The sequence below is a fragment of the Petromyzon marinus genome, unplaced genomic scaffold (genome assembly GCF_048934315.1).
Source record: "Petromyzon marinus isolate PM22_M1 ecotype Great Lakes invasive population unplaced genomic scaffold, UKy_Petmar_22M1.pri1.0 PM_G_Scaffold_84, whole genome shotgun sequence".
Taxonomy (NCBI): Eukaryota; Metazoa; Chordata; class Hyperoartia; order Petromyzontiformes; family Petromyzontidae; genus Petromyzon; species Petromyzon marinus.
The window spans coordinates 34,417-106,505 of record NW_027423040.1 but is presented as its reverse complement, the minus strand read 5'-3'; the positions used below and the strand labels follow the sequence as shown (position 1 = coordinate 106,505).

Genomic DNA, 72,089 nt, shown 5'->3' with positions numbered 1-72,089 from the left:
GTCTCTGTGGGTCTCTATGAGTATGGGTCTCTGTGAGTATGGGTCTCTGTGAGTGTGGTTCTCTGTGAGTATGGGTCTCTGTGGGTCTCTATGAGTATGGATCTCTATGAGTGTGGTTCTCTGTGAGTAGGGGTCTCTGTGAGAATGGGTCTCTATGAGTATGGGTCTCTATAAGTGTGGGTCTCTGTGAGTATGGGTCTCTGTGAGTGTGGTTCTCTGTGAGTCTCTATGAGTATGGGTCTCTATGAGTATGGGTCTCTGTGAGTATGGGTCTCTGTGAGTATGGGTCTCTGTGGGTCTCTATGAGTATGGGTCTCTGTGAGTGTGGTTCTCTGTGAGTATGGGTCTCTGTGAGTGTGGTTCTCAGTGAGTCTCTATGAGTATGGGTCTCTATGAGTATGGGTCTCTGTGAGTATGGGTCCCTGTGAGTATGGGTCTCTGTGGGTATCTATGAGTATGGGTCTCTGTGAGTGTGGTTCTCTGTGAGTATGGGTCTCTGTGAGTATGGGTCTCTGTGAGTATGGGTCTCTGTGGGTCTCTGTGAGTATGGGTCTCTGTGGGTGTGGTTCTCTGTGAGTATGGGTCTCTATGGGTCTCACTCAGTGTGGGACCTTACCTGGTCAAATTCAAATGCTTGTGATGTGATGTGTGATGATGATGGTTGGCTTGGATCACACGGCCTACGCGGAGGGTGGGGGGATGCGTGACGTCATCAGGTGACATCACAGATGTGACGTCACCGCTCACTTGCCGTGACTAATATTAATATATACAAAAGTCTATTTTTATACTTGTTGCATTGTGTACAGTCTGGAAGCTACCCAGGTGCCAAATTTCAAGTTTGTTGCATGTTGGAAAGTAAGCTAAACATTTCGAACAGACACACATTCACAAATTTCCCTTTTATACATCATAAACTGTATATTATGTGTGTATATATAAACTGTACATTACGTGTGTATAAACTGTATATTATGTGTGTGTATATAAACTGTATATTATGTGTATAAACTGTATATTATGTGTATGTATAAACTGTATATTAAGTGTGTATATAAACTGTATATTAAGTGTAAATAAACTGTATATTATGTGTGTATATAAACTGTATATTATGTGTGTGTATAACCTGTATATTAAGTGTATATAAACTGTATATTATGTGTGTATATAAACTGTATATTATGTGTATATGAACTGTATATTACGTGTGTATATAAACTGTATATTACGTGTGTATATAAACTGTATATTATGTGTGTATATAAACTGTATATTATGTGTATGTATAAACTGTATATTATGTGTATATATAAACTGTATATTATGTGTGTATATAAACTGTATATTATGTGTGTGTATGAACTCTATATTATGTGTATATGAACTGTATATTACGTGTGTATATAAACTGTATATTATGTGTGTATATAAACGGTATATTATGTGTATGTATAAACTGTATATTATGTGTATATATGAACTGTATATTATGTGTATATATAAACTGTATATTATGTGTATATAAACTGTATATTATGTGTATATAAACTGTATATTATGTGTATATAAACTGTATATTATGTGTATGTATAAACTGTATGTTATGTGTATATATAAACTATATATTATGTGTGTATATAAACTGTATATTACGTGTGTATAAACTGTATATTATGTGTATATATAAACTGTATATTACGTGTGTATATAAACTGTATATTATGTGTATATAAACTGTATATTATGTGTATATAAACTGTATATTATGTGTATATAAACTGTATATTATGTGTATGTATAAACTGCATGTTATGTGTATATATAAACTATATATTATGTGTGTATATAAACTGTATATTACGTGTGTATAAACTGTATATTATGTGTATATATAAACTGTATATTACGTGTGTATATAAACTGTATATTATGTGTGTATATAAACTGTATATTATGTGTATGTATAAACTGTATATTATGTGTGTATATAAACTGTATATTATGTGTGTATATAAACTGTATATTACGTGTGTATATAAACTGTATATTACGTGTGTATATAAACTGTATATTATGTGTGTATATAAACTGTATATTATGTGTATATAAACTGTATATTATGTGTATATATAAACTGTATATTATGTGTGTATATAAACTGTATATTATGTGTGTATATAAACTGTATATTACGTGTGTATATAAACTGTATATTACGTGTGTATATAAACTGTATATTACGTGTGTATATAAACTGTATATTATGTGTATATATAAACTGTATATTATGTGTATATATAAACTATATTATGTGTGTATATAAACTGTATATTATGTGTGTATATAAACTGTATATTATGTGTGTATATAAACTGTATATTACGTGTGTATATAAACTGTATATTATGTGTATATATAAACTGTATATTATGTGTGTATATAAACTGTATATTATGTGTGTATATAAACTGTATATTACGTGTGTATATAAACTGTATATTATGTGTGTATATAAACTGTATATTATGTGTGTATATAAACTGTATATTATGTGTATGTATAAACTGTATATTATGTGTATATAAACTGTATATTACGTGTGTATATAAACTGTATATTACGTGTGTATAAACTGTATATTATGTGTATATATAAACTGTATATTATGTGTGTATATAAACTGTATATTACGTGTGTATATAAACTGTATATTATGTGTGTATATAAACTGTATATTACGTGTGTATATAAACTGTATATTATGTGTATATATAAACTGTATATTACGTGTTATATAAACTGTATATTACGTGTATATATAAACTATATTATGTGTGTATATAAACTGTATATTATGTGTGTATATAAACTGTATATTAAGTGTGTATATAAACTGTATATTACGTGTGTATATAAACTGTATATTATGTGTATATATAAACTGTATATTATGTGTGTATATAAACTGTATATTATGTGTGTATATAAACTGTATATTACGTGTGTATATAAACTGTATATTATGTGTGTATATAAACTGTATATTATGTGTGTATATAAACTGTATATTATGTGTATGTATAAACTGTATATTATGTGTATATAAACTGTATATTACGTGTGTATATAAACTGTATATTACGTGTGTATAAACTGTATATTATGTGTATATATAAACTGTATATTATGTGTGTATATAAACTGTATATTACGTGTGTATATAAACTGTATATTATGTGTGTATATAAACTGTATATTACGTGTGTATATAAACTGTATATTATGTGTATATATAAACTGTATATTATGTGTTATATAAACTGTATATTACGTGTGTATATAAACTGTATATTACGTGTGTATATAAACTGTATATTATGTGTATATAAACTGTATATTATGTGTATATAAACTGTATATTATGTGTGTATAAACTGTATATTACGTGTGTGTATAAACTGTATATTATGTGTATATAAACTGTATATTATGTGTGTATATAAACTGTATATTACGTGTGTATATAAACTGTATATTATGTGTGTATATAAACTGTATATTATGTGTGTATATAAACTGTATATTATGTGTGTATATAAACTGCATATTACGTGTGTATATAAACTCTATATTATGTGTATGTATAAACTGTATATTATGTGTATATATAAACTGTATATTAAGTGTGTATATAAACTGCATATTACGTGTGTATATAAACTGTATATTATGTGTATATATAAACTGTATATTATGTGTGTATATAAACTGTATATTATGTGTGTATATAAACTGTATATTATGTGTATATATAAACTGTATATTACGTGTGTATATAAACTGTATATTACGTGTGTATATAAACTGTATATTACGTGTATATAAACTGTATATTATGTGTATATATAAACTGTATATTATGTGTATATATAAACTGTATATTATGTGTGTATATAAACTGTATATTATGTGTATATATAAACTGTATATTATGTGTGTATATAAACAGTATATTATGTGTGTGTATGAACTGTATATTATGTGTGTATATAAACTGTATATCACGTGTGTATATAAACTGTATATTGACGATGACGATGATGACGATGCCACGTGTCTATTGATGACGATGACGACGATGCCACGTGTCTACTGATGACGATGACGATGATGACGATGCCACGTGTCTACTGGTGACGACGATGATGACGATGCCACGTGTCTACTGATAATGACGATGCCACGTGTCTACTGATGACGACAATGATGACGATGATGACGATGCCACGTGTCTACTGATGACGACGATGATGATGCCACGTGTCTACTGATGACGACGATGATGACGATGCCACGTGTCTACTGATGATGACGATGACGACGATGCCACGTGTCTACTGATGACGACGATGATGACGATGCCACGTGTCTACTGATGATGACGATGCCACGTGTCTACTGACGATGATGATGACGATGCCACGTGTCTACTGATGATGATGATGACGATGCCACGTGTCTACTGATGACGACGATGATGACGATGCCACGTGTCTACTGATGACGACGATGATGACGATGCCACGTGTCTACTGATGATGACGATGACGACGATGCCACGTGTCTACTGATGACGATGATGACGATGCCACGTGTCTACTGATGATGACGATGATGACGATGCCATGTGTCAACTGATGACGATGATGACAATGCCACGTGTCTACTGACGATGACGATGATGACGATGCCACGTGTCTACTGATGACGATGATGACGATGCCACGTGTCTACTGATGATGACGATGATGACGATGCCATGTGTCAACTGATGACGATGATGACAATGCCACGTGTCTACTGACGATGACGATGATGACGATGCCATGTGTCAACTGATGACGATGATGACGATGCCACATGTCTACTGATGACGACGATGACGACGATGCCACGTGTCTACTGATGACGACGATGACGATGCCACGTGTCTACCTGATGACGACGATGATGACGATGCCACGTGTCTACTGATGACGACGATGATGACGAACGCCGACGAACGGCGGCAGTCGCCCGACTCGGCACAGGGACTCACCAAACGTGGCGGCAGTCTTAGCGACGCTTTGCACGCGGCAACTTCTTCACGCAAACAGCCACCCCGTCTACAACACGCGGCAGGGGCAACGATCAAGCGGGCAGCAGCAGTCAGTCAGTTTCTCTCTCTGTGTGTGTCTCTCTCTCTCTGTCTATCCCTGTGTGTCTCTCTGTGTCTCTCTCTGTCTATCCCTCTCTCTGTCTCTGTTTCTATCCCTGTCTCTCTCTCTGTCTATCCCCGTCTCTCTCTCTCTGTGTGTCTCTCTCTCTGTCTATCCCTGTGTGTCTCTCTGTGTGTCTCTCTCTGTCTATCCCTCTCTCTGTCTGTCTCTCTCTCTGTGTCTATCCCTGTCTCTCTCTCTCTGTCTATCCCCGTCTCTCTCTCTGTTTCTCTCTCTGTCTATCCCTGTGTGTCTCTCTGTGTCTCTCTCTCTCTCTCTGTCTATCCCTCTCTCTGTGTCTCTCTCTGTCTCTGTGTCTATCCCTGTCTGTCTGTCTCTCTGTCTATCCCTGTGTGCCTCGGTGTCTCTGTCTCTCTCTCTGTGTCTCTGTCTGTGTCTTTTGTGTTTTTCTCTGTGTCTCTCTCTCTGTGTCTCTCTCTCTGTCTATCTCTCTCTCCGTCTCTGTCTCTCTCTCTGTCTGTCTCTCTGTGTGTCTCTCTGTCTATCTCTGTGTTTCTCTCTCTGTCTGTCTCCCTGTGTCTCTGTCTCTCTCTGTTTCTCTCTATCTGTCTCTCTGTGTCTCTCTATCTATCTCTGTCTCTGTCTCTCGCTGTTTCTCTCTGTCTCTCTGTGTCTCTCTCTTTGTGTCTATCTCTGTGTCTCTCTCTCTGTGTGTCTCTCTCTGTCTCTCTCTGTGTGTCTCTCTCTGTGTCTGTGTGTCTCTGTCTCTCTCTCTGTGTGTCTCTCTGTGTCTCTCTCTGTGTCTCTCTCTGTCTCTCTGTGTCTCTCTCTCTGTGTCTCTCTCTGTGTGTCTCTCTCTGTGTCTCTCTGTGTGTCTCTGTGTCTCTCTCTCCGTGTGTCTCTCTCTGTGTCTCTCTGTGTGTGTCTCTCTGTGTCTCTCTCTGTGTCTCTCTCTGTGTGTCTCTCTCTGTGTGTCTCTGTCTCTCTCTGTGTGTCTCTCTCTGTGTGTCTCTCTCTGTGTCTCTCTGTGTCTGTCTGTGTGTCTCTCTGTGTCTCTCTGTCTCTCTCTGTGTCTCTCTCTGTGTTGAACTTCGCACTCAGATCGTCAGCGAGGCGACTGCGACCCGAGCGGTTAGCTCGGGTCGCATTGGGGCGGGGGGAGGGGCCAACCAGCGAGGCAACGCCGCGATTGGACAGAGGGAGGAGGAGGGGGAGGGGCCTCTATCACTTCCCCAACGAGGCAAAGATTGTGAATATTAATTCACGTTTTGGGGAAATGGCAATTCTTCGTACAGCAGAGAGATCTCTCCGGAATTATTTAAGACAATATTTGGGCATTGAGGCTTTATTCATGGCAGAGAGCAATATCCCTTCTTTATTAGAGATGTATTTGCGGTTAAAGTAAACAATTAAACGAAACTATATATACTTTTTATTTTACCAGGAAAAGCTGTAGTAGTGTACAGGCCCTTTTCACAAGCGACCTGGCCAGAAATGATAGTCTTCTTTGGTTCTTTCGGTAAAGTCACGTAGAATGAGAATAAAATAATAAATTGATAAAATAAAATAACACAATAATATTCTCACGACGTTTCGGCCACAACACAAGCGGCCTTCATCAGGTGAAGGGAGCGAGACTGTCTGGTAGGACAGCGCTGGAGTGAGAGAGCCACGTTCAGATCACGGCTTTTAAGCTGTGTGAGAGGAACAAAGAGCCTTGACGAAGGAATTAGCATAAAATTTAGCATTGAAAAGGCTGAATGATTAGCTTGTGACTGGTCACAGAAATAGCTATGTTAAAAGTTAAAGCATACACATCCGCAGAGGCACCCATTGTTAAAAGGAATTAGCATAGAATTTAGCATTGAAATAGCTAAATTAAGGCATTCGCTTGTAACTGCTACAGAAATAGTTACGTTGAAGTCAGAGCATACACATTCACCGAGGCACTTAGTACAAATCAAAACAGGAGAATTTAGCATTGAAATAACTAGGCGAATTTAGCATTGAAATAACTGGGTGATTTGCTAGTGACTGGTCACAGAAATGACTACACATCTGAGCTATTCACAGTACTATATAGTGAACCAATAAAAACTAAAATATAAATTACCTTCATGTTATCAATAAACTCTATATTCTCCAATCAGCTAAGCTACCAACCATAAGTCGTTATATATCACAATGCTATATGGCGAAAAAATGGGTGGATTCTTACCCTCAAATTTCCGTACCACGGATAGCTACGGGCCCCGTTCAGACGGACGAGTTCGTCCATGGTCGGAACAGAGGAGGGGGAGAGAGACAGCTGCGAAGCCCTAGTATACTCCATGTTGTAAACCATACCATTAACCGTGGTGTGAGAGGTATTAAGAGGCAATGCTGGCGAAAGAGCTGCGGTCTGAAGGTCATCGTAAAATTACAATTAATTAAGAACAGAAATGATTTAACACATCTTTCCAGTGGTTACTGAGCCTGAATCCATCTTCTCGGTTGAAATTGTCTCTGTGCTTGTATATGTGAATGGCCTCATGAACGAATCTCTCATGGTAGCCAGTTGGTTTGCAAAGAACCTCCGTCTTGGAGAAGTCAATGTCATGTGAGCCCACTGAATTGTAACAGTGATCTGCCACGGCAGAGGAGTTCGTCTTACCGTGTTTCAAGTCTGCTTTATGTTCGCGGATGCGATCCGAGATATGTCTTTTGGTTTCTCCAATGTAGCTACTACCACAGAGGCACTTTAGTTTGTAAACGCCCGGGTACTGTATGTCTGGAAGAGCATCTTTTACAGATGGAACTAAATCACGGATTTTGTGTACTGTGTTGAATCGGACCTGGATCTTGTGTTTATTCAGGATTTTGGAGATCTTTTTAGTGACCCCTGCAATGTAGGGTAAGGTGATGGTTTTGAGTGGCTCCACAAGAGGATCCTTCTTCATGACTGGAGTGATGGCTTTGCGGATTGTGTAGTCGGAGTAGCCATTAGCCCTGAGAGCCTGGTGTACGTGCTTGAGTTCACTGGTAATGTGTTCCTGGTCGGAAATGCATTGGGCGCTATGGTATAGAGTCTTGATGAGGCAGTTCTTCTGGGATGGATGGTGGTGGGAATCCGGTTTCAAGTAAGCATCTGTATGGGTAGCTTTCCTGTAGACAGAGTGGCTCATTGAACCATCATGTCTCCTTTTAATTAAGACATCCAGAAAGGGTAGTTTGCCATCTTTTTCGACCTCCATGGTAAATCTGATGGCTGGGTGTATGGAATTGATGTGGTCACGGAATTGGTCTAGAGCAGGCTGGCCATGTGGCCAGATGACAAAGGTGTCATCAACGTACCTCTTCGCTAAGGTCGGGCGTAGAGTGGCAGTCTGGATGGCGTCACTTTCAAATTTTTCCATGAATACGTTGGCTACAACCGGAGATAGGGGGGAGCCCATTGGGGTGCCCTCAGTTTGTTTGTAGAAAGTTCCATTCCAGGTGAAGTATGTGTTGGTTAAGCAATGTCTCACCAGGGGGGGTACATCAGTATGCAGTCCTTGATGAACCAGGTCTTCAATGATAGCGATGGTGTCAGGTACCGGGACTTTGGTGAACAAGGACACCACATCAAAACTGACAAGCAGGTCGTTTGGGGACAGGGAAATGTCTTTGATTGTCGATACCAGGTGAGTAGAATTTAGTACCGCAGAGGTGGTTTTTCCAGTGAAAGGTCGCAGTATATCAGCCAGAAAACGTGCCAGTTTGTAGGTGGGGGAGCTGATAGTAGAGACGATGGGACGAAGGGGTGTATCTTCTTTGTGTATCTTTGGAAGGCCATATAATCTTGGTGGTCTGGCAGCAGAGGGTTTCAACAAGAACTGTTTGTTCTCATCAATTAATGCTGTTGAATCACAGATAATTTTGTTCGTTTTGGTGACCAGGCTGTTGGTGGGATCTCTTTTTATTTTTGTATAGCTGCCATCGTTGAGTAGTTCTTGAATTTTGTTGTTATATTCTGTTTTGTCCATGATGACAGTGGCATTGCCTTTGTCGGCTGAGAGAACGACAATATCATCCCTATTTTTTAATTGAGATCATTCAAAACGTTCGTCTTTGCTGATGTTGCTAGGTGGCAACTTAGCGTTTTTGAGGGTTGCAGCGATTTCAGATCTTGCTACGTCTGCAGAGATGTGACTCAAGCCCTTGAGTGCAACGTCGACATGGGCAATGATATCATTAACCGGTAAGTGTCTCGGTGTGACAGCAAAGTTTAGACCTTTAGCTAAAACGGATTTCAGACCATCAGAAATGGAACTGTTACTGCGATTAATTACGACTTTGTTGACGTCTATCTTTTCGGTGTGTGGATCCGATTTTTTGCTGGAGAGGTGATTGAATTTGGAAATCAAATTGTCCCTACATTTGTTCGACATAGTGGCAGCCGAAGAGGTAGTCATATTGTCTACATGTTCCCAATCCGATGTAGACATTGTTGCTGTCAATTTTAAGTGTGATTTGTAGAGTGTCTTGTCTAACTGATCGAGTTCGGTGCGTGTAAGTCTGATTTTTTCCGAGATAAGAGCGAAGCTAGTTCTAGCTAGAATTCGTTTTGCATTGAGAGAAGTTGCAACAGCAGAGGTTAGTGTAAATGCGGTTGGTATTACCTTAGAGTCGCGGCATCTCTTCAGAAAGGTGAGAGACTCGATTAGTTGAGCCTTCTTATCCCGAAGTCTGTTGAATGATCTTAAGGATGTGTGGAATCCCTCCCCGTAGAGGCGGTTAAATTTCGATTTAAAGCTTTCGTGACTGCAATGATTCATCTTCTTTGGTTCTTTCGGTAAAGTCACGTAGAATGAGAATAAAATAATAAATTGATAAAATAAAATAACACAATAATATTCTCACGACGTTTCGGCCACAACACAAGCGGCCTTCATCAGCGGCCTTCATCAGGTGAAGGGACGAGACTGTCTGGCCGAAACGTTGTGATAATTTTATTGCGTTATTTTATTTGATCAATTTATTATTTTATTCTCATTCTACGTGGTGACTTTACCAAAAGAACCAAAGAAGATGAATCCTTGCAGTCACGAAAGCTTTAAATCGACAATTTAACCTTAAAAAACCTTCGGCGCAAGCCCTTGAAACTTACCTACAAGCAAGGGGTCCACTGAGCTGTTAGCTTCTCTTCTTTTAGGAGCGACCTGTCCACAAATGATCGCCCCTCCAAGCAAGCGGCGTGGACAACGTCGGCAGCCAAACACCGTGAATGCGCCGTGGTGATGTTGACTTTAAATGTGGGGCGAAAAAACCGGAGGGCCCGGAGAGAAATCCACGCGACCATGGGGAGAGACGCAAACTCTAAATATACAGCAGCAGCAGCAGGCGTCAGGGTCGGGATCGAACCCACTACCTCCTGTAGACCAGGCGACGTAGTTAACATCTCGTGTGTGACACGTGTCTCAACACACACGCGAGTGAGGACACACACACGGAATACACACACACACACACTGGGGAACAAACACACACACATAAAACACACACACACGGAACACACACACGGGACACACACGGAACACACACACGGAACACACACACGGGACACACACACGGGACACACACGTAACACACACACACGGAACACACACACGGAACACACACACGGGACACACACACAGAACACACACACGGAACACACACACGGGACACACACACGTAACACACACACATGGAACACACACACACGGAACACACACACGGAACACACACACCGAACACACACACACGTAACACACACACGGAACACACACACGGAACACACACAGGGGACACACACACGTAACACACACACACCGAACACACACACGTAACACACACACACGGAACACACACACCGAACACACACACGTAACACACACACGAAACACACACACGGAACACACACACACACGGAACACACACACACGGAACACACACACGGAACACACACACGGAACACACACACACGGAACACACACACACGTAACACACACACACGGAACACACACACCGAACACACACACACGGAACACACACACGGAACACACACACCGAACACACACACACATAACACACACACACGGAACACACACACGTACGTAACACACACACACGGAACACACACACGGAACACACACACGGAACACACACACACACGGAACACACACACGGAACACACACACGGAACACACACACGGAACACGACTGGGTGAGTGGGTGAGTGTGTGGGTGGGTGAGTGTGTAGGTGAGTATGTGAGCAACTGGGCGAGTGATTGGGTGAGTGAGTGTATGAGTGGTTGGGTGAGTGGGTGAGTGTGTTTCTGGGTGAGTGTGTGGGTGGGTGAGTGGGTGGGTGAGCATGTGAGTGAGTGAGCGACTGGGTGAGTGGGTAGTGAGTGTGTGGGTGAGTGTGTGAGCAACTGGGTGAGTATGTGGGCGACTGGGTGAGTGAGTGTGTGTGTGAGTGAGCTACTGGGTGAGTGGGTGGGTGTGTGAGTGTGTGAGGTGAGTGTGTGAGCGACTGGGTGAGTGTGTGAGTGAGTGAGCGACTGGGTGAGTATATGGGTGGGTGAGTGTGTGGGTGGGTGAGTGTGTAGGTGAGTATGTGAGAGACTGGGCGAGGGATTGGGTGAGTGAGTGTATGAGTGGTTGGGTGAGTGGGTGGGTGGGTTAGTGTGTGAGTTTCTGGGTGAGTGTGTGGGTGGGTGAGTGGCTGAGTGAGTGGGCGAGTAAGTGAGCGAGTGGGTGGGTGAGTGGGTGAGAGTGTGGGTGGGTGAGTGTGTGAGCAACTGGGTAAGTGAATGTGTGTGTGTGAGTGGGTGGGTGAGCGTGTGAGTGAGTGAGCGACTGGGTGAGTGGGTAGTGAGTGTGTGGGTGAGTGTGTGAGCGAGTGTGTGAGCAACTGGGTGAGTATGTGAGCGATTGGGTGAGTGAGTGTGTGTGAGTGAGCGACTGGGTGAGTGGGTGGGTGTGTGAGTAAGTGTGTGAGGTGAGTGTGTGAGCGACTGGGTAAGTGAGTGTGTGTCTGTGAGTGGGTAGGTGAGCGTGTGAGTGAGTGAGCGACTGGGTGAGTGGGTAGTGAGTGTGAGTGCCGGACGGGTAACTCTGTCGTGGACAGTGCTGTGGGGGGAGGTCCAATTTCGATTGGCTCCTCCCCTCATGGCATCTGTGTCCACCACAGGGGCTAAACGGGGGCTCTGGACGGGTGCGAGGGGCTGGTAACCCCTCCACCTTCAATTAATTACCACTAAACCACGAGTTAAACTGAAATATGTAACTAATAAGCTTGTGCCGGAGGCCCCGGGGGCCAGGCGTCTATGACGTCTCCTGGCCAAACCCCAATTGGCGGAGCCAGGAGATTGAATACCTACCCTCGGGGCTCCTCCATAAACAACGAAAAACCACTACGGGTGGCCACGTGGAATGTTCGAACGCTCACTGCGGAGGAGAGGCTGCCACTCCTCTGTCGGGAGCTGGACCGGTACCGCCTGGATCTATGTGACATTCAGGAGGTCCGGTGGACCAGTTCTGGCTCCTGCCACCATGAGGGGTGGACAGTCCTCTACTCGGGGCAGCAGACTGCCAAACAACAGGGTGTGGCTCTTTTGAACAAAAGAATGAAGGGGGCGTGGGAGCATGGCGGTGAGGTGTGGGAAGCTGTAAGCCCCAGGCTACTTTGGGCTCGCCTTCCCATCAACCGGAGGCGAGGAATGGTGGTCGTGGTTACTTATGCCCCCACCGAAGATGAACATCCGTGGAGGGATGCAGGCAAAGCCGATGAGTCAGATGCCTTCTATGACCTCCTGTCACAGGTGCTGGCTAAAGTGGCCCCTCGGGATAGAGTCATCATGTTGGGTGACTTCAATGCCCGAGTTGGTCATGATGCTGGCACCTGGTCTGGAGTGATTGGAGGGCATAGACCAGATCAGCTCAATAACAACGGTAGGAGGCTGCTAGATTTTTGTGCAGCCCATGGGCTTGTAATTACCAACACGCTGTTCCGGCATCAGCGCATTCACACAACATCATGGATGCATGCCGGGTCCAAGCAAGAACATCTGCTGGACTACATAGTGACGGACCAGCGGATGCGAGCCCATGTCCTTGACACCAGGACCTACCGTGGAGCTGATCTGCCCTCTGACCATCGACTAGTCATCTGTAAGATGCGCCTGCCATTCTTCTACTCCGGTGGTGGGTGTACACCCAGGACCCCATTCCAACCTAAAGTGGCCTGATCTCAGTTATCTGATGAAAGTTGCAAGCGAGAATTTAATCATTGCTTGTGGCTGGGATTGGCATCGTCCCCGACTCCTCCTGATGTCGAGGGTAAATGGGCGAGGTTTAGGACTGTGACTCATGCAGCTGCAATGGCTGCTTTGGGCACGCGGTCCAGACCTCCCCAGAGACCCTGGCTGACAGAGGAGGTGTTCAGGATGGTTGAGAAAAAGCGACAGGCCCACTGTCATCGGCTACAGAATCCCACGTCAGAGAATGAGGAGGCCTACCGCAGCCTTCGCTCGGAGGTTCGGAGAGCCGTGAGGCGCTGCAAGGATGGGTAGTGGTCGCGGGTTGCTGAGGAGATGGAGCCTGCCTCAGTGGCCCGTGATCACAAATTTCTATTTAACTCCATCAAAAAAGTAACCTGCAGCACCACACCTATTACCATCAGGAGAAAAAACGGTGATCCAATCTCCGACCCCCATGAACAGGTTTGCAGATTTGCTGAGCATTTCTGTGAGGTCCTGGGGGAGGGAAAATCCCTCAGCCAGGAAAACATCGTGGCACAAAGTGAGGATGACCCTGCTGAGGCTGCGGTGCCTCAAATATTGGAAGAAGTCACCCCCTGTGAGTGGCTGGCTGAGGTGTCATCTGTTGAGGAAGTACTGAGGGCGATCCGGAGTCTGAGACCAGGAAAGGCAGCGGGCAGAGATGATCTCCAAAGCGAAATGCTGAGGGAGGGTGGCGTTTGTGCACTGACTGCCCTATATGACATCATAACAACAGTCTGGACCACTGGACGGGTTCCGCAGGATTGGAAGGATGCCCTGGTGGTCCCCCTTTTTAAGAAGGGGGACCACCGGCGGGCAAGGCTGCAATGGCTGGGTCATGTAGCCCGCATGCCCAGCCACTGCATGCCGAAACAGCTTTTGTTCGGCCGGATCGAGGGGGCTAAACGGGCGCGGCCCGGGCTAGAGAAGAGATGGAGTGATGTGGTACGGGAGGACGTGGAGCTGAGTGGACTTGCCGATGACTGGTACCAGCGGTGTCAAGATCGGCCTCTGTGGAGGAGGCTCGTGAAGGACGCTAGTGGGCAGTTGGAGGTAGTCGCCCTCCAACAACAACGGAGGGTGGAGGAATGACGCTCACCACAACGAGCGGAGCGCCGGGTGGCTAAAGCACAGCAGGTTGGCACAGTAGGGGGCACAGGTGGTGCATCAGCCAGTCATCTCAGTCAGTCGACCCATGGCACCTGGGTCTGCCCCGTGACCTGTCAGCGGGCGTTCGACACTTCACGTGGCCTCAGGGTGCACATAGCCTGGCACAAGCGTCGTGGTGACGTCACCGCCACTTAGTGGTGAATGGCGGTTGTTGTTGTTGAGGTGAGTGTGTGAGCGACTGGGTGAGTGTGTAAGTGAGTGAGCGACTGGGTGAGTGTGTGGGTGGGTGAGTGTGTGGGTGAGTGGTTGGGTGAGTGGGTGGGTGAGTGTGTGAGTTTCTGGGTGAGTGTGTGGGTGGGTGAGTGTGTGAGCGACTGGGTGAGTGATTGGGTGAGTGAGTGGGTGGGTGAGAGAGAGTGAGTGGCTGAGTGAGTGGGCATGTGGGTGAGTGAATGGGTGAGTGGGTAAGTGAGTGGGTGGGTGAGTGTGTGAGCGACTCGGTGAGTGAGTGCGTGGGTGGATCAGTGAGTGGATGAGTGAGGAGGGGCACTGCGGGGTGGGGGAGTGTACAGAGGGTGAGGGGTAATGATTATTATACAGGGCGGTACTAAAGTCAGGACACAGTTTCTTGGGTTTATCTTTAAGTTTATTGTGATTTTGCGAGTTTATATAGGTAGCTCTGCTTAAACGTGTCTCTCTCTCCATCCGTCTCCACTCTCTCTCTTCCTCTCTTCACTGCTGGCCTGTAGGTTTGGGCCGAGCGAGTTCCTGCCGGGGTTTTGGCTCTTCAGGAGTTGATTCCCCCCGTGGCTTTGTCGGCACGAGGCGACCGCGCGGAGTGTCAAGGGCTCCACCGGGCCCCAAGCCGCTGCCCCAGCACCACCGTAGCAGCCAAACCACCGGTGCTCGGCATGGCCTCTATGAAGGTCTTGCTGGACCTCATGTTGAGCACGGGGTACAACATTGTCCAGGAGAACGGACAGAGGAAGTTCGGACCGCCACCCGACTGGCAGGGGCCCCCTCCCGCCCGTGGCTGCGAGGTGTTTCTGGTGAGGATCCCGCGCGACCTCTACGAGGATGAGCTGGTGCCCGTGCTGGAGACGGTGGGGAAGCTCTACCAGCTCCGCCTCATGATGGAGCATAGCGGAGAGACCCGCGGCTATGCGTTCGCTACCTACACGACGCTCGCCCAAGCCACGGATGCCGTTAAGAAACTCGACAAATTCGAGATCCGTCCCGGACGCCGCATTGCAGTCTGCTTCAGCGTGGACAATCGCCGCCTCTTCATTGGGGGGCTGCCAGAGGACAAGAAGCGAGCGGAGGTGATGATGGCGATGAGCGGTGCCACAGAGGGCGTGGCGGATGTCAAGATGAGCGTCTGTCGCTGGGACAAAACCCTCAACCGAGGCTACGTGTTCATCGAGTACGGGAGCCATCGCGCGGCCGCCATGGCCAGGAAGAAGCTCCTTTGAATCAACTTCCGGCCATGGGGCCGGACCATCAAGGTGGACTGGGCCATCCCGGAGTGGGAAACGGTGGCTGCGGCCGCGGCAACGGAAGACGCGGAGGAGGAGGCGGCGGTGCCAGACCTGCCGGAGCCGGAGTGCACGGCCACCGGCAAAGCCGCACACAGCCTGTTTGAGGGGGGCACGTACGTGGCTGTGGTGGGTACCTCTCCACCTGCGGCCTATGCCCATTGCTCTCGAGGCGCTGCCGGAGACGGCCATGCTGTCGTGGGAGGTGCGGCTGCGGATGCTGTGCCGGACCGCAGGCGTCAGCTACCCAATCTTCGAGCTGCACGCTCACTCGGAGCCCGGGATACCCGTGGGCCTCCTCTATAAGGTGTCGATTCCCGGGATGGGAAAAGGCACCGGCATCTTCCCCGCATTTCTGAGCTCCAGCGAGGAGGGAGCACGGGAGGTGGCGTGTCAGCACGCCTACAACATCCTCACCAAGGCGAATCCTCTGAGAATGTGCCCAGCCCCTGCCGCGACACCGCCTCCCAGCCGCCTCTTCCAGGATCCTTGAAGAAAAAACTAATTCATGCGTTTGACATGTCAACGCCATTTCGTTTTGAAAATGTAGCGGAGAAAAATATATTTTGTTCACATCGCATTCTGTTTTGTCAATAATCTCTGTAACGTGCGCCTGCTCTGCAAGGCATGCATTAACCCCTTTCTGTCTCAATTTCATTCCCAGCATGCAATTCTCCAAGCCTCAGATTTTATAACATATTTCGCTCAACTTTAATCCTGGTAAATATATTATTTTCTTTAAAAACACGAGCATTATATTTAGTCTATTGCATGGCTAAAGTATTCTAGGTAAAAATATAAATTGTATTAACCAATATTTGATCATCGCTATGATAAATATATTTCTACCCTACAATATACAAATCTACATTGTGCTAATGTTTCAATTCTACTTTTATTAACTTACAAATATAGTGTCTAGGACACATTTTCAAAGAAATATTTTCATGTACCCAGACAATATTTGCAAGTGCCCACATAAAAAAAAACTTGCAGACTGCATACGTAGCTACGACAACAGAATCCTTGAAGAAAAAACGAATTCAGGTGTTTGACATTTCGTTTTATACAGGAGAAAAATATATATATTGTGCACATCGCATTCTGATGTCAAAACATTTGATTCTTTATAAAATTGAAAAACCCTTGAACAACTTTGCTGCACACGGAGATGTCCGTGCACCGCCTCGTTTCCACAGCTTCTATCCCAGTGCCATTTGTATTTCATGCACATACCGCTGTTAAGAGTTTGATGTTTTATTGATTTTCAATTTAGGTGTTTTTTTCCTGTAATGTTTTTTTGTTATTTTTTTAGTGGAAATAAAGTCCTGAAAAGTCTCTTCCTCTCTCTCTCTCCACTCTCTCGGCCGAGTCTCTGCCACTTCTGGTTCTGAGTGTCGCATGCTTGGGATCCTTCTTTCCCTCCTCTGTGGATTTAATTTGATATGCTGATTTACACGCCAACATATTTCAGACTTCCCTGTTTTGTTAGGGTATTATCCTGATCATTACCAACGTTCCCACGGCCAGGCACTTTCGAGTAACTTATTACCTTTTACCACAGCATCATAATATCATTTTACTGGATCATCACCTTCATAGCTTTGATCAATCACCAATGGTTTACTGGTTCGTTTTTGTATTTACTTATGCCACCCTAAACTTGGTTCGAAGCTTTCGTGACTGCAGGAATTAATCTTTGTTTTTTAGGTAAAGTCACGTATAAATAAGAAATAACAAAACAACATAATTATGTTTTGTTATTTCTTATTTATATGTGACTTTATCGAAAAAACCAAAGATTAATTTATGTCACCCTCTTTCCCCGTGGGACCATGTGGCGTGAAGTTGTGTCGCACATAAACAGAATCTGTTCATATCACGATTTTCCGTATTCGACTGTCAGTTGCCATCCCAGGGGGCAATATGCACATTTGTCGACTCGGCGAATCGACATGATTTCGGGCTCCGTTGGGTCGCCCCTTTTGTGCTTTTGCGCGAGCCGGATTTCAACGCAATTCCCGATCCGTTGTGGTGCCACGGTCTCGGAGCAACTCTGCCGGCGCCTCGACTCCCCCGTGGCCCCCCACACCGAGCACGCACCTGCAGCGCCCGCACATAGCGTCCTGGCGGGGGATTGCCCGTCACGACGGGTTTTCATCCGAAGGGTCTCTGGGATGAAAGTCCCGCGGTTTCCCGGTGCCAGGAGAATGGCCGACCCTCGCAGAGCGAGTCACATTGCGGCGCCCCTGAGTTGGCTTCAAATTGTTTGGGCGCGCGAAGGTTTGCCGGGTCGGCGGCGACGAGTCGCGCGCGACGCTCCCCGCCTTCTCGAGCCGCTCGCGGCATCTGTGTGACGCCGGCGAGCGCTGCTACGAGGCGGCGATAGGCAAAGTTCCCTTTCGTCTTCGTCCCTCCGACTCTCACGGCGTCCGCGCGACGCCGTGAGCACGGCCGCGAGGTACGTGATGGGGCCTGCGAGCATTTGCGGACTTGGATAGCGGTAGGCCTAGGCTCCGCTCGTAGAATATTCCCTCCGGGCGGTGCGGGGTTTGCGCCACGAATAAAAGTCAGCAGAGAGCATTGGTGTGGTGCGCGTGTGATTCCCGCGCGGAGCGGCTCCGTGGGCGGATGCGCGGCGAGAGCGAGGGCGGAGCCACAGCCGGAGCTCGCGCGTTGAGATCATCGCCCGCAGGTGCGAGACCGTTCGGGCCCCGTGTTAACGACGGCTGCGGTGCGCGCGGATGCTCGTGGAGGTAATCGCTCCCCGGTGTAGGCGCTAGCGTGCCGCTGTCCGCTGCATTAGCGATAGCCGCGGTGCGCGCGGGGGTGCGTGGGTTTACGCCGTGCGGCCGTGAGCCAGCAGCACGAGTCTGTCCCTCGGAGAGGGCGCTAGCGCGGGGGGCCCGATTGCTCGGTCGGCGGGGGCCCGTCGGGAGCCGACCGACGCGGTGGAGGAGGCGGCGGAAGGGGCCGATGTCGCGCCCCACCTGCCCAGCGAGGGCGGTGGGGTGGACGTCGGCCCCCACACCGCCATGGCCCTGTACACGTTAAAGTATTGAGCACAAACTTAAGGAGCGCGGAAAATGGTAATGTTGCTTGGATTTAATTTTAATATCATTGCAACTGTATAGTTTTGATATGTTTTATTGAAAAACATGCACGTGCATTGGCATGTCCCTCTGTCTCAAACATTAATAATGTATCATCTGCAAATGTCCTTTAGCAATGTAAATTTTTGTGCAACATTGGTATGCAGCTTGAAGAATGACGGAGTCTTATAACTGAAGACACTTCGGATTTTCAATCAAAATTTACAAATAATCCACTCTACCATAAACATGCTACATTCCAGCTAAAGTATAGTAGTATATTACTGTAAAGTAGTATGGTGTATAGCACAGATATTTTGTACAAATCCAGTGAGATGGGAGTGCTGCTTTGATGCATTACGCTTGGATCCGATCTCATGGGTTCAATTCAGGCTAACCCCTAAGGGTACAATTTTATTTTTGCAGTTTCAATCGGACCAAGTACCTGGGGAGGTTTATTCCAAGTCAACGTGGCTTAAAATCTGCCATGCTGAAATAAAATAGCTGGACGTTATTGCTTCTGACGTGAGTGCAGGACTCGCTTTCCATGCCAAGGTGCGGAGGCTCATTTGGGCGACCAAAGGAATTCCGAATGCATGTTACAATAACATTAATTTCAGATGACTGGATTCATTGGTAGAGTGCTCCAACTTGGGCAGAGATATCTGGCTGGAAAGTGATGTGGTTAAAACGTTTGTCTCGCAGTTTTAAAGGTTGCAATTTCAAAATACAGTTTGGGCATCAGAGCTCAATAAATTGAGTACTACTCTGTGTGAGGTTAACAGGAGTCATCCAATGGACAGACTGGGCTACGCCATATAAATGTGGAATTTATATCAGTTGACAGGTCAAACGTACTCTTTGTCCTTTTTGGTCACTTTATTATTATAGGCTAGTGGTGTTTGTGTGTTTTAATCACAGAGATGGGTGGGGGGGCATTGCACCTCGCTACACCCATCCACTGCTGACGGTAGAGGTTGTGTGTGTTTACACTGTGTCTGTGTGTACACACACAGACACAGTGTAAACTGTGTCTGTGTGTGTTTACACTGTGTCTGTGTGTACACACACAGACACAGTGTAAACACACACAGTGTACACACACACACATTGTACACACACACAGATTGTACACACACAGTGTACACACACAGTGTACACACACTCACACTGTACACAGACAGTGTACACACACACAGTGTACACACACTGTAAACACACAGTATAAACACACACAGAGTGTACACACACACACAGTGTAAACACACAGAGTGTACACACACAGTGTAAACACACACAGAGTAAACACACACAGTGTAAACACACAGTGTAAACACACACAGTGTACACACACAGAGTGTACACACACAGTGTACACACACACGCATTGTGTACACACACACACGGTGTACACACACATTGTGTACACACACACATTATGTACACACACACATTGTGTACACACACAGTGTACACACACAGTGTACATACACACACAGTGTACACACACAGTGTACACACACACAGATTATACACACAGTGTACACACACACACAGTGTACACACACACAGTGTACACACAGACACATTGCGTACACACACAGTGTACACACAGACACATTGCGTACACACACAGTGTATACACACATAGTGTACACACACACAGTGTACACACAGTGTACACACACACATTGTGTACACACACACAGTGTACACACACACACAGTGTACACACACACAGTGTGTACGTGTACACATACAGTGTACACACAGTGTACACACACAGTGTACACACACATAGTGTACACACAGTGTACACACACACAGAGTGTGCACACACACACAGTGTACACACACTGTGTACACACACACAGTGTACACACACACAGTGTACACACACACACACAGTATATACACACAGTGTACACACACACACAGTGTACACACAATAATGTCCACGTTGTTGTTGTAGCTGAGCCCACGCTCCCAAGGGAGGGAGCAATGAAAATGAATCTACATCAACTTAAACTCCAATCCCGCTCTGTGAGGCCACCATTCAGCATTACTTCATCGGCGTGAAACGCCAGGGGGAGGTGTACCTCGCTAGTGACGGCATGTCACCAAGGTATTCCGCTGCGCTCTTGAGCGTGACGTCACCTCCGCTTGGGTCACTGCCAATAGCGTTCCAGGGCCAATCCTTATTTGGGCAAAGCTACGCCCAGTGACTGGCTGCTCATTAACATAATGTATTCGTTAAAGCCGTCGCGAGTTTATTGCGACGGGTTCAGCACTCACGACATAACGGTCAGCTACATTAACATAATTTATTCACTCTAGTTTATTTAGTTACGGAGCCACTCATTGTGGGAGGAGCGTGTCTCGTACCCCGGACGTGACGTGACGTCACCTGCTGCCGCGAGACGTCACGAGGTAACAGGAAGCGATATGCACTGAAATCCGAGGTGAGAAAAGTCTCATTGCGATTGTGGTTGTTGTGGTGGTGGTGATTGTGGTGGTTGTTGTTGTCGTAGGGATGTCAGTTGAGTAGCAGCGAGCATGGGAATCGATGTCCAGGTTGGAACTTTACAACGCGGGGCCTAGCCACGCGGGGCCTTGCCTCCTGCCCTCGCCTGATTGCGTTTACTTTAATTATCTCGCTTAAGTTTAATTTGTCTTCACCCGGCTCGCCACTTTGTAACTTTGTTTTATTGTCAATATTCACGCAGTTTTTATTTTTTTTCACCAGGCCAAGCCCGCTTGAGCTGCTATACCGCTCTTGTTATCAGAAGCAACCTGCCCACAACAACACAAGGTGAGGCTTTGTCAACGTGTGTGAATGTTTTGACTTAAAACTTTGGTGACTGCAGGAATTAATATTCTTGGTTCTTTCGGTAAAGTCACGTAGATAGAAAATTAAATAACAAAATAACAGATAATAATTTATCTTGTTTAAATGAAGCAAAAAACCCCACAACGTTTCTATGGCAACATTAATGTTGAAGATGCGAGGGCTTACAGGAATATTTATGACATTTGCCCTCTCATTGCGTGCCATGACAGTGCTGTTTGCACAGTCACACATAGTCACTGTAAGATGTTTTTCTTGGTCGTGTTTTTGTTTTGTTGCTTGTTGTGGTTGCACCCGATTCAAGAGCCGAATGGCTCACGGGACTATAACCAAAATAAATCAAACTGAAAATCAAAAAACTGAAACCGCGTGATGAATTTGGGAAAGTTTTTCACTGCATCTCCAAATACATATAAAAGGCAAAGTTGTGATTGTGTATGTCCGTTCAAAATGGTTAGCGTACTTCCCGACATGCAACAAACTGGAAATTTGCCATGTGGGTACTTTCCAGACTGTACACCGTGCAAACATTATACAAATACACTTTTGTGTTTTTGTTGGGGGGGGGAGGGGAGCTCAATAATGTATAGATTTTTTGGACGGCAAGTGAGCTGTGACGTCAAATCTGTCACGTGACCCTCGCATGTGGAAGCGTCACGCATTGTGGTGTAGTGGTTAGCGTTGTCTGTGTGTGTGTCTGTGTGTGTCTGTCTGTGTGTGTGTGTCTGTGTGTGTGTCTGTGTGTGTGTGTGGAAGAGTAACTCATTGTAGTGTAGCGGTTAGCGCTAAACCACGCTACGAACCCGGCGACCCGAGTTCGATTCCCGCTCACGGCCACCACCGGTGACGATTATTTGAACCGCTTCTGGGCCTCCCCTAGGTCGACTCAGCCTTAAACGAGTAACTGTTGTGGTGTAAACATCGCCACTGGGGAGACAAAGGCAACCGGACGTGGGGATCCAAGTCCCGGGCGAAGCCAGGTAGTACAGCTAGTCGTGAATACATGAATGAATATAGACGTGTAACTCACGTGTGACTGTTTATATTCATTCCTCCATGGCTCGATACTGACGTGTAGATGGTGTGGATATTCTTATTTTCTGTCTGCAGCTGACGCTGGTCTGATGGAGCAAAGGCCCTCAGCACACCAGCTCGGTACGACAAGTCAACAATGCGACCAGCGTGCATACAGCACGGATCGGACTGGAAATTTGACACAGCACCAGAGAACTCGCACAGGAGAGAAACCCTTCAAGTGCACTGTGTGTGACAAGGCATTTTCAGATTCATCTACTCTTAAAAAACACCAGAGAACACACACGGGAGAGAAACCCTTCGAGTACAGTGTGTGGGGGAAGGCATTTTCAGATTCATTTGCTCTTAAAACACACCAGAGAACACACACGGGAGAGAAACCCTTCAAGTGCAGTGTGTGTGGGAAGGCATTTTCAGATTCATCTCATCTTCAAAGACACCAGAGAACACACACGGGAGAGAAACCCTTCAAGTGCAGTGTGTGTGGGAAGACTTTTTCAGATTCATCTACTCTTAAAACACACCAGAGAAAACACACGGGAGGGAAACCCTTCAGGTGCAGTGTGTGTCGGAAGACATTTTCAGGTTCATTTGCTGTTAAAACACACCAGAGAACACACACGGGAGAGAAACCCTTCAAGTGCAGTGTGTGTGTGAAGGCATTTTCACGGTCATCTGCTCTTAAAACACACCAGAGAACACACACGGGAGAGAAACCCTTGTGCAGTGTGTGTGGGAAGACATTTTCTGATTCATCTGCTCTTAAAAAACACCAGAGAACACACACGGGAGAGAAACCCTTCAAGTGCACTGTGTGTGTGAAGGCATTTTCACAGTCATCTGCTCTTAAAACACACCAGAGAACACACACGGGAGAGAAACCCTTCAAGTGCAGTGTGTGTGGGAAGGCATTTTCACAGTCATCTGGTCTTAAATCACACCAGAGAACACACACGGGAGAGAAACCCTTCAAGTGCAGTGTGTGTGGGAAGGCATTTTCACAGTCATCTGCTCTTAAAAAACACCAGAGTACACACGGGAGAGAAACCCTTCAAGTGCAGTGTGTGCGGAAAGGCATTTGCACATTCAGCAAATCTTCTAGTACACCAGTGAACACAGACAGGAGAGAAACCCTTGAGGTACACTCTGTGTGGGATGATGTTTGCACAGTCATCACATCTTAAAGTACACCAGAGAACACACACAGGAGAGAAACCCTTCAGGTGCACTCTGCGGGAAGGCGTTTGCACATTCATAAAATCTTCAAGTACACCAGAAAACACGGAAGCATCAGAAGATCTGCAAGGAGTGGAATCTGAAATCAGCTTGTGAAAGTCAAAGTGCCACAATAAGCCCATCCCTCATGAAACAAGAACCGGACGAAAATCGCAGCTTGGACACTTTTAAAGGTATCGAGGTGAAATATGAAGAGGTGATGGTGAAGAGGGAAGAAGTGATGGTGAAGAGGGAAGAAGTGAAGGTGAAATGTAAAGATGAAGATTCAACTCCAAAATGGGACCTTCACATCGATGGAGGCAACGTAAAGCAGGAGGAGAATTCTGACTGTGAGGCAGAGCGAGGCAACTCCCAGCAGTTTGTGGAGGTGTGGGTGGACTTCCTCCGAGACAATCCAAAGTCAAGTGGAGACCCGGTAGATGTATAAGCCAGAGACGATGTCGCTACAATAGATGCACCTTTGTCACAAGCCTTTAATGACAATGTGAAGTTGAACACTTTGTGGGCCCGTGAGTTGGGTAGATCTCTAACCAGGAGCAAGAGCCAATAAGCTCCCAAGCATTCACTGTTATAATAATTGCTTTTACACGGTGCTTGCTTAATCGCCTCAGCAACTCAGAGTTTTGTGTCGTACCTCGCCTGAAACACTCAAAGAGCATCCCCAAGTAGCAGCTGCCCCTGTGTGGCACAAGGTGGTGGCCCTGCACCGGCCTGCATGTGGACAAGAGCCTGTCAGTAGGGGGCGATGATTGATGTGTCATCTCAGTTGTGTGGTTTGTAGGTAATGTTTAGAATTTGCTACATTTTCACTCAGACGCCAACATGCAATGGCCTACTCGTTTTGAATGATACAATAGTATGTTTTACATACACGGTGAAGCAGACTGTGCAACTTTCTTGTTAATACGATGTAACGTGATGCAGTATATTTCACTGCAGTAATCCAATTTTGTTAATATGCCTGTCAATAATTTATAATGTATACTTGTCTGGTTTTGTGCATACTTGTAACATTTGATCTGTAAGGGTCAAACATTGAATAAGTGATGTTAGGACAAAGTGTGTGTGTGTGTTTTGGAAGTAACCTGTACAGAGAACTCAGGTGGGACCCGTTGTTCTTGTGATACAGGTCAAACGGTGTTTTTGTGTTCCACGAAGCGTCTGCCTCTGGAGCAACTCATCGTCTTTGAAATAGGTAGCACGCTCGGATCATTCATCGGTTACAAGGCATACCACTTAAAAGTTACATGTAGCGGAGGAGGTACATTCTCTACAACACGAATTGTAGTTTTGTCTTACGTGTTGACGTAGATTTTGTCTAACTAGGACTAGAAATGCACCTTGCTGATTAACGTCTGGATGTTCGTACCTGTCGGTTGAAGCAAACCCCACTGCTGTTGTTGAGACGCTGTGCACCAATAAGGGTCCAACACATTGACGGCCTTCAGGCCAGGAAAGTCACAACATTTGCACACGAAGGACGCATTCACGCAAACACCCGGTGCTCCATTTTGAAGTTTTAAAATGAAACATCTTTGAATTGTGTTGTGTTTTGAATTAGATGATTTTTATTTCTTCATTAAAAGCTTGTATCAATTTACATCTGGAAGACTTCATTGAAAAGGACATTTCGTGTGAATTTTCTCTCGTCATTAAGTAGACGGCCTTGCCGGGGGTTCGGTTCAATGCGAACACAAACAGTGTACACACACACAGTGTACACACACACAGTGTACACACACTGTACACGCACACAGTGACACAGTGACACACACAGTGTACACTGTGTGTACACAGTGTACACTGTGTGTACACTGTGTGTGTATACTGTGTGTGCACACACAGTGTACACACAGTGACACAGTGACGCACACACAGTGACAGTGTACACACACAGTGACACACACACAGTGACACACACTGTATACACACAGTGTACACACACACAGTGTATACACACAGTGTACACACACACAGTGTATACAAACAGTGTACACACAGTGTACACACACACAGTGTACATACACAGTGTGCACACACAGTGTATACACACAGTGTACACACACAATGTACACACACACAGTGTACACACACAGTGTACACATACACAGTGTATACACAGTGTATACACAGTGTAAACACACACACACAGGGTATACACAGTGTACACACACAGTGTACACACGGTGTACATACAGTGTATACACCCAGTGTACACACACAGGGTACACACAGTGTATATATACACACACACAGTGTACACACAGTGACACACAGGGTATACACAGTGTACACACACAGTGTATACAGTGTACACACACACAGTGTACACACACAATGTACACACACAATGTACACACACACAGTGTACACACACTGTACACACACAGTGTACACATACGCAGTGTACACACACAGTGTACACACACTGTACACACACGCAGTGTATACATACGCAGTGTACACACACACAGTGTATACACATAGTGTACACACACACAGTGTACACACACAGTGTCTGTACACAGTGTACACACACATAGTGTACACACACAATGTACACAATGTACACACAGTGTACACACACACAGTGTATACACATAGTGTACACACACAGCGTACACACGCAGTGTACACACACAGTGTATACACATAGTGTACACACACAGTTCCGGCATCGGCGCATCCACACCACATCATGGATGCATGCCGGGTCCAAGCAAGAACATCTGCTGGACTACATAGTGACGGAACAGCGAATGCGAGCCCATGTCCTTGACACCAGGACGGACCGTGGAGCTTATCTGCCCACTGACCATCGACTTGTCATCTGTAAGATGCACCTGCAATTCTTCCACTCCGGTGGTGGGTGTACACCCAGGACCCCATTCAAACCCTTAGTGGCATGGTCTCAGCTAGCTGATGAAAGTTACAAACGAGAATTTCATCATCGCTTGCGGCTGGGATTGGCATCGTCTCCCACTCCTCTTGATGTCGAGGGGAAATGGGTGAGGTTTAGGACTGTAGCTCATGTAGTTGCAATGGCTGCTTTGGGTACACGGTCCAGACCTCCCCAGAGACCCTGGCTGACAAGAGGAGGTGTTCAAGCTGGCTGAGAAAAATCGACAGGCCCACTCTCATCGGCTACAGCGTCCCACGTCGGAGAATGAGGAGGCTTACCGCAGCCTAAGCTCGGAGGTTCGGGGAGCCGTGAGGCGCTGCAAGGATGGGTGGTGGTCGCGGGTTGCTGAGGAGATGGAGTCTGCCTCAGTGGCCTGCGATTACAAATCTCTATTTAACTCCATCAAAAAAGTAACCTGCAGCGCCACACCTATTACCGTCATTAGGGGAAAGAACGGTGATCCAATATCCGACCCCCAGGAACAGGTTTGCAGATTTTCTGAGCATTCCTGAGGTCCTGGGAAAGGGGAAATCCCTCAGCCATGAAAACGTGGGACAAAGTGGGGATGACCCTGCTGAGGCTGCGGTGCCTCAAATATTGGAGGAAGTCACCCACTGTGATTGGCTGGCTGAGGTGCCATCCGTTGAGGACAGCAAGTTGGCACAGTAGGGGGCACAGGTGGTGCATCAGCCAGTCGTCTCAATCAGTCGACCCGTGGCACCTGGGTCTGCCCCGTGACCTCCTGCCAGCGGGCGTTCGACATTTCACGTGGCCTCAAGGTGCACATGGCCTGGCACAAGCGTCGTGGTGACGTCACCGCCACTTGGTGGCGAACTGCGGTTGTTGTTGTTGACAGTGGAGCTGCTGGTAGTATATTTGGAGTGTGAGTGTCTCTCGCCTCGTGGTCACGTGGATTTGTTTCTGGTTCCTCCGGTTTCCCCCCCTCCAGATTTAGAATTAACATCACGCATTTAAAATATTTAACTGCAATACATTTCCACACGATGAAGTCACTTTGTGTTGAGCTTTAATTTGTGATGGGCAGGTCGCTTGTGAAAAAAACGCTATATAGCTCAGTGGGCCTTACCTTGTACAATAAAATAGAAAAACTAGTTTATAGTTTAAGAAGAGAGATGAGTTGGATCTGTCACGTGGGTTATTTAAATAAAAAAGGTTATTCGTTTCATCAGGTCATGTGCACAGATTACAATAACATTTGGAGGGAAAAAAAAACATGCTGGCCGTTGTGACTTCACCGAAAAAGCCAAAGAGTACGTTATGGTCAAGTTTTATGAAAAATGTTTTTTTTTAGGATATTTGCTCTTAATGTGCTTACTTTCCCCTAGCACATTCACTGCATTGTCTTGGTGAATGCGAGGCATCGCGTGGTCATAACCCACCGGGGTATTTTCCCCTTACGCGTCAAGAGATTGACATTCTCAATGGAAATCATTTCAGGTATTCACTGAAAGTGTCAGAGCTGAATGTTCAGGATAAAACTGAACATTCGTGCTAAAGATTGGTGCCATATTGTACGATAATTGTGCAAAATGCAACCAAAACACAATTAGCACGGTTAGCTACGCACCGCTACAGTCTACATTATAGACTGTCAGTACACTCACTCAGCTTAATAACCATTGCTACAGTCAACATTATAGACTGTCAGAACACTCAACATACTTAATAACCATTACTACAGTCTACATTATAGACTGCCAGTACACTCACCATACTTAATAACCATTACTACAGTCTACATTATAGACTGTCAGTACACTCATTCAGCTTAATAGCCATTACTACAGTCTACATTATAGACTGTCAGTACACTCACCATACTTAATAACCAGGCTACAGTCTACATTATAGACTGTCAGTACACTCACTCAGCTTAATAACCATTGCTAGAGTCAACATTATAGACTGTCAGAACACTCAACATACTTAATAACCATTACTACAGTCTACATTATAGACTGCCAGTACACTCACCATACTTAATAACCATTACTACAGTCTACATTATAGACTGTCAGTACACTCATTCAGCTTAATAGCCATTACTACAGTCTACATTATAGACTGTCAGTACACTCACCATACTTAATAACCAGGCTACAGTCTACATTATAGACTGTCAGTACACTCACCATACTTAATAACCATTACTACAGTCTACATTATAGACTGTCAGTACACTCACCCAGCTGAATAACCAGGCTAGAGTCTACATTATAGACTGTCAGTACACTCACTCAGGTTAATAACCAGGCTACAGTCTACATTATAGACTGTCAGTACACTCACCATACTTAATAACCATTACTACAGTCTACATTATAGACTGTCAGTACACTCACCATACTTAATAACCAGGCTACAGTCTACATTATAGACTGTCAGTACACTCACCATACTTAATAACCATTACTACAGTCTACATTATAGACTGCCAGTACACTCACCATACTTAATAACCATTACTACAGTCTACATTATAGACTGTCAGTACACTCACCATACTTAATAACCATTACTACAGTCTACATTATAGACTGTCAGTAAACTCACTCAGCTTAATAACCATTACTACAGTCTACATTATAGACTGTCAGTACACTCACCCAGCTGAATAACCATTACTACAGTCTACATTATAGACTGTCAGTACACTCACCATACTTAATAACCATTACTACAGTCTATATTATAGACTGTCAGTAAACTCACTCAGCTTAATAACCATTACTACAGTCTACATTATAGACTGTCAGTACACTCACCCAGCTGAATAACCAGGCTAGAGTCTACATTATAGACTGTCAGTACACTCACTCAGGTTAATAACCAGGCTACAGTCTACATTATAGACTGTCAGTACACTCACCATACTTAATAACCATTACTACAGTCTACATTATAGACTGTCAGTACACTCACCATACTTAATAACCATTACTACAGTCTACATTATAGACTGTCAGTACACTCACCATACTTAATAACCATTACTACAGTCTACATTATAGACTGTCAGTAAACTCACTCAGCTTAATAACCATTACTACAGTCTACATTATTATTCACAAATTAAATCGTTTGTATTTTGTCAATGGCCATAGCCTCAGCACTGTCCCATAGACCCAACACTGCCCATAAATTCAACAGTGTATATTTAAACTATCTGCGAATCACGGGCTGGACATTTGAGGCCACTTTTTACCTCACGTTTTCCCTCACGAGAGGCGATCTCGCACCCCTGGGGGGTCGTCATCGTCGATAATTTCTGCTCCGAAATTAAAAAAAATTCAAATCCGCACCTCACGACTCTCAAAATGGCGCCTGGCCGACGAGGAGTCTCAAAAATTTGGCGGGAAAAAAAATCCCGCGTCACGTGGCTAGGGAGGACCAATCAGAGAGCTCCAAGCGCCTCGCCTCACAGCAGCTCCGCTCCTGCACTGATAGATCACTGCAGAAGGTCTCTCGTCTATAGTTGAATAGTGTAATAGTGTGTGTGTGTATCTGTGTGTATGTAGCTGTGTGTATCTGTGTGTATGTGTGTGTCTCCGTGTGTGTCTGTGTGTCTGTGTGTGTGTCTGTGTGTGTCTCTGTGTGTGTCTGTGTGTGTCTCTGTGTGTGTGTCTGTGTGTGTCTGTCTCTGTGTGTGTACGTGTGTGTACGTATGTGTGTATCTGTGTGTGGTGTGTGTCTGTGTGTGTCTATGTGTGTACGTGTGTGTACGTGTGTGTCTCTGTGTGTGTGTCTCTGTGTGGTGTGTGTCTCTGTGTGTGATGTGTGTGTGTCTCTGTGTGGTGTGTGTCTCTGTGTGTGTCTCCGTGTGTGTCTCTGTGTGTGTCTCTGTGTGTGGTGTGTGTCTCTGTGTGCGTGTCTCTGTGTGTCTCTGTGTGTGTGTCTCTGTGTGTGATGTGTGTGTCTCTGTGTGTGATGTGTGTGTCTCCGTGTGTGATGTGTGTGTCTCTGTGTGTGTCTGTGTGTGTGTATGTGGGGAGCGGTAGTGTAGTGGTTAGCGCTACGCCGCGCTACGATTCTCTGAACCGGTCCTGGGCCTCCCCTAGGTCGACTCAGCCTCAAATGAGTACCTGGTGTGGTGGTGTGTGTAGTAAACATCACCACTGGGGGAGACAAAGGCGGTCGGGCGTGGTGCTGGCCACCCACCCCCTCGTGTGCCACAGTGCCGGCCCTTATAGGTGCTGCTACTCGCTTACAGCACTCGCCCCTACAGATTGTTAAGGCTGTACGGGGGGTCTTTGTGTGTGATATCTGTGTGTCTTGTGTGTGTGATGTGTGTGTGATGTCTGTGTGTGTCTTGTGTGTGTGTGATGTCTGTGTGTGTGTGATGTCTGTGTGTGTGATGTCTCTATGTGTGTCGTGTGTGTGATGTCTGTGTGTGTGTGTGATGTCTGTGTGTGTGTCGTGTGTGTGTGATGTCTTTGTGTGTGTGTGATGTCTGTGTGTGTCTTGTGTGTCTGTTGTGTGTGTGATGTCTGTGTGTGTCTTGTGTGTGATGGCTGTGTGTGTGTGATGTCTGTGTGTGTCTTGTGTGCGTCTGTGTGTGTGTGATGTGTGTGTGATGTCTGTGTGTCTTGTGTGTGTGTGTGATGGCTGTGTGTATGTGATGTCTGTGTGTGTCTTGTGTGTGTCTGTGTGTGTGATGTCTGTGTGTGATGTCTGTGTGTATGATGTGTGTGATGTCTGTGTGTGTCTTGTGTAATGTCTGTGTGTGTGTGTCTGTGTGTGTCTTGTGTGTGTGATGTCTGTGTGTGTGTCTTGTGTGTTTGTGATGTCTGTGTGTGTGTGTGATGGCTGTGTGCGTGTGATGTCTGTGTGTGTCTTGTGTGTGTCTGTGTGTGTGTGATGTGTGTGTGATGTCTGTGTGAGTCTTTTGTGTGTGTGATATCTGTGTGAGTCTTTTGTGTGTGTGTGTGATGTCTGTGTGTGCCTGTGTGTGATGTCTGTGTGTGTGATGTGTGTGTGATATCTGTGTGTGTATTGTGTGTGTGTGATGTCTGTGTGATGTCTGTGTGTGTCTTGTGTGTGTGTGTGATGTCTGTGTGTGTCTTGTGTGTGTGTGTGATGTCTGTGTGTGTGTCTGACAGGTGATCCGCTCTTTTGAAATCGGATGAGGTAATCTCGCAGATCCTCATTGTTTGAGCAGCGTTAAGCCCCTCGCACAGATTTGAATATTCCCCAAGCTTCCTAATCACTGCCAGGCTCAGGCGTTAACATCTCCTAGCCACCGTGATGATGATGATGGTGGTGGAACCCACGACCTCCTGTATACCAGGCGAGGTAGTTAACATCACCTAGCCACCGTGATGATATTGATGGTGGTGGTGGAACCCACGACCTGTTGTATACCAGGCGAGGTAGTCAACATCTAGCCACCGTGATGATGATGATGGTGGAACCCACGACCTCCTGCTGTATACCAGGTGAGGTAGTCAACATCTTCTAGCCACCGTGATGATGATGATGGTGGAACCCACAACCTCCTGCTGTATACCAGGCGAGGTAGTCAACATCTCCTAGCCACCGTGATGATGATGATGATGGTGGTGGAACACACGACCTCTTGCTGTATACCAGGTGAGGTAGTCAACATCTCGCTCACCCCCAGGCTTGGTTGCAGGATGTCCACGAAGGGTCCCAAGTACTCGTTTGGCCTACTGCTGGATTCTCCTCCCCGGCGCACAAAGACCAGAGCCAAGCTACACAGCACCACCGCCTCCACCTCCGCCTCCTCGTCTTTGCTCAGCTCCACGCCCGCGGCACGCCACTCCAGGATGCAAGGTCGGAGAGAGTGCAGGAAGGCAATCAGCGGCGGAGCCAGGGGGCGGGGGGGGGGGGTGACAGGGTTAGACAATTGTCACCCCCGAAAAAAAATAAAAAATCGAAAAATCTGAAACATTGTGCGTGTAAGTGCACGACACTCGGTCCGGCGGACTTCGTGTAACTGCACCGTCAGAGCGTGTCGCCAAACCGATGGCGTCTGGTTCAACAAGCCTGACTCTCTAATCATCTTCTTTGGTTCTTTCGGTAAAGTCACCACCACGTAGAATGAGAATAAAATAATAAAATAAAACAATAAAATTCTCACGACGTTTCGGCCGCAACGCAGGTGGTCTTCTTCAGGCCACCTGTCGTCCCAACAGGTCTGTCCCTTTAAACCTGAAGAAGGCCACTTGTGCTGTGGCCGAAACGTCGTGAGACTTTTATTGTTTTATTATTTTATTCTCATTCTACGTGGTGACTTTACCGCAAGAACCAAAGAAGATGAATCCTTGCAGTCATGAAAGCTTTAAATCGAAATCTCTAATCATTCTTGAAGTTAACATTTGTTGAATGTCACCCCGGGCTGAAAATCCTGGCTCCGCCCCTGAGGGGGATGACGCCTCTCCGCGGATTATTTTGATGTTGATGGATTACCGTACTTTGGCTCCTCTTGCTCCATATCCTTTGGTTCTTTTGGTGAGGTCACGTGGACTGCTCCTACGTCAGCTCCTACATCGGCGGTCCACCTGCTGTGTTCGTTTCACACCTGGTGACGGTTGCTTGTGTCGCGATCCAAACGTCGTGATCCATTAAAATGTTTTCGTACCTATGTGAGTTTTTGCCGAAATAACTCAACAACATGAATTCCTGTGGTCACGACAGGTTTAAGGAACAGATTGCATCTGGCTGCTCTCCGCTCCCTGCGGAGCATTAAGGCCCCGACAAGCCCACGGCTTTCCATTCCGGGCACCGTTCTGTGATGTTGCGTCGAGCGAATGTGTGGCCCTACGCAGCCTCTCCCCCCCCTCCCTTTAGAAAATCAGCTCGCTCCCTCCGCTAGGGTCTTGTCAAAGGGGAGCACCGTTAATCCTGCCGAACAGGATTTCGCACAAGACCTCGCTGGGGTTGGTGGGCGGTGGGGGGGGGGAGACGAGAGGGAGGCGTCGTTCCTCGCCAGCTGTCGAAGAATGCAAGCTCTCTCGCTTCTGTTTTTGGTGAAGCCTCTCTCTTGAACGATGTCGGCCTTCTGGTGCCATCGCGCTCCCCCCGTGCCGCGTTGTAACAGGGCCGTGAGCGCGAGGAGCCCCGAAGAAAACGGACCGCTTTAATTAAGTCTCCGTCCGCCCCCCCCCCCCCCCCCGTTTCTCTTGTTCCCAGAGTCGGGATTGGCCGACCGGAGCGGCAACGCCGACACCGCCACAACCACCAGCGGCGGCGGCAGGGCCCGCGGCGGTGGTGGCGGTGGCGGCTGCGGTGATGCTCCCACCGTGGTGATGCCAGGCTTCTCCTCCTGGGCCCAGCGGGCGCCCCTCCCCTCTTCCCGGTTCCGTGCGGCGCCAGGCGGCTCGCGGCGGCAACGCCAGCGGCATGCGCCCGGCAGCAGCAGCAGGGCCACCACGTCCACCGGTAGACTCGCACAGAGACCCGTAGACTCACACAGAGACCCGTAGACTCACACAGAAACCCATAGACTCGCACAGAGACCCGTAGACTCACCACCCTTCATAGACTCACACAGAGACCCATAGACTCGCCACCCTTCATAGACTCACACAGAGACCCGTAGACTCGCACAGAGACCCATAGACTCACACAGATACCCATTGACTCACACAGAGACCCGTAGACTCACACAGAGACCCGTAGACTCACACAGAGTCCCGTAGACTCACACAGAGACCCGTAGACTCACACATAAACCCATAGACTCACACAGAGACCCGTAGACTCACACAGAAACCCATAGACTCACACAGAAACCCATAGACTCACACAGAGACCCGTAGACTCACACAGAGACCCATAGACTCACACAGAGACCCATAGACTCACACAGAAACCCATAGACTCACACAGATACCTGCAGACTCACACAGAGACCCATAGACTCACACAGAAACCCATAGACTCACACAGAGACCCACAGACTCACACAGAAACCCATAGACTCACCACCCTTCATAGACTCACACAGAGACCCGTAGACTCGCACAGAGACCCATAGACTCACACAGAGACACATAGACTCACACAGAGACCCGTAAACTCACACAGAGACCCATAGACTCACACAGAGACCCATAGACTCACCACCCTTCATAGACTCACACAGAGACCCGTAGACTCGCACAGAGACCCATAGACTCACACAGAGACCCATAGACTCACACAGAAACCCATAGACTCACACAGATACCTGTAGACTCACACAGAGACCCATAGACTCACACAGAAACCCATAGACTCACACAGAGACCCACAGACTCACACAGAAACCCATAGACTCACCACCCTTCATAGACTCACACAGAGACCCGTAGACTCGCACAGAGGCCCATAGACTCACACAGAGACACATAGACTCACACAGAGACCCGTAAACTCACACAGAGACCCATATACTCACACAGAGACCCATAGACTCACCACCCTTCATAGACTCACACAGAGACCCGTAGACTCGCACAGAGACCCGTAGACTCACACAGAGACCCATAGACTCACACAGAGACCCGTAGAATCACACAGAGACCCATAGACTCACACAGAGACCCATAGACTGACACAAAAACCCATAGACTCAGACAGAGACCCGTAGACTCACACACAGAGACCCATAGACTCACACAGAGACCCGTAGACTCACACACAGAGACCCATAGACTCACACAGAGACCCGTAGACTCACACACAGAGCCCCGTAGACTCACACAGAGACCCGTAGACTCACACAGAGACCCATAGACTCACACAGAGACCCGTAGACTCACACACAGAGCCCCGTAGACTCACACAGAGACCCGTAGACTCACACAGAGACCCGTAGACTCACCACCGTTCATCGACTCACGATAGGAGGCAGCACCCCGTCTCTCTTGTGGCCCCGCAGCGACCTCGTTCTCCACGACTGACGACGCCGACGCCGGCGACGACGACGAGGAGGAGGAGGTGGAGGCGAGGTCGGTGGTGGTGGCGTTGGCAGAGGGCCGAGGTATCGCTCGGGGCGAGGTCGGCCTGGCCAGCATCGACCTGCGCTGCCCCGAGCTGGTCCTGTGTCAGTTCCCCGACAGCCAGCCCTACGTCAAGGTCAGCCTCCTTCTCTCTCCGTGCACGAACATAAAGGGCCCCCCCCCGTGCAGTGCGTGTTATGAAGCGGGCCCTGAATTAAAAACTAAAACACGCACATTCTTCACCTGCGCGGTATAGCGATTGTCATTTTTGTCACTTGCCGTACGGCCGGATAATGCGACGCATCTCTAACCTAAGTTTGCTTGTGGCTGTGGTTGTTTTGATTTAAAGCTTTCGTGACTGCAGTAATTAATATTCTTAGCTCTTTCGGTAAAGTCGCGTTGAAGGGAAACAATAAAATAATAAAATATATATAAAACAATAAAAATTCTCACGACATTTCGACCATAACACAAACAGTCGTCATCAGGTGTGTCGGTTTGCATTTATGTATTTATTTTTAAACGGTGCATTTATTTATTTATAAAACGTTAGCACCACGGGCAGCGATTTGACAGTTTATTTAGAAGGACGAGTCCATCTATGTTCTGAAAAGAGGAGGGGGGAGACGAAAAATTAATGTATGCTGTCTGAATGCCACCGTAAGCGTGAACAATCAATTAAGACCTGAAATGGTTTATCAAATCCTTCCAATGATTGCTAAGCCAGAATCCATCTTCTCGGTTTAAATTGTCTCTGTGCTTATTATTTTATTATTTCCCTTTAACGTGACTTTACCGAAAGAGCTAAGAATATGAACCACTGCAGTCACGGAAGCTTTAAGTCAAAATTTGATGCTTTTCTTGCTCGTGTTTTTGTTGGTTTGTTGCGGTTGCACTCCGATTCAAGAGCCGGATGGCTCACAGGGCTATACCCAAAATAAACTGAAAACTGAAACTGAACCTTCAACACACTCGGCCGTTCGTAAAAGCTGAAGGGCGGTTTCGTACTCTGGTAAGAGAGCGGAATCACCGAACCGGAATTGATCGCTTGAAAGCGTTTAGCGCGGGGCCCTTGAAAGTGCGGGGCCCCGTAGCCACGTAAGTAGCTACGTGCCAATGTGTGCGTGTCGTTATTCTGACGGTATGCAGTATATATACATTGACAGGTTAGGTTAGTCTTAAACTATTAAACACTAGTTTTTTTTATTTTACCTTACCTCATGCACCTAGCTTGGCACAGCAGTCAACCCACTGCACCTGTGTCTGTCCCGTGACCTCCTCCTGGTGCACCTAGCCTGGCACAGCAGTCAACCCACTGCACCTGGGTCTGTCCCGTGACCTCCTCCTGGTGCACCTAGCCTGGCACAGCAGTCAACCCACTGCACCTGGGTCTGTCCCGTGACCTCCTCCTGGTGCACCTAGCCTGGCACAGGAGTCAACGCACTGCACGTGGGTCTGTCCCGTGACCTCCTCCTGGTGCACCTAGCCTGGCACAGGAGTCAACGCACTGCACCTGGGTCTGTCCCGTGACCTCCTCCTGGTGCACCTAGCCTGGCACAGCAGTCAACCCACTGCACCTGGGTCTGTCCCGTGACCTCCTCCTGGTGCACCTAGCCTGGCACAGCAGTCAACCCACTGCACCTGGGTCTGTCCCGTGACCTCCTCCTGGTGCACCTAGCCTGGCACAGGAGTCAACGCACTGCACCTGGGTCTGTCCCGTGAGCTCCTCCTGGTGCACCTAGCCTGGCACAGCAGTCAACCCACTGCACCTGGGTCTGTCCCGTGACCTCCTGCTGGTGCACCTAGCCTGGCACAGGAGTCAACGCACTGCACCTGGATCTGTCCCGTGACCTCCTCCTGGTGCACCTAGACTGGCACAGGAGTCAACGCACTGCACCTGGGTCTGTCCCGTGACCTCCTCCTGGTGCACCTAGCCTGGCACAGCAGTCAACCCACTGCACCTGGGTCTGTCCCGTGACCTCCTCCTGGTGCACCTAGCCTGGCACAGGAGTCAACGCACTGCACCTGGGTCTGTCCCGTGACCTCCTCCTGGTGCACCTAGCCTGGCACAGCAGTCAACCCACTGCACCTGGGTCTGTCCCGTGACCTCCTCCTGGTGCACCTAGCCTGGCACAGCAGTCAACCCACTGCACCTGGGCCTGTCCCGTGACCTCCTCCTGGTGCACCTAGCCTGGCACAGCAGTCAACCCACTGCACCTGGGTCTGTCCCGTGACCTCCTCCTGGTGCACCTAGCCTGGCACAGCAGTCAACCCACTGCACCTGGGTCTGTCCCGTGACTTCCTCCTGCTGCACCTCAGCCTGTTGTTCTCGTTGCTGGCGCTGCTGCTGCTGCTTGTTCAGGCGATCACCAAGCTGCAGGTGCTACGCCCACTGGAGGTGGTGATGCCCCACACGGCCTGCAACCCAAACGCCAGCAAAATGTTCACCCTGCTGAGGGACTACTTCCCTGTGAGCACGCACGGACGGCATCGCCACTACTCACCACGCGGAGACTCCTAGACTCATCACACAGAGACTCCTAGACTCATCACACAGAGAGCCATAGACTCATCACACAGAGACCCATAGACTCATCACACAGAGAGCCATAGACTCATCACACAGAGAGCCATAGACTCATCACACAGAGACCCATAGACTCATCACACAGAGACCCATAGACTCATCACAGAGAGACCTATAGACTCAGCACACGGAGACTCCTAGACTCATCACGCAGAGACCCATAGACTCATCACATACAGACCCATAGACTCATCACACAGAGACCCATAGACTCATCACACAGAGAGCCATAGACTCACCACACAGAGACCCATAGACTCACCACACAGAGACCCATAGACTCATCACGCAGAGACCCATAGACTCATCACACAGAGAGCCATAGACTCACCACACAGAGACCCATAGACTCACCACACAGAGACCCATAGACTCATCACGCAGAGACCCATAGACTCATCACACAGAGACCTATAGACTCATCACACAGAGACCCATAGACTCATCACACAGAGAGCCATAGACTCATCACACAGAGACTCCTAGACTCACCACACAGAGACCCATAGACTCACCACACAGAGACCCATAGACTCACCACATAGAGTCCCATAGACTCACCACGCAGAGACCCATAGACTCATCACATACAGACCTATAGACTCACCACACAGAGACCCACAGACCACACAGAGACCTATAGACTCATCACGCAGAGACCCATAGACTCATCACGCAGAGACCCATAGACTCATCACACAGAGACCCATAGACTCATCACACAGAGACCCACAGACTCATCACACAGAGACCCATAGACTCATCACATAGAGACCCATAGACTCATCACACAGAGACCCACAGACTCACCACACAGAGACCCATAGACTCACCACACAGAGACCCATAGACTCATCACACAGAGACCCACAGACGCACCACAGTGGGTGCTGCCACCTCGTGGTGAGTGCGTGTGCAGGAGGCCCACGTGACCACGGTGCTGAGGAAATACTTCAACGAGGAGCGGGGCATGGACGCCGTGCGAAGGCTCTGCGTGCCCCACATGGCCACCGTGCTCATGGACGTGCAGGGGAAGTGAGTGGGTGTGTGTGGGTGAGTGTGTGGGTGTGTGCGGGTGAGTGGGTGGGTGAGTGAGTGTGTGGGTCTATGGGTGTGTGTGTGGGTGGGTGAGTGGGTGGGTGAGTGGGTGAGTGAGTGTGTGGGTGAGTGTGTGGGTATGTGGGTGAGTTTGTGGGTGATTGTGTGGGTGAGTGTGTGGGTGAGTGTGTGGGTGAGTGTGTGGGTGAGTGTGTGGGTCTATGGGTGAGTGTGTGGGTGAGTGGGTGAGGAGCTCACCGGTGAGCTCCTCCGGCAGGTAAGGCTGCGTTGGCTGGGCCATGTAGCCTGCATGCCCAGCCACCGCATGCCCAAACAGCTTTTGTTCGGCCGCATCGAGGGGGCTAAATGGGCACGGTACGGGCTAGAGAAGAGATGGAGTGGTTAGGGTTAGGGTTACCCACTCACTCACCCACCCACCCATCCACTCACCCATCCACTCATCCACCCACTCACCCATCCACTCACCCACCCCCCTCTCACCCTCCCACTCACCCTCGCCCCTGCCCACCACCCCCAGATACTACTGCCTGGCTTCGCTGGCGGCGCTGCTGCAGTATGTGGAGTTCATCCAGGGCGTGGTGCTCGCCCCGGCCTCCGTGCGCGTCTCCTTCTGCGGCAGTGAGCGCACCGCCATGATCGACGGCACCACGTCCGCCAACCTGGAGCTGCTGCGCAACTCCCACGACCCTCGGTAGACGATGCCTCCTCCTCCTCCCTCGCTAGCGGGGATAGCCACTCCCCCTTCTGTGTGTTGGTGTGTGTGTGTTGGTGTGTGTGTTGGTGTGTGTGGTGTGTGTGTGTGGGTGTTGGTGTGGTGTGGGTGTGTGGGTGTGTGGGTGTGTGTGGTGTGTGTGGTTGTGTGTGGAGCCAGGAGATTGAATATCTACCCTCGGGGCTCCTCCAGAAACAACGAAAAACCACTACGGGTGGCCACGTGGAATGTTCGAACGCTCACTGCGGAGGAGAGGCTGCCACTCCTCTGTCGGGAGCTGGACCGGTACCGCCTGGATCTATGTGGCATTCAGGAGGTCCGGTGGACCGGCTCTGGCTCCTGCCACCATGAGGGGTGGACAGTCCTCTACTCGGGGCAGCAGACTGCCAAACAACAGGGAGTGGTTCTTCTTTTGAACAAAAGAATGAAGGGGGCGTGGGAGCGTGGCGGTGAGGTGTGGGAAGCTGTAAGCCCCAGGCTACTTTGGGCTCGCCTTCCCATCAACCCGAGGCGAGGAATGGTGGTCGTGGTTACTTATGCCCCCACCGAAGATGAACATCCGTGGAGGGATGCAGGCAAAGCCGATGAGTCAGATGCCTTCTATGACCTCCTGTCACAGGTGCTGGCTAAAGTGGCCCCTCGGGATAGAGTGGCCCCTCGGATAGGTCATGCAACCCCCATGCCCAGCCACCGCATGCCGAAACAGCTTTTGTTCGGCCGGATTGAGGGGGCTAAATGGGTGCGGCACGGGCTAGAGAAGAGATGGAGTGATGTGGTACAGGAGGACGTGGAGCTGAGTGGACTTGCCGATGACTGGTACCAGCGGTGTCAAGATCGGCCTCTGTGGAGGAGGCTCGTGAAGGATGCTACTGGGCAGTTGGAGGCAGTCGGCCTCCAACAACAACGGAGGGCGGAGGAGCGACGCTCACAACAACGAGCGGAGCGCCGGGTGGCTAAAGCACAGCAGGTTGCCACAGTAGGGGGCACAGGTGGTGCATCAGCCAGTCATCTCAGTCAGTCGACCCGTGGCACCTGGGTCTGCCCCGTGACCTCCTGCCAGCGGGTGTTCGACACTTCACGTGGCCTCAGGGTGCACATAGCCTGGCACAAGCATCGTGGTGATGTCACCGCCACTTAGTGGCGAATGGCGGTTGTTGTTGTTTTGTGGTTTGTGTTGGTGTGTGTGTGTTAGTGTGTGTGTTGGTGTGTGTTGGTGTGTGTGGGGGTGTGTGTGGGTGCGAGTGTGGTAGTGTGTGTGTGTGTTGGTGTGTGTGCGTGTATGTGTGGGTTCGAGTGTGGTATGAGTGTGTGTGGGTGTGTGTTGGTGTGTGTGTGTGTGTGACCCTCCTCCACCCGTGTGTGTGCGTGTGTGTGTGCGTGCGAGCGTGCACCCAGGAGCTCCCACTCGCTATTCGGGGTGCTCAACTACACGAGGACGCGTGGAGGAGCGCGCCGGCTCAGAGCCAACATCCACGAGCCGCTGGTGGACGAAGAGACGCTCAGAGGCCGTCTCGACTGTGTGGATGAGCTGATGCAGGAAGACAACTTCTATAGAGTGCAGGCCGGTGGGTGGGTGGGTTAGTGGGTGGGTGGCTGAGTGGGTGGGTGGGTATGTGGGTGGGCGGGTGAGTGGGTGCGTGAGTGGGTGAGTGAGTGCGTGAGTGGGTGAGTGAGTGGGTGGGTGGGTGAGTGGGTGAGTGAGTGGTTGCGTGGGTGGGTGAGTGGGTATGTGGGTGGGTGAGTGGGTGGGTGGGTGATGGGGCAGTTGTGGAGCGAGTGGAGAGTTTCCCATACCTGGGCAGTGCGCTCATGACCGGCTCCGGTTTAACAGCAAAGATCGCACTCCGAATCAGTCGAGCGGCAATGTCTTTTCATCGGTTGCGTAACGCTGTGTGGAAGTTACCTGGTCTGTCGCTCCGCACGAAGCTTCGGGTCTTCCCTCCCTTCTCTACGCTTGTGAAACGTGGACCCCCCAAATGGAACATCTTCGCCGGTTAGAAATATTTAGGCTGGCCTGCCTACGATCAATCCTGGGTTTAACCAGGCTGGATTGTGTAAGGAGCTCACAAATCCTCGAAAAATCTGGACAAAGTCCCATCGGTGAGCTCCTCCGGCAGGCAAGACTGCATTGGCTGGGCCATGTAGCCCGCATGCCCAATCACCACATGCCCAAACAGATTTTGTTCGGCCGGATCGAGGGGGCTAAACGGATGCTGCTCGTGCTAGATAAGAGATGGAGTGATGTGGTACAGGAGGACGTGGAGCTGAGTGGACTTGCCGATGACTGGTACCAGTGGTGTCAAGATCGGCCTCTGTGGAGGAGGCTCGTGAAGGACGCTACTGGGCAGTTGGAAGCAGTCGCCCTCCAACAACAACGGAGGGCGGAGGAGCGACGCTCACAACAATGAGCGGAGCGCCGGGTGGCTAAAGCACAGCAGGTTGGCACAGTAGGGGGCACAGGTGGTGCATCAGCCAGTCATCTCAGTCAGTCGACCCGTGGCACCTGGGTCTGCCCCGTGACCTCCTGCCGGTGGGCGTTCGACACTTCACGTGGCCTCAAGGTGCACATGGCCTGGCACAAGCGTCGTGGTGACGTCACCGCCACTTAGTGGCGAATGGCGGTTGTTGTTGTTGTGTATGTCTGTGTGTGTGTGTGTCTGTGTGTATATGTGTGATGTCTGTGTGTATGTGTGTGCAGCTATCAGTCAGTTTCTGGATGTAGACCACCTGCTCTCAATGCTGATTCAAATCCCTAAGACAGAGACGGTGAGATGATCACTTTAATCATCATCAGCATCACCTCGCTCAGCACCACACAGTACCCCTTCATCACGTTAAACAGGTGTGGGGAACGTCCAGCCTCTGGCCCTGCCAAGGCAACCGCAGGCGGGACTCGAAATTCAATAAATCTAGGTAGAGCAATCCTGGAAGAGCAGTTGTGAGTAGCAACAACATCGTCAATACCGGCTAACATCACCAAACGCCTCGCCAAAGAGAAGCAGTTCCAGCCCATCACATTAGGGGCGAGTTAATTAAACGTTTGACCAGATATAACGGGCTAATTTTTAAGTTGATCAATTTTGTATGGCCCGCGAATGATGTTGTAAATATCCAAATGGCCCTTGGTAGAAAAAAGGTTCCCCACCCGTGATGTAGAGAGAGAGGCTATTTAGTGATCTATTTATTTGTCTATATTTATCTCTACATGTATCTATCTATATTCGGTAAAGTCACGTAGAAGGGAAATAATATAAATATAAAAGAATAACATTTTCTTGCTGTGGTTTTCACACCTTGATGATGATTGCTCGTGTTGCAGTCGAAACTTCGTGATAATTTTATTGTTTTATATTTTTATTATTTTATAGTTTCCCTTTCTACGTGGTGACTTTACCGAAAGAACCAAGAATATTAATCCCTGCAGTCACGAAAGCTTTAAATCAAAATGTATCTATGTATCTGTCTATCCATCTACCCTGTTCCAGTTGAGAACTGCTGAGTCTAAGATCAACTACGCCATCCACCTCAAGCATGTCCTGGAGTTGGTGTCTCCACTGCAGGTTACATCGCCTGCCCAAGATCACTGTCATCACTAATTATTGTTCATCGCTATGATCACTAGTTATCATTAATCACTGTCATCACTAATTATTGTTAATCACTATCATCACTAATTATTGTTAATCACAATCATCACTAATTATTGTTAATCACTATCATCACTAATTATTGTTGATCACTGTCATCACTAATTATTATTGATCACTGTCATCACTAATTATTGTTGATCACCCATCATCACTAATTATCGCTAATCACTATCATCACTAATTATTGTTAATCACTATCATCACTAATTATTGTTAATCACTATCATCACTAATTATTATTAATCACTATCATCACTAATTATTGTTAATCACTATCATCACAAATTATTATTGATCACTGTCATCACTAATTATTGTTAATCACTATCATCACCAATTATTATTAATCACTATCATCACTAATTATTGTTAATCACTATCATCACTAATTATTGTTAATCACTATCATCACTAATTATTGTTAATCACTATCATTACTAATTATTGTTGATCACTATCATCACTAATTATTATTAATCACTATCATCCCTAATTATTATTCATCACTGTCATCACTAATTGTTGTTAATCACTATCATCACTAATTATTATTAATCACTATCATCACTAATTATCGTTAATCACTGTCATCACAAATTATTATTAATCACTATCATCACTAATTATTATTAATCACTGTCATCACTAATTATTGTTAATCACTATCATCACTAATTATTGTTAATCACTGTCATCACTAATTATCGTTAATCACTATCATCACTAATTATCATTAATCACTATCATCACTAATTATTGTTAATCACTATCATCACTAATTATTATTGATCACTATCACCACTAATTATTGTTGATCACTATCATCACTAATTATCATTAATCACTATCATCACTAATTATTGTTAATCACTATCATCACTAATTATTATTGATCACTGTCATCACTAATTATTGTTGATCACCATCATCACTAATTATTATTAATCACTATCATCACTAATTATTGTTGATCACCATCATCACTAATTATTATTAATCACTATCATCACTAATTATTGTTAATCACTATCATCACTAATTATTGTTAATCGCTATCATCACTAATTATTGTTGATCACTGTCATCACTAATTATTGTTGATCACTATCATCACTAATTATTATTGATCACTGTCATCACTAATTATTGTTAATCACTATCATCACGAATTATTGTTAATCACTATCATCACTAATTATTGTTGATCACTATCATCACTAATTATTGTTGATCACTATCATCACTAATTATTATTATTAATCACTGTCATCACAAATTATTGTTAATCACTATCATCACTAATTATTGTTAATCACTATCATCACTAATTATTGTTAATCACTATCATCACTAATTATTATTAATCACTGTCATCACTAATTATCGTTAATCACTATCATCACTATCATCACTATCATTATCATTAAGCTGCCACTGGGGGTGCCCCTGGCAACAGCAGACTCACACACAGAGACAGCTGCCACTGGGGGTGCCCCTAGGCCACAGCAGACTCACACACAGAGACAGCTGCCACTGGGGGTGCCCCTAGGCAACAGCAGACTCACACACAGAGACAGCTGCCACTGGGGGTGCCTCCACAACACCCACAGGTAGGGTGAGTGGCAGGTGAGGTGAGTGGTGAGGTGAGGGGTTGGTGAGGGGTGGGTGAGTGTTGAGTGAAGGGTGAGGTGAGTTGAGTGGTGAGGTGGTGCGTGGTGAGTTGGGTGGTGAGTGGTGAGGTGGTGGGTGGTGAGTTGGGTGGTGAGGTGAGTGGTGAGGTGGTGCGTGGTGAGTTGGGTGGTGAGGTGAGTGGTGAGGTGAGTAGTGAGGTGAGTGGTGAGGTGGGTGGTGAGGTGAGTGGTGAGGTGAGTGGTGAGGTGAGTGGTGAGGTGCGTGGTGAGGTGAGTGGTGAGGTGGGTGGTGAGGTGAGTGGTGAGGTGGTGAGTGGTGAGGTGAGGGGTTGGTGAGGGGTGGGTGAGTGTTGAGTGAAGGGTGAGGTGAGTTGAGTGGTGAGTAGAGTGGTGAGGTGGTGCGTGGTGAGGTGGGTGGTGGGGTGAGTGGTGAGGTGGTGAGTGGTGAGTGACAGATGCAGGTGTCACCCTCACCTATCTCTCCCCTGCTGTGTTCCCAGCGAGCGCTCAGCCCCTGCAAGACTCCACTGCTGACAGCCTACCAGAGCTCCCTGTTGGACTGCAGGTGACGAGGAGACCAGGCTGGTGGTGGTGGGGGTGGTGGTGGGGGTGGTGGTGGTGATGGTGGTGACTGTGGTGACGGTGGTGGGGGTGATGGTGGTGGAGGAGGTGGTGGTGGTGGGGGTGTGGGTGGTGGTGGGGGTGGTGGTGGTGGGGGTGATGGTGGTGGAGGAGGTGGTGGTGGTGGGGGTGTGGGTGGTGAAGGAGGTGGTGGTGATGGTGGGGGTGGTGACGGTGGTGGTGGGGGTGGAGGTGTGGGTGGTGGTGGGGGTGATGGTGGTGACGGTGGTAGTGGTGGTGGGGGTGGTGGTGTGGGTGGTGGTGGGGGTGGTGGTGACGGTGGTGACGGTGGTGACGGTGGTGGAGGTGATTGTGGTGGTGGTAGTGGGGATGGTGGTGTGGGTGGTGGTGGTGATGGTGGTGATGGTGGTGACGGTGGTGAGGGTGATGGTGGTGATGGTGGGGGTTGTGACGGTGGCAAAAACAACCCCCCACCTCCTCGTTGGTGCCGGATGGCAACGCTGTGGTGGGCAGTGCCATGGGGGGAGGGCCTATTTAGATTTTTGGCTTTTCCCTTCATGACGTTTGTAGCCACCACAGCAGCCAATTGGGGGCTCTGGATGGGTGCGAGGGGCTGGTAACCCATCCACGTTCAATTAATTATCACCAAACCATGAATGAAAATTTTTATTAATAAGCTTGTGCCGGAGGCCCCGGGGGGATAGGCATCTATGATGTCTCCTGGCCAAACCCCATTTGGCGGAGCCAGGAGACTGAATCCTTCCGCTCGGGGCTCCTCCTTTAACAATGAAAAGCCACTACGGATGGCCTCGTAGAATGTTCGAATGCTCACTGCGGAGGAGAGGTTGCCACTTCTCTGTCGGGAGCTGGACCGGTACCGCCTGGATCTCTGTGGTAATCAGGAGGTCCGGTGGACCGGCTCTGGCTCCTGCCACCGTGAGGGGTGGACAGTCTTCTACTCAGGGGAGGAGACTACCAAACAACTGGGAGTGGCTCTTTTTCTAAACAAAATAATGAAGGGGGCGTGGGAGCGTGGTGGTGAGGTGTGGGAAGCTGTAAGCCCCAGGCTACTTTTTGAGCTCGCCTTCCCATCAACCGGAGGTGAGGAGTGGTGGTCGTGGTTAGTTATGCCCCCACCGAAGATGAACATCCGTGGAAGGATGCAGGCAAGGCTGATAAGTCAGATGCCTCCTATAACCTCCTGTCACAGGTGCTAGCTAAAGTGGACCCTCGGGATAGAGTCATCTTGTTGGGTGACTTCAATGCCCGAGTTGGTCATGATGCTGACACCTGGTCTGGAGTGATTGGAAGGCATGAGCCAGATCAGCTCAATAACAACGGCAGGAGGTTGCTAGATTCTTGTGCAGCCCATGGGCTTATAATTACCAACACGCTGTTCCGGCATCGGCGCATCCACACAACATCATGGATGCATGCCGGGTCTAAGCAAGGCCATCTACTGGATGTCATAGTGACGGAACAGCGAATGCGGGCCCATGTCCTTGACACCAGGACCTACCGTGGTACTGATCTGCCCACTGACCATCGACTAGTCATCTGTAAGATGCGCCTGCCATTCTTCCACTCCGGTGGTGGGTGTACACCCAGGACCCCATTTAAACCCATAGTGGCCTGGTCTCACTGTGGCTGGGGTTGGCATCGTCCCCCACTCCTCCTGATGTCGAGGGACAATGGGCGAGATTTAGGACTGTGGCTCATGCAGCTGCAATGGCTGCTTTGGGTACACGGTCCAGACCTCCCCAGAGACCTTGGCTGACAGTGGAGGTGCTCAGGCTGGCTGAGAAAAAGCGACAGGCCCACTCTCATAGCCTACAGCATCCCACGTCGGAGAATGAGGAGGCTTACCGTAACCTTTGCTCGGAGGTATGGAGAGCCGTGAGGTGCTTGCAAGGATGGGTGGTGGTCGCGGGTTGCTGAGGAGATGGAGTCTGCCTCAATGGCCCGCGATCACAAATCGCTCTTTAACTCCATAAAAAAATATAACCTGCAGCGCCACACCTATTACCATCATTAGGGGAAAGAACAGTGACCCAATCTCCGACCCCGAGGAACAGGTTTGCATATTTGCTGAGCATTTCTGTGAGGTCCTGGGGGAGGAAAAATCCCTCAACCTGGAAAACATCGTGGACCAAAGTGGGGATGACACTACTGAGGCTGCGGTGCCTCAAATATTGGAAGAAGTCACCCCCTGTGAGTGGCTGGCTGAGGTGCCATCTGTTGAGGAAGTACTGAAGGCAATCCAGAGTCTGAGACCAGGAAAGGCACCGGGTAGAGACGATCTCCCAAGCAAAATGCTGAGGAAGGGTGGCGTTTCTGCACAAACTGCCCTACATGACATCATAACAACAGTCTGGACCACTGGATGGGTTCTGCAGGATTGGAAGAATGTCCTGGTGGTCCCCCTCTTTAAGAAGGGGGACCGCACAGACTGTAACAACTACAGGGGTATCTCACTCCTCAGTGTGCCGGGAAAGGTCCTGGCAAGGATTATTCAACATCGCCTTGCAAGGCACGCTTAGGAGAGGCATGCGGAACCCCAATGCGGTTTCAGGAAAAGGCGTTCCTGCACATGTCATATTTTCTGTCTGTCTGCTACAGTATAGGTGTAGGGAATTCCAACAAGACCTACATCTCCGCTTTATTGACCTGGTCAAGGCCTATGACACCATCAGTAGGCCTGGGCTCTGGGTTGTTCTTCGTGCTTTCGAAGTCCCTGACCCTCTGCTCATGATCATTAAGGACCTTCATGATAGTGAGCGGGCCCAGGCAAAACTACGTGGCCGGGAGTCGGAGCCATTCCCTGTACACCTTGAGGTGCGACAGGGATGTCCTCTGGCTCCCACATTATTAAACATCTATTTTGACCACGTAGTTCGTGAAGTCTTCAGTAGCTGTACCGGAGGAATTCCCATCTGGTACAGATAGAATGGGAGGCTGATCGATGCCCGGGTGCGGTCAAGGGATGGCTCCCGATTGTTCAACTATGTAATGTATGCCGATGATCTGGGAATTGCTGCTCACTCAGAGGAGGAGTTGGAGGCACTGCTGCTGAACCTGGAGCTTGCCACTAAGAGGTGGAGCCTTACCCACTGAAACTAAGCACTTGCCTGGGTATTTTGTGCCATCGGACACTCCACCCCAACAACTTCCAATTGGTGATGGGATAGTTGTGGGGAGAGTGGAGAGTTTCCCATACCTGGGCAGTGTGCTCATGACCGGCTCCGGTTTAACAGCACTCGGATTCGGTCAAGCGGCATTATCTTTTCATCGGTTGCGTAATGCTGTGTGGAAGCTACCTGGTCTGTCGCTCCGCACTAAGCTTCAGGTCTTCTCGGCCACAGTCATTCCCTCCCTTCTCTATGCCTGTGAAACGTGGACCCCCCTAATGGAACATCTTTGCTGGTTAGAAACATTTAGGCTGGCCTGTCTACGATCCATCCTGGGTTTAACCTGGCTGGATTGTGTGAGGAGCTCACAAATCCTTGAAAGATCTGGGCAAGGTCCCATCGGTGAGCTCCTCCGGCAGGCAACACTGCGTTGGCTGGGCCATGTAGCCCGCATGCCCAGCCATCACATGCCGAAACAGCTTTTGTTCAGCCGGATCGAGGGGGCTAGAGAAGATGGAGTGACGTGGTACAGGAGGACGTGGAGCTGAGTGGACTTGCCGATGACTGGTACCAGCGGTGTCAAGATCGGCCTCTGTGGAGGAGGCTCGTGAAGGACGCTACTGGGCAGTTGGAGGCAGTCGCCCTCCAACAACAACGGAGGGCGGAGGAGCGACACTCACAACAACGAGCGGAGCGCCGCGTGGCTAAAGCACAGCGGGTTGGCACAGTAGGGGGCACAGCGGGTGCATCAGCCAGTCATCTCAGTCATCTTAGTCAGTCCCCCCCTGGCACCCGGGTCTGCCTCATGACCTTCGTGCCACTTCACATGGCCTCGAAGTGCACATGGCCTGGCACAAGCGTCGTGGTGACGTCACCGCCACTTAGTGGCGAACGGCGGTTGTCGTCGTCGTCGTTGTTGTCGGCGACGGTGGCGGCGTCGATGGCGGCGGCGACACCACAACCCCCACCGCGTCTCCTCCCCCACTGTCCCCGTGCCAGGTTCCCTGCGATCCTGGGCAAGCTGCGCACGGTGCTGACCGACGATTTGCCCTTCCGCAAGGGCAACCTCCTCTCGGCCAGGACACGGCGCTGCCACGTCGTGCGCCCCGGCCTCAACGGCTTCCTGGACCTCACTCGGCGCATCCTCTCCGAGGCCGTCGGAGACATCGAAGGCACGGCACCGCTCACCCACCCGTAGCCCTCCCCGGCCGTCTTTGTATCTCCCTCTTCCTCTCTCTCTCTACCGCCTGCTGCTGTACGTTTGGAGTTTGCGTGTCTCTCTCATCATCGTCATCATCACGGTGGCTGCGAGATGTCAAGTACCTCGCCTGGTATGCAGGAGGTCGTGGGTTCCACCATCATCTTCCCCCCCCTCTCCTCCTTTCTCCCCCACTCTTCCCCCTCTCTCCCCTGCCCAATCTCTCTCTCTCAGAGACCAACAAACAGCTCTCCGTGATTCACAACCTGCCCACTCTCTCTCTCCCAGAGATCATCAAACAGCTCTCTGTGATTCACAACCTGCCCATTCTCTCTCTCCCAGAGATCAACAAACAGCTCTCCGTGATTCACAATCTGCCCATTCTCTCTCTCCCAGAGATCATCAAACAGCTCTCCGAGATTCACAACTTGCCCATTCTCTCTCTCAGAGATCATCAAACAGCTCTCCGAGATTCACAACCTGCCCATTCTCTCTCTCCCAGATATCATCAAACAGCTCTCCGAGATTCACAACCTGCCCATTCTCTCTCTCCCAGAGATCATCAAACAGCTCTCCGTGATTCACAACCTGCCCATTCTGTCTCTCAGAGATCATCAAACAGCTCTCCGTGATTCACAACCTGCCCATTCTCTCTCCCAGAGATCATCAAACAGCTCTCCGTGATTCACAACCTGCCCATTCTCTCTCTCAGAGATCATCAAACAGCTCTCCGTGATTCACAACCTGCCCATTCTCTCTCTCCCAGAGATCATCAAACAGCTCTCCGTGATTCACAACCTGCCCATTCTCTCTCTCCCAGAGATCATTAAACAGCTCTCCGAGATTCACAACCTGCCCATTCTCTCTCTCCCAGAGATCATCAAACAGCTCTCCGAGATTCATAACCTGCCCATGTCCATGAGCTACAGCGCCGTGCGTGGCTTTTACATCCAGACGTCCGCTCACTCCCTGCAGCCCGAACAGCGTCTGCCAGAGGTCTTCATCAAGGTCAACGCACAGAGACTCACAGACTCACCACACAGACTCATAGACTCATCGCACAGAGACCCATAGACTCATCGCACAGAAACCCATAGACTCATCGCACAGAGACCCACAGACTCACCACACAGAGACTCATAGACTCATCACATAGAGACCCATAGACTCATCACACAAAGACCCATAGACTCATCACACAGAGACCCATAGACTCATCACACAGAGACCCATAGACTCATTGCACAGAGACCCATAGACTCATCGCACAGAGACCCACAGACTCACCACACAGAGACTCATAGACTCACACAGAGACCCATAGACTCATCACACAGAGACCCATAGACTCATCACACAGAGACCCAGAGACTCATCACACAGAGACCCATAGACTCACCACACAGAGACCCATAAACTCATCACATAGAGACCCACAGACTCACCACGCAGAGACCCATAGACTCATCACACAGAGACTCAGACTCACCACTCATAGACTCACCACTCACAGACTCACCACTCATAGACCCAGAGTCTATGTGTGAGTCTATGTGTATAGGTGTGAGTCTGTGTCTAGGTGTGAGTCTATGTGTATAGGTGTGAGTCTGTGTCTATGTGTGAGTCTATGTGTCTAAGTGTGAGTCTATGTCTATGTGTGAGTCTGTGTCTATGTGTGAGTCTATGTGTGAGTCTATGTGTCTAGGTGTGAGACTATGTGTGAGTCTGTGTCTACGTGTGAGTCTATGTGTCTAGGTGTGAGGCTATGTGTGAGTCTGCGTCTATGTGTAAGTCTATGTGTCTTTGTGTGAGTCTATGTGTCTATGTGTGAGTCTATGTGTGAGTCTATGTGTCTACGTGTGGGTCTGTGTCTATGTGTGAGTCTATGTGTCTATGTGTGAGTCTATGTGTCTATGTGTGTGTCTATGTGTGAGTCTATGTGTCTACGTGTGAGTCTATGTGTGAGTCTATGAGTCTATGTTTGAGTCTATGTGTCTACGTGTGAGTCTATGTGTGAGTCTATGTGTGAGTCTATGTGTCTACGTGTGAGTCTATGTGTGAGTCTATGAGTCTATGTGTATCTGTGTGTGAGTCTACGTGTGAGTCTATGTGTCTATGTGTGAGTCTATGTGTCTATGTGTGTGTCTACGTGTGAGTTTATGTGTGAGTCTATGTGTGAGTCTATGTGTGAGTCTATGAGTCTATGTGTGAGTCTATGTGTATATGTGTGAGTCTATGTGTGAGTCTATGTGTCTACGTGTGAGTCTCACCCCTCACCCCACCACTCACCACACCCCTCACTCACCCCTCACCACCCCTCACTCACCACTCACCACCCCTCACTCACCACTCACTCATCACTCACCACTCACCACCCCTCACTCACCACTCACCACCACTCACTCATCACTCACCACCCCCCACTCACCACTCACCACCACTCACCCCACCACTCACCACTCACCACCCTCACCACTCACCACCCTCACTCACCACTCACCACTCACCACCCCTCACTCACCACTCACCACCCCTCACTCACCACTCACCACCCCTCACTCACCACTCACCACCCTCACTCACCACTCACCACTCACCACCCCTCACTCACCACTCACCACCCCTCACTCACCACTCACCACCCCTCACTCACCACTCACCACCCCTCACTCACCACTCACCACCCCTCACTCACCACCCCTCACCACCCCTCACTCACCACTCACCACACCCCTCACTCACCACTCACCACCCCTCACTCACCACTCAACACCCCTCACTCACCAGGTAAGCAAACGTGGGAACCTTCTCAGCTACACCACCATGGACCTCATGAGGCTGAACTGCCGCAGCCAAGAGGCCGTGGAGGAGATCTACCTCATGTCCAACGTGTGAGGGAACACCCCTACCCCAGGCAGAGTGTGGTGGACTAATCTCCATCTGTTCCTTGACTCACTGCCGCTTCTACCTGTGGGGGTTGCAGAGGAACCCCCTGGCTATGCCCTGTACTACTATACACTACACTATACACTACACTATACACTACACTACACACTACACTATACACTACACTATACACTACTATACACTACACTATACACTACACTATACTACTATACACTACACTATACACTACACTATACACTACATTATACACTACTATACACTACACTATACACTACACTATACATTACTATACACTACACTATACACTACACTATACACTACTATACACTACACTATACACTACACTATACACTACACTATACACTACACTATACACCACTACTATACACTACACTATACACTACACTACTACACACTACAATATACACTGCACTATGCACTACACTACTATACACTACACTTCTATACACTACACTATACACTACACTATACACTACACCATACACTACACTATACACTACACTACTATACACTACACTATACACTACACTATACACTACAATATACACTACACTATACACTACACTATACACTACACTATACACTACTATACACTACACTATGCACTACACTATACACTACACTATACACTACATTATACACTACTATACACTACACTATACACTACACTATACACTACACTATACACTACTGTACACTACTACACTACACTATACACTACACTATACATTACACTATGCACTACACTATACACTACACTATACACTACTGTACACTACTACACTACACTATACACTACACTATACACTACACTATACACTACTATGCACTACACTATACACTACACTATACACTACACTCTACACTACACTATACCCTACATTATATTCTACTGTACACTACACTATGCACTACACTATACACTACACTATACACTACTGTACACTACACTATACACTACACTATGCACTACACTATACACTACAGTATACACTACACTATACACTACACTATACTACTATACACCACACTATACACTACTGTACACTACTACACTACACTATACATTACACTATACACTACACTATACACTACTGTACACTACTACACTACACTATGCACTACACTATACACTACACTATACTCTACTGTACACTACACTATGCACACTATACACTACTGTACACTACTCTTTACACAACACCCTTTGGGGGGGGGGGGGGGGGTGACCCCCGCTCTGTCTCCGTGCCCAGGGTGTTGTCTAAGCTGTTTGCGGAGATCCGGGAGGACATTGTGTGTCTCTACAAGCTTGCTGACGCAGTGTCCATGGTGGACATGCTGCTGGCATTTGCTCACCGCACCACGCTCACCAAGTCCGGTACGCGGTGGGTGGGTGGGTGAGTGAGTGGGTGAGTGAGTGGGTGAGTGGATGGGTGGGTGAGTGAGTCGGTGGGTGAGTGAGTGGGTGAGTGGGTGAGTAGGTGGGTGGGTGAGTGAGTGAGTGAGTGGGTGGGTGAGTGAGTGGGTGGGTGGGTGAGTGAGTGAGTGAGTGGGTGGGTGGGTGAGTGAGTGGGTAAGTGGGTGAGTGAGGGAGTGAGTGAGTGGGTGGGTGGGTGAGTGAGTGAGTGAGTGGGTGAGTGGGTGAGTGAGGGAGTGAGTGAGTGGGTGGGTGGGTGAGTGAGTGGGTGGGTGAGTGAGTGAGGGAGTGAGTGAGTGAGTGGATGAGTGAGTGAGTGGCCTTCACCCCCCGTGACCTCCCCCCGTGACCTCCGCCCCCATGACCTCCGCCCCCGTGACCTTCACCCCTGTGACCTCCCCGTGTGACCTCTGCCACCATGACCTCCGCCCCCGTGACCTCCGCCCTGTGACCTCTACCCCGCGACCTCCCCCCCTTGACTCCTCCCCCCCATGACCTCCCCCCCGTGACCTCCCCCCCTTGACCTCCACCCCCATGACCTTCACCCCCGTGACCTCCCGTGACCTCCCCCCCCACTGTCTGTGGTGAGCTGCAGTCCGTCCGGAATTCTCTGACACGCTGGCCCTCAAAGGGGCTCGCCACCCCATCCTGGAGCGGGTGCTGGGCTGGCCGCTGGTGCCTAACGACGTCTTCCTGTCGGACGCCTCCAACTTCCTCATTGTCACGGGGCCCAACAACAGCGGCAAGTCCACGCTGCTGAGACAGGTGGCACTCTGCCAGGTGATGGCACAGATCGGTGAGTGGGTGGGGGGGTGAGTTGGTGAGTGAGTGAGTGGGTGGGTGAGTGAGTGAGTGAGTTGGTGAGTGGGTGGGTGAGTTGGTGAGTGAGTTGGTTGGTGAGTGAGTGAGTGAGTTGGTGAGTGAGTGGGTGGGTGAGTGAGTGAGTGAGTTGGTGAGTGAGTAGGTGAGTAAGTAAGTGAGTGAGTGTTTGAGTGAGTGAGTAGGTGAGTAAGTGAGTGAGTGAGTGTTTGAGTGAGTGAGTAGGTGAGTGAGTGAGTGAGTGTTTGAGTGAGTGAGTGAGTAGGTGAGTAAGTAAGTGAGTGAGTGTTTGAGTGAGTGAGTAGGTGAGTAAGTAAGTGAGTGAGTGTTTGAGTGAGTGAGTAGGTGAGTAAGTGAGTGAGTGAGTGTTTGAGTGAGTGAGTGAGTAGGTGAGTAAGTAAGTGAGTGAGTGTTTGGGTGCTACCACTGCTTCAGGTTGCTTCGTGCCAGCCGACTTTGCCTGCGTGAGGATCGCTGATCAGATCTTCACTCGCATCGGTGTGGACGACGACATCCAGCCACTCTCCTCCACCTTCACCATCGAGATGAGAGAGGTGGGTGGGGAGTGAGAGGGTGGGTGGGTGAGTGGGTGGGTGGGTGGGTGAGTGGGTGGGTGAGTGGTTGGTTGGGTGTGTGAGTGGGTGGGTGAGTGGTTGGTTGGGTGTGTGAGAGAGTGAGTGGGTGGTTGAGTGAGAGGGTGGGTGAGTGGGTGGGTGGGTGTGTGAGTGGGTGGGTGAGTGAGTGGGTGGGTGAGTGGTTGGGTGGGTGAGTGGGTGGGTGTGTGAGTGGGTGGGTGAGTGGTTGGTTGGGTGTGTGAGAGAGTGAGTGGGTGGTTGAGTGAGAGGGTGGGTGAGTGGGTGGGTGGGTGTGTGAGTGGGTGGGTGAGTGAGTGGGTGGGTGAGTGGTTGGGTGGGTGAGTGGGTGGGTGAGTGGTTGGGTAGGTGGGTGAGTGGGTTGGTGAGTGGGTGGGTGAGGGGGTGGGTGAGTGGTTGGTTGGGTGTGTGAGTGGGTGGGTGTGTGAGTGGGTGGGTGAGTGGTTGGTTGGGTGTGTGAGAGAGTGAGTGGGTGGTTGAGTGAGAGGGTGGGTGAGTGGGTGGGTGGGTGTGTGAGTGGGTGGGTGAGTGAGTGGGTGGGTGAGTGGTTTGGGTGTGTGAGTGGGTGGGTGTGTGAGTGGGTGGGTGAGTGGTTGGTTGGGTGTGTGAGAGAGTGAGTGGGTGGTTGAGTGAGAGATGGGTGAGTGGGTGGGTGGGTGTGTGAGTGGGTGAGTGAGTGGGTGGGTGAGTGGTTGGGTGGGTGAGTGGGTGGGTGAGTGGATGGGTAGGTGGGTGAGTGGGTTGGTGAGTGGGTGGGTGAGTGGGTGGGTTAGTGGGTGTGTGAGTGGGGGGTGAGAGTGGGTGGGTGAGTGAGAGGGTGGGTGAGTGGGTGGGTGGGCTGGTGTGTGAGTGGGTGGGTGAGTGGGTGGGTGGGTGTGTGATTGAGTGGGTGAGTGGGTGTGTGAGTGAGTGGGTGGGTGAGTGGTGGGTGAGTGGTTGGGTGGGTGAGTGGGTGGGTGAGTGGTTGGGTAGGTGGGTGAGTGTGTTGGTGAGTGGGTGTGTGAGTGGGTGGGTGGTGAGTGGTTGGGTGGGTGAGTGAGTGGGTGAGTGGGTGGTTGAGTGAGAGGGTGGGTGAGTGGTTGGGTGGGTGAGTGGGTGGGTGAGTGGGTGGGTGAGTGAGTGAGTGGGTGAGTGGTTGGTGGGTGAGTGGGTGGGTGAGTGGGTGGGTGGGTGAGTGAGTGGGTGGGTGAGTGGTTGGGTGGGTGGGTGGGTGGGTGAGTGGGTGGGTGAGTGAGTGAGTTGGTGAGTGGGTGGGTGTGTGTGTGGGTGAGTGGGTGGGTGACCCCGGTGACCCCCATGACCCCAGGTGAACTACATAGTTCGCACAGCCACCGACCGCTCTCTGGTGATCATCGATGAGCTCGGGAGGGGCACCGGGGGCCACGAGGCCCTGGGGATCTGTCACTCGGTCTGTGAGTGTCTCCTGCAGCGCAAGGTGGTGACCACTCACACTCACCACTCACACTCACCACTCACACTCACCACCCTCACCACCCTCACCACCCCTGTGTGTCTCCCCCCCCCCCCAGACGTTCACCATCTTCGCCACCCACCACCTGGAGCTGAGCCACCTCTCTACCCTCTACCCCAACGTCTCCAACAGCCACTTCCTGGTGGAGTCGCGCAATCAGCAGCAGCAGCAGCAGCAGCTGCAGCAGCAGCAGCAGCTGCCCTGGGCCGGCCGTCGTGACGGTAAAGCCGCTGGTGCCGACGACTCGCGGACGGTGCCACGTGTGACGTGCACGTACAAGCTGGTGCAGGGACACACGCCGGACACGCACTACGGTACTACGCGTGTGTGTGGTACGTGTGTGTGTATGTGTACGTGTGTGTGTTCTTCGTGCTTTTGGAGTACCTGACCCTCTGCTCACGATCATTAAGGACCTTCATGATGGTGAGCGGGCCCGGGTAAAACTACGTGGCCGGGAGTCAGAGCCATTCCCTGTACACCTTGGGGTGCGACAGGGATGTCCTCTGGCTCCCACATTATTTAACATCTATTTTGACCACGTAGTTCGTGAAGCCTTCAATAGCTGTACCGGGGGAATCTCCATATGGTACAGATATAATGGGAGGCTAATCGATGCCCGGGTGCGGTCAAGGGATGGCTCCCTATTGCTCAACCACGTTATGTATGCTGATGATTTGGTAATAGCTGCTCAGTCAGAGGAGGAGTTGGAGACGCTGCTGCTGAGACTGGAGCGTGCCACTAAGAGGTGGGGCCTTACCATCAGCCCCACCAAAACTAAGCACCTGCCTGGGTATTTTGTACCATTGGACACTACACCCCCACAACTCCTAATCGGTGATGGGGCAGTTGTGGAGAGAGTGGAGAGTTTCCCATACCTGGGCAGTGTGCTTATGACTGGCTCCAGTTTAACAGCAGAGGTCTCACTCCGAATCAGTCGAGCGGCAATATCTTTTCATCAGTTGCGTAACGCTGTGTGGAAGCTACCTGGTCTGTCGCTCCGCACTAAGCTTCAGGTCTTCTCGGCCACGGTCATTCCCTCCCTTGGCCGGATTGAGGGGGCTAAGCAGGCGCGGCACGGGCTAGAGAAGAGATGGAGTGATGTGGTACAGGAGGACGTGGAGCTGAGTGGACTTGCCGATGACTGGTACCAGCGGTGTCAAGATCGGCCTCTGTGGAGGAGGCTCGTGAAGGATGCTACTGGGCAGTTGGAGGCAGTCGCCCTCCAACAACAACGGAGGGCGGAGGACCGATACTCAGAACAACGAGCGGAGCGCCGGGTGTCTAAAGCACAGCAGGTTGGCACAGTAGGGGGCACAGGTGGTGCATCAGCCAGTCATCTCAGTCAGTTGACCCGTGGCACCTGGGTCTGCCCAGTGACCTCCTGCCAGCGGGCGTTCGACACTTCACGTGGCCTCACGGTGCACATAGCCTGGCACAAGCATCGTGGTGACGTCACCGCCACTTAGTGGCGAATGGCGGTTGTTGTTGTTGTTGTGTACGTGTGTGTGTGTGTACGTGTGTGTGTGTGTGTACATGTGTGTGTGTGTGGTCCGGCAAAACAACCCCCTACCTCCTCGCGGTGCCGGACAGGCAACTCTGTCGTGGACAGTGCTTTGGGGGAGATCCAATTTTGATTGGCTCCTCCCCTCATGGCAAATGTGTCTACCACAGGGGCTAAACGGGGGCTCTGAACAGGTGCGAGGGGCTGGTAACCCTTCCACCTTCAATGAATTACCACGAAACCACGAGTTAAACCGAAATATGTAACTAATAAGCTTGTGCCGGAGGCCCCGGGGGGACAGGCGTCTATGACGTCTCCTGACCAAACCCCATTTGGCAGAGCCAGGAGACTGAATATCTACCCTCGGGGCTCCTCCAGAAACAACGAAAAACCACTACGGGTGGCCACGTGGAATGTTCGAACGCTCACTGCGGAGGAGAGGCTGCCACTCCTCTGTCGGGAGCTGGACCGGTACCGCCTGGATCTCTGTGGTATTCAGGAGGTCCGGTAGACCGGCTCTGGCTCCTACCACCATGAGGGGTGGACAGTCCTCTTCTCACGGCAGGAGACTGCCAAACAACAGGGAGTGGCTCTTCTTCTAAACAAAAGAATGAAGGGGGCGTGGGAGGCGTGGTGGTGAGGTGTGGGAAGCTGTAAGCCCCAGGCTACTTTGGGCTCGCCTTCCCAACAACCGGATGTGAGGAGTGGTGGTCGTGGTTACTTATGCCCCCACCAAAGACGAACATCCGTGGAGGGATCCAGGCAAGGCCGATGAGTCGGATGCCTTCTATGACCTCCTGTCACAGGTGCGAGCTAAAGTGGCCCCTCGGGATAGTCATCTTGTTGGGTGAATGCCCGAGTTGGTCATGATGCACCTGGTCTGGAGTGATTGGAAGGAATGGGCCAGACCAGCTCAATAACAACGGCAGGAGGCTGCTACATTTTTGTGCAGCCCATGGGCTTGTAAATACCAACACGTTGTTCCGGCATCGGTGCATCCACACAACATCATGGATGCATGCCGGGTCCAAGCAAGAACATCTGCTGGACTACATAGTGACGGACCAGCGGATGCGAGCCCATGTCCCTAACACCAGGACCTTCCGTGGAGCTGATCTGCCCTCTGACCATCGACTTGTAATCTGTAAGATGCACCTGCAATTCTTCCACTCCGGTGGTGGGTGTACATCCAGGACCCCATTCAAACCCTTAGTGGCATGCTCTGCCGGCTGGGATTGGCATCGTCCCCCCACTCCTCCTGATGTCGAGGGTAAATGGGCGAGGTTTGGGACTGTGACTCATGCAGCTGAAATGGCTGCTTTGGGTACGTGGTCCAGACCTCCCCAGAGACCCTGGCTGACAGAGGAGATGTTCAGGGATGGCGACAGGCCCACTGTCATCGGCTACAGAATCCCACGGCGGAGAATGAGGAGGCTTACCGCAGCCCTCGCTCGGAGGTTCGGAGAGCCGCGAGGCGCCGCAAGGATGGGTGGCGGTCGCGGGTTGCCGAGGAGATGGAGTCTGCATCAGTGGCCCGCGATCACAAATCGCTCTTTAACTCCCATCAAGAAAGTAACCTGCGGCGCCACAACCAATTACCATCATTGGGGGAAAGAACGGTGACCCGATCTCCGACCCCCAGGGAACAGGTTTTCAGATTTGCCGAGCATTTCCGCGAGGTCCCGGTAGTGGGAGGGGGAAACCCCTCGGCCCGGAAAAACTCATCGCGGCACAAAGTGGGGACGGCCCTGCCGAGGCCGCTGGCGCCTCAAACATCGTGAAGAAGAAGCCGTCGCCTTCCGCGACGCGGTCGGCGTCTCACGGCCACCACCCTCCCCCTCCCACCCCCCTCCCCCTCCCCTCCGCGTGCCCCGCGTCCAGGTCTGGAGATGGCCACGCTGTCATCGCTGCCGCCCTCCCTGCTGCGCGACGCCACGGGGCTGCTGGCTCGGATCGGCGGTAACAACGCTGACCCCCGCCGACACCCCTGCCGCGACCCCCCCGCGACCCGCCCGTGACCCCCCCCCCGTGACCCCTCCGCGACCCCCCCAGATGGAGCGTCAGGCCGACTCCGCGCCCGTGCTGCGCCGGGCGGCCGTCCACCGCCTCGCGACGCGGCTGGGCCAGGCGGCGCGACACTCGCGGCTGGACGGAGCCAGCCTGGCCACGTACCTGGGGTCGCTGAGACAGCGGTACCTCGACGAGCTGGAGCACATTGCTGACGCCACCGCTAACACCCACTGAACAACACCACCACCAACACCACCACCGCTAACACCCACTGAACGACACCACCACCAACACCACTAACACCCACTGAACGACGCCGCCACCACCACCACCACTACCACCGCTAACATCCACTGAACGACACCACCACCAACACCACCACCGCTAACACCCACTGAGTGACACCGCCACCAACACCACCACCGCTAACACCCACTGAACGACACCACCACCAACACCACCGCTAACACCCACTGAACGACACCACCACCACCACTACCACCGCTAACACACACTGAACGACACCACCACCAACACCCACCACCGCTAACACCGCTAACACCCACTGAACGACACCACCACCACCACCACCGCTAACACCCACTGAACGACACCACCACCAACACCACCACCACCACCGCTAACACCCACTGAACGACACCACCACCACCACCGCTAACACCCACTGAAGGACACGACCACCAACACCACCACCACCGCTAACACCCACTGAACAGACACCACCACCACCGCTAACACCCACTGAACGACACCACCACCACCACCGCTAACACCCACTGAAGGACACGACCACCAACACCACCACCACCGCTAACACCCACTGAACGACACCACCACCACCACCACCACCACCGCTAACACACACTGAACGACACCACCACCAACACCACCACCACTAACCCCCACTGAACGACACTACCACCAACACCACCACCGCTAACACCCACTGAACGACACCACCACCAACACCACCACCACCGCTAACACCCACTGAACGACACCACCACCACCACCGCTAACACCCACTGAATGACACCACCAACACCACCACCACCGCTAACACCCATTGAACGACACCACCACCAACACCACCACCAACACCACCACCACCGCTAACACCCACTGAATGACACCACCACCGCTAACACCCACTGAACGACACCACCAACACCACCACCACCGCTAACACCCACTGAACGACACCACCACCAACACCACCATAAACACCACCACCACCGCTAACACCCACTGAACGACACCACCACCACCACCGCTAACACCCACTGAACGACACCACCAACACCACCACCACCGCTAACACCCACTGAACGACACCACCACCAACACCACCACCGCTAACACCCACTGAACGACACCACCACCAACACCGCTAACACCCACTGAACGACACCACCACCAACACCACCACCGCTAACACCCACTGAACGACACCATCACCACAACCGCTAACACCCACTGAACGACACCACCACTAACACCACCACCGCTAACGCCCACTGAACGACACCACCACCAACACCACCACCGCTAACACCCACTGAACGACACCACCACCAACACCACCACCGCTAACACCCACTGAACGACACCACCAACACCACCACGATCCAACACCACCAATGCTACCACCACCACCACCAATTCCAGCACCACCACCACCACGGTGGAGGGGTAAGCATGTGGGTACCATTGTGTGGTGTGGGGTAGGCTGACGGAGGTCCTGATTAGCCAGACGATGATGTTATTTCGTGCTGTGTTGTTGGATATATAAACATAAAGTTTACTGTCAAACTGGCTCAGTGATTGAGTAATTTCGTGAGCAAGCGACTGAGTGAGCAGCTGAGCTCCTGAGTGAGTCACTGGCTGAGTGAGTGAGTCACTGGCTGAGTGAGTGAGTGACTGGCTGAGTGAGTGACTGGCTGAGTGAGTGAGTGAGTGGTTGAGTGAGTGAGTGATTGGCTGAGTGAGTGAGTGGCTGAGTGAGTGACTGGCAGAGTGACTGGCTGAGTGACTGGCTGAGTGAGTGAGTGACTGGCTGAGTGAGTCACTGGCTGAGTGAGTGAGTGACTGGCTGAGTGGGTGACTGGCTGAGTGAGTGAGTCACTGGCTGAGTGACTGGCTGAGTGAGTGAGTGACTGGCTGAGTGAATGACTGGCTGAGTGAGTCACTGGCTGAGTGGGTGACTGGCTGAGTGAGTGACTGGCTGAGTGAGTGACTGGCTGAGTGAGTGAGTGCCGAGTGAGTGACTGAGTCCGTAATAGAGGTTTTGTTGGTTTAGATGGCGTAAATATATAAATGTTGTGTCGTTAAAATCAGCCAGCCTAGATGCATGAGGTCACTGAGACAGACCCAGCAGGTGCCGGGGTTGTACTGCTGTGCCAGGCTAGGTGCATGAGGTCACAGATACAGACCCAGCAGGTGCCATGGGTTGTACTGCTGTGCCAGGCTAGGTGTATGAGGTCACTGAGACAGACCCAGCAGGTGCCGTTGGTTGTAGTGCTGTGCCAGGCTAGGTGCACGAGGTCACAGAGACAGACCCAGCAGGTGACGTGTGTTGACTGCTGTGCCAGGCTAGGTGCATGAGGAGGTCACAGAGACAGACCCAGCAGGTGCCATGGGTTGTACTGCTGTGCCAGGCTAGGTACATGAGGTCACAGAGACAGACCCAGCAGGTGCCATGGGTTGTACTGCTGTGCCAGGCTAGGTGCATGAGGTCACAGAGACAGACCCAGCAGGTGGCGTGTGTGTTGTACTGCTGTGCCAGGCTAGGTGCACCAGGAGGTGACAGAGACAGACCCAGCAGGTGCCGTGTGTTGTACTGCTGTGCCAGGCTAGTTGCATGAAGTCACGTGACAGACCCAGCAGGTGACGTGTGCGTGTTGTACTGCTGTGCCAGGCTAGGTGCATGAGGAGGAAGTCACGTGTGTGTGGTGTTGAACAAGGCGTGGTCGTCAACAGCTGTGGTGGAATTGCTGTGGCTCCGTGCCGTGCCCTCTGTGCTGGTCACCCCTGACCCCCAGGGGTCAGGGGTCAGCGCCACACACACACAGCTCGGACAAAGCGCCCTGACGAATATTTATTAACTCTGGGCTTGCACAGTATCACAGAAACAAGTTGGGTTATTAAATGCATTCTAGATTTAAAGCTTTCGTGACTGCTAGGATCCATACTCTTGGTTCTATTGGGTAAAGTCACGTAGTTGAAAATAACAAAAAATCACGACGTTTCGGCCACAACACAAGCGGCCTTCATCAGGTGAAGGGACGAGACTGTCTGGAGGACAGCGCTGGAGTGGGAGAAGCCACGCTTAGATCACGACCTTTAAGCTGTGTGAGAAGAAAAACACAAAGCGCCTTGACAATCTGTGTGGGTGGGTTTGACAAAGGAATTAGCATATAATTGAAATGGCTCATTGAAATAGCTAAGTTAAAGTATACACATCCGCAGAGGTACCCCTTGACAAAGGAATTTGCATGGAATTTAGCATTGAAATAGCTGAGTGATTAGCTTGTAACTGGTCACAGAAATAGCTATGTTAAAGTTAGAGCATATACATTCACCGAGGCACCTAGTACTCATCAAACAGGAGAATTTAGCGAAACACAACCACGCTCAGACAGCGGACCTTTAAACTGTGTGCGAGCAAACAAGGTGTTCTGACAAAGAAATTAGCATAAAAATTAGCATTTGATTGGCGGATTTTCGGAAAGAGGTGGTGTACGTGCCGGTGGACTTGCCGTTTGGCGCGGGGGGGGGGGGGGGAGTTTACCTATTGATGGTGTGAGAAGGGAATTTATAAGAGCTGCGAAAGTTTGGTGTACCACTACTTGAAAAAGTATACTGTACCATTGAAATTAGTTTAATGTTTAGTTCGATTTAGAAAATCTTTCCAATGGTTGCTTAATTTGAAACCATCCTCTCGGTTGAAATTGTGTCTGTGTTTGTAGATCTGAATTGCTTCATGAACAAATCTCTGATAAAAGCCCGTGGGTTTGCAAAGAACCTTGGTATCGGAGAAAATTATATTGTGACCCCCCACAGCGTTGTAACAGTGATCAGCCACGGCAGAAGAATTCGTTTTACCGTGTTTCAAATCTGATTTGTGCTCGCGAATTCGGTCAGAGGCATGTCGCTTTGTCTCACCGATATAGCAATCACTGCAGGTACAACTCAATTTGTAAACCCCGGGTACTGTAAATCAGGAATGACATCCTTCACGGATGGGATCAGATCACGAATTTTGTGTACTGTATTGAACCGGACCTGGATCTTGTGTATGTTTAGAATTTTGGAAATCTTTTTAGTAACGCCTGCTATATATGGAAGTGTGATGGTTTTGACCGGAGTATCAAGTGGTTGTTTCTGTATGGAGGGAGAGACAGCTTGGCGGATGGTACGGTCGGACTAACCATTCCTTTTGAGGGCCAGGTGTACGTGTTTTAATTCACTGGTCAGGTGGTGTTGGTCTGAAATGCAATGAGCCCTATGGTATAAAGTTTTGATGAGAGAATTCTTTTGGGCTGGGTGGTGGTGGGAATCAGGTTTCAAGTAGGAATCTGTGTGGGTGGGTTAACTGTAGACAGAATGCCCCAATGAACCATCAAGTCTCCTCTCAAACAGAACATCTAAGAATGGTAGCTTGTCATCTTTCTCCAAAGTGTCATCCACACATCTCTTCCACAGAGAAGGTCTGAGGGTGGAAGTCTGGATGGCGTCTGATTCAAATTTCTCCATGAAAATATTGGCTATCACTGGTGATAAGGGGGATCCCATGGGGGTACCCTCATTTTGTTTGTAGAAGGAGCCATTCCAAGTAAAGTAGGTATTGTTGAGGCAGTGCCTAACCAGTGCAGGTGTGTCGGGTCTAGTCCATGTTGGACCAAATTTTCAATTATTTCAATGGTGTCAGGTACTGGGACCTTGGTGAACAAAGAGACCACATCGAAGCTGACAAGGATATCATCAGGGGACAGTACAACGTCTTTGACCATAGAGACCAATTGGGCTGAGTTAAGTACTGCTGAGGTGGTCTTGCCAGTGAAAGGCAGCAAGGTATCTGACAGAAAACGGGCTAGTCTATAGGTAGGGGAGTTGATCGTGGATACGATGGGTCGAAGTGGGGTGCCTTCTTTATGAATCATGGGAAGACCATAGAATCTAGGGGGTCTTGCAGCAGAAGGTTTTAGGGAGGGACGTTTAGTTGGGTCGATTAGGGAGGTCGAACTTGTGATGATCTTGTTGGTTTTTATTGCTAGGCTATTAGTAGGGTCATTTTTTTATTTTTGAGTAACTTCCATCGTTGAGCAGATTCTGGATTTTGTTGTTGTATGAATCTTTATCCATAATAACAGTAGCGTTGCCTTTATCGGCTGAGAGGATGACTATATCACTTCTGTTTTTTTTAATTCGCGAGTTCAGAGCGTTCATTTTTGCTGATGTTACTAATGGGTTTCTTAGCATTCTTAAGAACACCTTGTTTGCTCGCACACAGTTTAAAGGTCCGCTGTCTGAGCGTGGTTGTGTTTCGCTAAATTCTCCTGTTTGATGTGTACTAGGTGCCTCGGTGAATGTATATGCTCTAACTTTAACATAGCTATTTATGTGACCAGTTACTAGCTAATCACTCAGCTATTTCAATGCTAAATTCTATGCTAATTCCTTTGTCAAGGGGTAACTCTGCGGATGTGTATACTTTAACTTAGCTATTTCAATGAGCCATTTCAATGCTAAATTATATGCTAATTCCTTTGTCAAGGCGCTTGGTGTTTTTCTTCTCACACAGCTTAAAGGTCGTGATCTGAGCGTGGCTTCTTCCACTCCAGCGTTGTCCTCCTGACAGTCTCGTCCCTTCACCTGATGAAGGCCACTTGTGTTGTGGCCGAAACGTGATTTTTTGTTAATTTTTTTGTTATTTTATTTTCACCTACGTGACTTTACCCAATAGAACCAAAGAGTATGGATCCTAGCAGTCACGAAAGCTTTAAATCTAGAATTGATAACCTCTATGGGGAGAGTTTTCACCTATCTGTTAGAGCTTTTAACAGACAACGGGACAAGAAGTCGCAACTCATCGAGACGCTGACCTTCCTCAAAAGATGCCGCGATCATAAGGTAATACCCATCGCTTTCACACTCACTTCTGCTGCTGTATCTTCTCCGAATTCTAAACAGATTCTGCTTAAGGCCAGCCTATCTTTAATCTCAGAGAGGATAAGGCTACTCCGATTTGACCTCGATACTTTAGACAGGCCTCTCCTACAAGCTCATTTAATGTTAACACAAAAAATGTCACCTTCTGATTGGAATCACGTAGACAACATGACTGCTTCTTCTGCTGAGTCACTGTTAGTCAAATGTAAAGCTAACCTGATTTCTAAATTCAACCACCTATCAAAGAAGAACCCAGTTCCACATATAACAAAACTAGATGTTAACAAAATCGTCATTAATCAGAGTAGCACCCCGATTTCGGACATTCTGAAAACAGTACTGGCTAGGGGACTAAATTTTGCTGTCACCCCAAAACACATACCAGTAGATGATATCATCTCTCAGGTCGATGTAGCCCTCAAAGGCGTAGGACACATCCAAGCAGACGTTGCGAGAGCTGAAATAGCCACTATTCTTAAGAATGCTAAGAAACCCATTAGTAACATCAGCAAAAATGAACGCTCTGAACTCGCGAATTTAAAAAACAGAAGTGATATAGTCATCCTCTCAGCCGATAAAGGCAACGCTAATGTTATTATGGATAAATATTCATACAACAACAAAATCCAGATTCTGCTCAACGATGGAAGTTACTCAAAAATAAAAAAATGACCCTACTAATAGCCTAGCGATAAAAACTAACAAGATCATCGCAAGTTCGACCTCCCTAATCGACCCAACTAAACGTCCCTCCCTAAAACGTTCTGCTGCAAGACCCCCTAGATTCTATGTTCTTCCCAAGATTCATAAAGAAGGCACCCCATTACGACCCATCGTATCCACGACCAACTCCCCTACCTATAGACTAGCCCGTTTTCTGTCAGATACCTTGCTGCCTTTCACTGGCAAGACCACCTCAGCAGTACTTGACTCAGCCTAATTGGTCTCCATGGTTAAAGACGTTGTACTGTCCCCTGACGATATCCTTGTCAGCTTCGATGTGGTCTCTTTGTTCACCAAGGTCCCAGTACCTGATACCATTGAAATAATTGAAAATATGGTCCAACATGGACTAGACCCCGACACATCTGCACTGGTTAGGCACTGCCTCAACAATACCTACTTTACTTGGAATGGCTCCTTCTACAAACAAAATGAGGGTACCCCCATGGGATCCCCCTTATCACCAGTGATAGTCAATATTTTCATGGAGAAATTTGAATCAGATGCCATCCAGACTTCCACCCTCAGACCTTCCCTGTGGAAGAGATATGTGGATGACACTTTTGTCATTTGGCCAGATGGCCTCCCAGCTCTGAACCTTTTCCTACACCACATCAATTCCAAACATCCCGCCATCAAATTCACCATGGAAGTGGAGAAAGATGACAAGCTACCATTCTTAGATGTTCTGTTTGAGAGGAGACCTGATGGCTCATTGGGGCATTCTGTCTACAGGAAACCCACCCACACAGATTCCTACTTGAAACCTGATTCCCACCACCACCCAGCCCAAAAGAATTCTCTCATCAAACTTTATACCATAGGGCTCATTGCATTTCGGACCAACACCACCTGACCAGTGAATTAAAACATGTACACCTGGCCCTCAAAAGGAATGGTTACTCTGACCGTACCATCCGCCAAGCTGTTTCTCCCTCCATACAGAAACAACCACTTGATACTCCGGTCAAAACCATCACACTACCATATATAGCAGGCGTTACTAAAAAGATTTCCAAAATTCTAAACAAACACAAGATCCAGGTCCGGTTCAATACAGTACACAAAATTCGTGATCTGATCCCATCCGTGAAGGATGTCATTCCTGACTTACAGTACCCCGGGGTTTACAAATTGAGTTGTACCTGCGGTGATTGCTATATCGGGGAGACAAAGCGACATGTCTCTGACCGAATTCGCGAGCACAAATCAGATTTGAAACACGGCAAAACAAATTCTTCTGCCGTGGCTGATCACTGTTACAACGCTGTGGGTGATCACGATATAATTTTCTCCGATACCAAGGTTCTTTGCAAACCCACGGGTTTTTATCAGAGATTTGTTCACGAGGCAATTCAGATCTACAAACACAGACACAATTTCAACCGAGAAGATGGTTTCAAATTAAGCAACCATTGGAAAGATGTTCTAAATCGAACTAAACATTAAACTAATTTCAATGGTACAGTATATTTTTCAAGTAGTGGTACCCCAAACTTTTGTAGCTCTAATAAATTCCCTTTTCACGCCATCAATAGGCAAACTCCCCCCCCCCCCCCCCCCCCCCGCGCCAAACGGCAAGTCCACCGGCACGTACACCACCTCTTTTCTAAAATCGGCCAATCAAATGATATTTTTATGCTAATTTCTTTGTCAGGACACCTTGTTTGCTCGCACACAGTTTAAAGGTCCGCGGTCTGAGCGTGGTTGTGTTTCGCTAAATTCTCCTGTTTGATTTGTACTAGGTGCCTCAGTGAATGTATATGCTCTGACTTTAACATAGCTATTTCTGTGACCAGTTACAAGCTAATCACTCAGCTATTTCAATGCTAAATTATATGCTAATTCCTTTGTCAAGGGGTGCCTCTGCGGATGTGTATACTTTAACTTAGCTATTTCAACGAGCCATTTCAATGCTAAATTATATGCTAATTCCTTTGTCAAGGCGCTTTGTTTCTTCTCACACAGCTTAAAGGTCGTGATCTTCGCGTGGCTTTTTCCACTCCAGCGCTGTCCTCCAGACAGTCTCGTCCCTTCACCTGGTTAAGGCCGCTTGTGTTGTGGCCAAAACGTCGTGATTTTTGTTATTTTATTTTTTACCTACGTGACTTTACCCAATAGAACCAAAGAGTATGGATCCTAGCAGTCACGAAAGCTTTAAATCTAGAATAGAAATGTAATGCAATACAACACAGAGAGTCGGCCAACATAAGAGTCAACACCCCACCTGGTTGATAACGTTCTTCCAAAGATTGCTCAATTTGAAAGAGAGACAAAACACAGACACGGAGACACATAGACAGAGAGAGATAACACAGAGACACACAGAGAGAGATACACACATACAGTGAAGGAAAAAAGTATTTGATCCCCTGCTGATTTTGTACGTTTGCCCACTGACAAAGAAATGATCAGTCTATAATTTTAATGGAAGGTTTATTTGAACAGTGAGAGACAGAATAACAACAAAAAAATCCAGATAAACGCATGTCAAAAATGTTATAAATTTATTTGCATTTTAATGAGGGAAAAAAGTATTTGACCCCTCTGCAAAACATGACTTAGTACTTGGTGGCAAAACCCTTGTTGGCAATCACAGAGGTCAGACGTTTCTTGTAGTTGGCCACCAGGTTTGCACACATCTCAGGAGGGATTTAGTCCCACTCCTCTTTGCAGATCTTCTCCAAGTCATTAAGGTTTCGAGGCTGACGTTTGTCAACTTGAACTTTCAACTCCCTCCAGATTTCCTATGGGATTAAGGTCTGGAGACTGGCTAGGCCACCCCAGGACCTTAATGTGCTTCTTCTTGAGCTACTCCTTTGTTGCCTTGGCCATGTGTTTTGGGTCATTGTCATGCTGGAATACCCATCCACCATCCATTTTCAATGCCCTGGCTGAGGGAAGGAGGTTCTCACCCAAGATTTGACGGTACATGGCCCCGTCCATCGTCCCTTTGATGCGGTGAAGTTGTCCTGTCCCCTTAGCAGAAAAACACCCCAAAGCATGTTTCCACCTCCATGTTTGACGGTGGGGATGGTATTCTTGGGGTCATAGGCAGCATTCCTCCTCCTCCAAACACGGCGAGTTGAGTTGATGCCAAAGAGCTCCATTTTGGTCTAATCCGACCAAAACACTTTCATCCATTTGTCCTCTGAATCATTCAGATGTTCATTGGCAAACTTCAGACGGGCATGTATATGTGCTTTCTTGAGCAGGGGAACCTTGCAGGCGCTGCAGGATTTCAGTCCTTCACGGTGAAGTGTGTTATCAATTGTTTTATTGGTGACTATGGTTCCAGCTGCCTTGAGATCATTAACAAGATCCTCCCGTGTGGTTCTGGGCTGATTCCTCGCCGTTCTCATGATCATTGCAACTCCACGAGGTGAGATCTTGCATGGAGCCCCAGGCCGAGGGAGATTGACAGTTTTTTTGCGTTTCTTCCATTTGCGAATAATCGCACCAACTGTTGTCACCTTCTCACCAAGCTGCTTGGCAATGGTCTTGTAGCCCATTCCAGCCTTGTGTAGGTCTACAATATTTGTCCCTGACATCCTTGGAGAGCTCTTTAGTCTTGGCCATGGTGGAGAGTTTGGGATCTGATTGATTGATTGCTTCTGTGGACAGGTGTCTTTTATACAGGTGTAGTGTTGTAAG

General features: G+C 49.1%; 2 protein-coding genes across 2 annotated transcripts; both read left to right on the top strand.

Annotated features, from left to right (window-relative positions):
- The first annotated feature begins 761 nt into the window (after positions 1-761).
- LOC142921687 (putative RNA-binding protein 46) lies at positions 762-17,493 on the top strand. The gene is made up of 2 exons (XM_076062992.1): positions 762-858; positions 15,370-17,493. The coding sequence occupies exon 2, from the start codon at positions 15,532-15,534 to the stop codon at positions 16,090-16,092; it is 561 nt and encodes a 186-aa protein (XP_075919107.1). The 5' UTR covers positions 762-858; positions 15,370-15,531; the 3' UTR covers positions 16,093-17,493.
- Positions 17,494-32,292: 14,799 nt separating this feature from the next.
- LOC142921694 (mutS protein homolog 4-like) lies at positions 32,293-61,754 on the top strand. Its single transcript, XM_076063002.1, has 21 exons — positions 32,293-32,416; positions 32,922-33,082; positions 34,442-34,690; positions 36,174-36,370; positions 38,597-38,704; positions 39,741-39,856; positions 40,398-40,571; positions 41,988-42,157; positions 43,291-43,358; positions 44,078-44,152; positions 46,374-46,438; positions 50,583-50,760; positions 51,661-51,789; positions 53,569-53,672; positions 54,963-55,087; positions 55,722-55,922; positions 56,381-56,499; positions 57,845-57,973; positions 58,068-58,323; positions 61,392-61,456; positions 61,563-61,754. Exons 1-21 carry the CDS (start codon positions 32,412-32,414, stop codon positions 61,752-61,754), a joined length of 2,886 nt encoding a protein of 961 aa, XP_075919117.1. The 5' UTR covers positions 32,293-32,411.
- Positions 61,755-72,089: the final 10,335 nt, after the last annotated feature.

What these genes read in the sequence shown, in the direction of transcription:
- LOC142921687 (XM_076062992.1), top strand. Translation starts at nt 15,532, where the DNA reads ATGGCCTCTATGAAGGTCTTGCTGGACCTCATGTTGAGCACGGGGTAC.
- LOC142921694 (XM_076063002.1), top strand. An exon ending in CTTCTATAGAGTGCAGGCCG is followed by an intron (nt 42,158 to 43,290) that starts GTGGGTGGGTGG and finishes ATGTGTGTGCAG; the next exon opens with CTATCAGTCAGTTTCTGGAT. An exon ending in ATCTACCTCATGTCCAACGT is followed by an intron (nt 53,673 to 54,962) that starts GTGAGGGAACAC and finishes CTCCGTGCCCAG; the next exon opens with GGTGTTGTCTAAGCTGTTTG.